At 44.4% G+C, this 67415-nt stretch overlaps 3 protein-coding genes across 5 annotated transcripts in view; 2 read left to right on the forward strand and 1 right to left on the reverse strand.

Moving 5' to 3' along the window:
• The first annotated feature begins 31619 nt into the window (after positions 1 to 31619).
• Positions 31620 to 46494, forward strand: LOC121569215 (ankyrin repeat and SAM domain-containing protein 6-like). 2 transcript variants are annotated; one of them, XM_041879984.2, is made up of 16 exons: positions 31620 to 32198; positions 35816 to 36342; positions 39160 to 39204; positions 39675 to 39879; positions 40040 to 40146; positions 40316 to 40467; positions 40603 to 40837; positions 41252 to 41301; positions 41566 to 41769; positions 41903 to 42074; positions 42226 to 42425; positions 42574 to 42760; positions 42848 to 42915; positions 43037 to 43153; positions 43314 to 43410; positions 45959 to 46494. In XM_041879984.2, the coding sequence occupies exons 1-16, from the start codon at positions 31864 to 31866 to the stop codon at positions 46006 to 46008; spliced, it is 2751 nt and encodes a 916-aa protein (XP_041735918.1). In that variant the 5' UTR covers positions 31620 to 31863; the 3' UTR covers positions 46009 to 46494. The 2 variants fall into 2 exon arrangements, with proteins under 2 accessions (XP_041735918.1, XP_045077354.1); XM_045221419.1 differs by lacking the exon at positions 45959 to 46494 and adding an exon at positions 44260 to 44722.
• A 4492-nt stretch (positions 46495 to 50986) lies between these two features.
• LOC121569214 (GRB2-associated and regulator of MAPK protein 1-like) lies at positions 50987 to 58992 on the reverse strand. The gene is made up of 6 exons (XM_041879983.2): positions 58697 to 58992; positions 56562 to 56702; positions 55573 to 55703; positions 54197 to 55393; positions 53754 to 53929; positions 50987 to 53378 (listed from the first exon to the last, which is right to left on the reverse strand). The coding sequence occupies exons 1-6, from the start codon at positions 58815 to 58817 to the stop codon at positions 52502 to 52504; spliced, it is 2643 nt and encodes an 880-aa protein (XP_041735917.1). The 5' UTR covers positions 58818 to 58992; the 3' UTR covers positions 50987 to 52501.
• Positions 58993 to 64138: 5146 nt separating this feature from the next.
• The window catches only part of LOC121569213 (neutrophil cytosol factor 2-like), an 8913-nt gene continuing 5636 nt past the window's right edge, over positions 64139 to 67415 (forward strand). Inside the window, exons 1-5 of one of the 2 annotated variants that reach the window (XM_041879982.2) lie at positions 64139 to 64382; positions 64624 to 64706; positions 65129 to 65237; positions 65464 to 65598; positions 65856 to 65963. In XM_041879982.2, coding sequence (XP_041735916.1) covers positions 64209 to 64382; positions 64624 to 64706; positions 65129 to 65237; positions 65464 to 65598; positions 65856 to 65963 — 609 coding nt within the window. In that variant the 5' untranslated portion in view covers positions 64139 to 64208. The remainder of the gene's footprint in view (positions 64383 to 64623; positions 64707 to 65128; positions 65238 to 65463; positions 65599 to 65855; positions 65964 to 67415) is intronic. The other variant, XM_041879980.2, reaches the window with a different exon arrangement.

Here is a 67415-nt window from a genome sequence, read left to right on the forward strand (position 1 = left end):
CACTCATTTTCTAATGTGGGTTATAGATGGATCCACAAAACAGATGGCCTGGGACGTTGACTTATCTCAACAGAAGACTACTCAATGTCCTTTTTAAGACTACAGAACTTCTGTCTGTGACATTGAGGGGACCGCCAGAAAGTGTCCAGGAATGGAGCAAAAGTAGGGCACAGACTGGCATAGATTGGGGTTGTAAAAAAAAAAAAAAAAAAGAAACAAAGAAGAGGAGAGAGGTGCGGGCACAGCCGCAAAACGGTTGAAGATAAAGCACTATATCCCACTCGTTGCAACAGTTTCATTACCGGAAACCTTTGTCCCGGAATGTGAGTGATCGCACCATTCCCAGCAGAACCACCGCCCACCCCGACATGACTTTCAGATGCTTGAGAAGTTTGAGCTGAGAGAAGACGGGCTCTTTTATGAACTCACTATTCATGTCACTACTTTTCAGCCAGCACAGACACTTTTATTAGCGTGAAGTATGTTTGTGTTAAGTGTTACTCTTTGTCCCTAACTCTGTCCTTCAGCTTGTGAACTTGTTTGCATCACTCTTTTTTTGGCCTGTGTGGCAACAAAAAATAAAAATCTAACTGCTAGAGGTGACAAAAGTACTATAAAGTTGTATCAAATCTGTCATTGTGATATATAGCCGCTCAGGCTATGCTGCTGGTAATATATGATTGTTGTGGAGGTTGCAAAGTGCAGTCAGAGAATAGTACAGATAACAAATGAACCCAGATACTGTATAGAGCCTCCGAACCTGCAGCATTTGAATGCCTTGCTTTTTGCACTTAGATGAAAATCATGCACAATCTGACAAGGCAAATATGCTAATGCTGTTATTACATCACATTGACATTCAAGATAAGCCAGCCAATTACAAATGACCTCTCACTAGTTTTAAAGATTAAGGTTGGTAATTCCACTACATGTTTGTTTTCAGGTTGGTTTTAAAATCAGACCTGTCTGGGTTAAAATAGCGTTTGACTAAGTCTGCCTGGAGTGCCATATGGGCCTGCATTGCACTTTTAGGACCAGTCTATTGGCTCCATTGCGCCAAACAAGCTCAATCAACCGCAGCTTAATTATACAAAATAAAACTAAAACTATTTAAACCCAGGTCTGGTATTTACCTGCATCCCCCTTTGTAGACCTTGCATTCTCATTGGAACCGGTTGTTAGGCTCTACTAGACTGATCACAGAGGCTCTCATATCATGTCACCCACATCCCGAGGGCCTTGGTAGTGACAGATCTGTCCAACTGACTTGTACCTCTCCCCTGGTCACACCTGACAGCCTCCAGTGACCTCTGGGCGAGCTCCACCACCGCGTAACGGCTCCTCCTTCATTCTGGCAGCACAGGTGGGCCATGTTCATTAGGACACACAACAGAATATCTTTAGAAACATTTTGCAACGGGAAACTAAAATGGATGTTTCTTATTGGACAAATCCAGGTAGTGCCTCCATGTTTCAGTCAATTGTCTTCTGTTTGGTGCCTACTGCCTAAGGAACAGGACCCTTAACTGGACCCCACCTCACAAAGTCTGTGAGCTCATTTATAATCACAGCTGAAAGTAAGAGACGCTGATAAATTAACAAGTTTGTGATTGATTTAAGAAGGAAGTCAGGGACCACGCAGAGACAAACATAATAGAGGAGTGATGATGTTTGCCAAAGCATTAGAGTTCTTACTGATATAAGTAAAAGTCTAGACTAGAGCCACATTTGGAAAAGAACAGGAGAGCGCCGTGCTTTTAGTGAAGGTGTAGAGATAATGTATCTGGCCGATCAATAAATGTCAATCAGTTTAGTTTTCTAAATGGGTTTTAATCGTTTTTCAACTCAACGTCCTGCGGAGATGGTTTGTGTGTGTGTGCGTGCATCTGTGCATGTGTGTCTGTGTGTATGTTTGAGTAAGCACTGGGAGAGATCTTAAACCATTCGTCCATGCTGAATCTTTCCAGATCCTTGATATCCTTCTGTCTGCGCTTATGGACTGCCCTCTACAATTCAAACCACAGGTTTTCAATGGGGTTCAAGTCCGGAGACTGAGATGGTCATAGCAAAATGTTGATTTCATGGTAAATTAACAATTTCTTTGTAGATGTTGATGTGTGCTTGGGGTATGGTCTTGCTGGAAGATAAACTTGCAGCCAAGTTTTAGCCTCCTGGAAGAGGCAACCAGGTTGTTGTTTATATATATATATATATATACATACATATAAATACATATACATACATATACAGTGGGGGAAAAAAGTATTTAGTCAGCCACCAATTGTGCAAGTTCTCCCACTTAAAAAGATGAGAGATCAAATCCAGAAAATCACATTGTAGGATTTTTAATGAATTTATTTGCAAATTATGGTGGAAAATAAGTATTTGGTCACCTACAAACAAGCAAGATTTCTGGCTCTCACAGACCTCTAACTTCTTCTTTAAGAGGCTCCTCTGTCCTCCACTCGTTACCTGTATTAATGGCACCTGTTTGAACTTGTTATCAGTATAAAAGACACCTGTCCACAACCTCAAACAGTCACACTCCAAACTCCACTATGGCCAAGACCAAAGAGCTGTCAAAGGACACCAGAAACAAAATTGTAGACCTGCACCAGTCTGGGAAGACTGAATATGCAATAGGTAAGCAGCTTGGTTTGAAGAAATCAACTGTGGGAGCAATTATTAGGAAATGGAAGACATACAAGACCACTGATAATCTCCCTCGATCTGGGGCTCCACGCAAGATCTCACCCCGTGGGGTCAAAATGATCACAAGAACGGTGAGCAAAAATCCCAGAACCACACGGGGGACCTAGTGAATGACCTGCAGAGAGCTGGGACCAAAGTAACAAAGCCTACCATCAGTAACACACTACGCCGCCAGGGACTCAAATCCTGCAGTGCCAGACGTGTCCCCCTGCTTAAGCCAGTACATGTCCAGGCCCGTCTGAAGTTTGCTAGAGTGCATTTGGATGATCCAGAAGAGGATTGGGAGAATGTCATATGGTCAGATGAAACCAAAATAGAACTTTTTGGTAAAAACTCAACTCGTCGTGTTTGGAGGACAAAGAATGCTGAGTTGCATCCAAAGAACACCATACCTACTGTGAAGCATGGGGGTGGAAACATCATGCTTTGGGGCTGTTTTTCTGCAAAGGGACCAGGATGACTGATCCGTGTAAAGGAAAGAATGAATGGGGCCATGTATCGTGAGATTTTGAGTGAAAACCTCCTTCCATCAGCAAGGGCATTGAAGATGAAACGTGGCTGGGTCTTTCAGCATGACAATGATCCCAAACACACCGCCCGGGCAACGAAGGAGTGGCTTCGTAAGAAGCATTTCAAGGTCCTGGAGTGGCCTAGCCAGTCTCCAGATCTCAACCCCATAGAAAATCTTTGGAGGGAGTTGAAAGTCCGTGTTGCCCAGCGACAGCCCCAAAACATCACTGATCTAGAGGAGATCTGCATGGAGGAATGGGCCAAAATACCAGCAACAGTGTGTGAAAACCTTGTGAAGACTTACAGAAAACGTTTGACCTGTGTCATTGCCAACAAAGGGTATATAACAAAGTATTGAGAAACTTTTGTTATTGACCAAATACTTATTTTCCACCATAATTTGCAAATAAATTCATTAAAAATCCTACAATGTGTTTTTCTGGATTTTGCTGAAAATTACAGGCCTCTCTCATCTTTTTAAGTGGGAGAACTTGCACAATTGGTGGCTGACTAAATACTTTTTTTCCCCACTGTACATATCCTTTTAAAAAATATATATATTTCCCTTTATTACTTTCCAACCCCACCACCCCTTCCCTAATTGGAGTAAACTAGTGAACAACAATGCTTAGGCCTCTACTTCCAGCTTATACATACTATATACATTTTATGGACACAGTCATTTTTACAATAATTCTATTTTGTTTGTTTTTACTCCTGAACTTCCTCTACCCTCAACCTCTCCGATCATTTTCATGATGTCCATCTGGCAGCCAGGTTGTTGGCTAAAACATTCTGGTACTGTGTAAAGTTGATGATGCCGTTGACCCTAACAAGGGCCCCAGGACCAGTGGAAGCAAGATAGCCCCATAATATCAAAAGATCCACCACCATATTTTACAGTAGTTATGTGGTTCTTTTCTGTTTATGCATCCTTATTTTAATACCAAACCCACCACTGGTGTGCGTGGCCAAAGAGCTCTGTTTACATGTCATCCAACAAATGTAAATGCCTGGAGTTTACTAAACGGCATTGGCACTTGGATTGGAACCGGTGCTATGGTCAGATTACATGAAAATTGAGCTCTTTGGAATAATATAATTGTAAAAAATGTGGGAGCAAACAATATAGCTCAGTATTTATATTTCTTATTTTATAGTATTTTTTGCTCATCTTTATCAAGGGTGCCACTAATTTTGGACCTGACTGAATATACAATTAAAAAAGGCAATTTTAGCCACCATTACTCAGCGTAAGCTCTCACTGTTTATAAAAGGCTGCAATAAAGATTTAAAAGTTATGTGTCTCGGGGGGGGGGGTTATATTTTTCAGCCTGGGTTTTATACATGCAAATGAAGCATACAGAGCACGAAAATTATCACAACGAGTGAAACAGAACATCATTGTGCCTCTGTTTTGCCTACCTTGTTGCAGGAGCATTTAAGTTCATGCAGTCTTTTGTGTGGTACAGAATGCTCCTTTACTGTAAGGTGCCAATGTGAATCATTAATGTTGGTCTAATGGCGGAGTTGCTTTGTTCTGCTCTCACTCAAACTCGATCAACTTATTATTACTAAAAGGAGGTTGTCTGTTACATAAATTAATATAAATGAAGCGTTTTTCAATGTCAGCAAGGTTCTGCCCATTGAAGCACAAGAAGACCAAACAAGGAGTTGAGCAAAGAAGAGCATTTCCATTGACGGCTAGCATATTTAGCCATATTTATCCAGCTCATAAGCTTTAGATCATTGCAGATGATGGAAAGGAGCAGGCCAGGAACACTTTAGGATATTGAGAAGCTGTTTCCCCATTAGAAGAACCAAGAGGAACTAGGACGAAAAAGAACTAAACAGAAGTGGAACAATGATTCCTCAACATGCTTCCACTACCAATGGAATCAGAACAAAAGCTCAGGAGAATTTAGCTAGCTAGCTAGCTGCATAAAAATCATCAAAGGGATGCCGTTTGGAAAGTAAAGAGCATGACAATTCTTCTTACCAGCATACAGACAAGTCTTATTCATTCCTGTCATACTAACGAGACTGAAACAGTGGCTAGTGCATGACATGATTACAGAATGCTGGGTTCTGACTAGAGGGAGTACAACTACAACTGGAAGTTACTTTTTCATAGCACGTTAGTGCCACTAGTCACAACCAGAATGCTGGGGTCTAAGAGCCTTGGCCTCAGAGACTGGTGATATTGTATAAACAGCATAAGGGAATTGCTTTCTAACTGCTCTTGCCGGTACTGTAATACATGGCTCATTTTTTAACACCCTCAGCCTAAAGTGTCCTAAAATGTACACCGTACTTCAGAGCAGTACTTTTCTGGTGGTCCTCATCTCCAAGGTGAAACCTCACTTGACAGGACGTCTCAGAGAGGAGGGGGAAGGGCTATTGAAAGCCCCAATGCAGCAAACAATCTGCAATGCTCAAGGCCATTCAGCTGATTAATACAGGCAAATGGTTCCATGGACAAGGTATAATACTGCTAACAAACATGAGATGTTACACAGACTAAAACAAATGATGCAATATAATTTCAATGCATTGTAAATGGAACACAATTGGTAGATCCAGACTAGAACTCTGTAAGGAACATTTGAGCACAGGACAGTCTTCACTGTAAACAGAGCATGTTTTAGACCTATGTCAAGTAATACAACACTCTAATCTGTTTCTGTCTTGATCACTATTCATTCTAATCACATCCAGGAGGTGTTTCAGCTTCCTGTTCAATTATCTTCTCTGTATGCTCTGCTCAACAAAGTCACCTAAGCAGGGGCGCAACTTCTGTTTTAGAAGTGGCGGGGGGACATAATACAAATAAAATGTAAAAAGAAATGTTAGGGGGAAAATCTGCTTTAATATTGCAGATACAATGTAATTGTCTGCATTTTGTGGTAAATATACATTTACATTTACATTTACGTCATTTAGCAGACGCTCTTATCCAGAGCGACTTACAAATAGGTGCATTAACCTTATAGCCAGTGGGATAACCACTTTACAATGTTTATTATTATTTTATTTTTTTTTGGGGGGTTGGAGTAAAGGGGGGGGGGGGGTAGAAGGATTACTTTATCCTATCCCAGGTATTCCTTAAAGAGGTGGGGTTTCAAATGTCTCCGGAAGGTGGTGAGTGACTCCGCTGTCCTGGCGTCGTGAGGGAGCTTGTTCCACCATTGGGGTGCCAGAGCAGCGAACAGTTTTGACTGGGCTGAGCGGGAACTATGCTTCCGCGAGAGGTAGGGAGCCAGCAGGCCAGAGGTGGATGAACGCAGTGCCCTCGTTTGGGTGTAGGGACTGATCAGAGCCTGAAGGTACGGAGGTGCCGTTCCCCTCACAGCTCCGTAGGCAAGCACCATGGTCTTGTAGCAGATGCGAGCTTCAACTGGAAGCCAGTGGAGTGTGCGGAGGAGCGGGGGTGACGTGAGAGAACTTGGGAAGGTTGAACACCAGACGGGCTGCGGCATTCTGGATGAGTTGTAGGGGTTTAATGGCACAGGCAGGGAGCCCAGCCAACAGCGAGTTGCAGTAATCCAGACGGGAGATGACAAGTGCCTGGATTAGGACCTGTGCCGCTTCCTGTGTAAGGCAGGGTCGTATATACAGTACCCGTCAAAAGTTTGGACACACCTACTCATTCAAGGCTTTTTCTTTATTTTTACTATTTTCTACATTGTAGAATAATAGTGAAGACATCAGAACTATGAAATAACACATATGGAATCATGTAGTAACCAAAAAAGTGTTAAAGAAATCAAAATAATTGTATATTCAAATATTGTATATTCAAATAGCCACCCTTTGCCTTGAAAACAGCTTTGCACCCTCTTGGCATTCTCTCAACCAGCTTCACCTGGAATGCTTTTCCAACAGTCTTGAAGGAGTTCCCACATATTCTGAGCACTTGTTGGCTGCTTTTCCTTCACTCTTTTCCCCGACTCATCCCAAACCATCTCAATTGGGTTGAGGTCGGGGGATTGTGGAGGCCAGGTCATCTGATGCAGCACTCCATCACTCTCCTTCTTGGTAAAATAGCCCTTACACAACCTGGAGGTGTGTTGGGTCATTGCCCTGTTGAAAAACAAATGATAGTCCCATTGAGCCCAAACCAGATGGGATGGCGTATCGCTGCAGAATGCTGTGGTAGCCATGCTGGTTAAGTGTGCCTTGAATTCTAAATAAATCACAGACAGCATCACCAGCAAATTACCCCCACACCATAACACCTCCTCCTCCATGCTTTACGGTGGGAACTACACATGCGGAGATCATCTGTTCACCCACACCGCGTCTCACAAAGACAATCTCCAATTTGGACTCCAGACCAAAGGACAAATTTCCACCGGTCTAATGTCAATTGCTTATGTTTCTTGGCCCAAGCAGGTCTCTTCTTCTTATTGGTGGTGTCCTTTAGTAGTGGTTTCTTTGCAGCAATTCGACCATGAAGGTCTGATTCACACAGTCCCCTCTGAACAATTGATATGTGTGTGCGACTGGATGATTATTAATTTTTTTTGTGTGGGTTTTCTACCTCCTTTTTCTCCCAAATTTCATGGTATCCAATTGGTAGTAGTTACAGTCCCTATCCCATCACTGCAACCCCAGTACGGACACGGGAGAGGCGAAGGTCGAGAGTTATGCATCCTTCGAAACACAACCCGTAGCAGCCAGCTACGACAGAGCCTGGATTCGAACCAGGATCTCTAGTGGCACAGCTAGCACTGCGATGCAGTGCCTTAGACCACTGCGCCACTTGGGAGGCCTGCGACTTGATCTCTGTGAAGCATTTATTTGGGCTGCAATTTCTGAGGCTGGTAACTCTAATGAACTTATCCTCTGCAGCAGAGGTAACTCTTGGTCTTCCATTCCTGTGGCGGTCCTCATGAGAGCCAGTTTCATCATAGCGCTTGATGGTTTTTGCGACTGCACTTGAAGAAACTTTCAAAGTTCTTGAAATGTTCCATATTGACTGACCTTCATGACTTAAAGTAATGATGGACTGTCGTTTCTCTTTGCTTATTTTAGCTGTTCTTGCCATAATATGGACTTGGTATTTTACCAAATAGGGATATCTTCTGTATACCCTCCCTACCTTGTTACAACACAACTGATTGGCTCAAACGCATTACAGAAAGAAATTCCACAAATTAACTTTTAAGAAGGCACACCTGTTAATTGAAATGCATTCCAGGTGACTACCTCATGAAGCTGTTTGAGAGAATGCCAATAGTGTGCAAAGCTGTCATCAAGGCAAAGGGTGGCTATTTGAAGAATCTCAAATTGAACATATATTTTGATTTGTTTAACACTTTTTTGGTTACTAAATTATTCCATATGTGTTATTTTATAGTTTTGATGTCTTCACTATTATTCTACAATGTAGAAAGTAGTAAAAATAAAATAAAAACCCTGGAATGAGTAGGTGTGTCCAAACTTTTAACTGGTAGTGTATATATTTTTTATATATTTCCTTTATTATTTTCCCCTAACCCTACCATCCCTCCCTAATTGGAGTAAACTAATGAACAACAACACTTAGGCTTCTACTTCCAGCTTATACATACTATATACAGTGCATTCGGGAAAGTATTCAGACACATTGACTTTTCACACATTTTGTTACGTTACAGCCTTATTCTAAAATGTATTAAATACATGTTTTTCTTCATGAATCTATAAACAATACCCCATATCGACAAAGAGAAAACAGGTTTTTAGAAAACAATTCACATTTATCAAAAATAACAAACAGAAATACCTTATTTACATAAGTATTCAGACCCTTTGCTATGAGATTCGAAATTAAACTCCTGTTTCCATTGATCATCCTTGATGTTTCTACAACTTGATTTGAGTCCACCTATGGTAAATTCAATTAATTGGACATGATTTGTAAAGGCAAACACCTGTCTATATAAGGTCTCACAGTTGACAGTGCATGTCAGAGCAAAAACCAAACCATGAGGTTGAAGGAATTGTCCGTAGAGCTCAGAGACAGGACTGTGTCGAGGCACAGATCTGGGGAAGGGTACCAAAAAATGTCTGCAGCATTGAAGGTCCCCAAGAACACAGTGGCCTCCATCATTCTTAAATGGAAGAAGTTTAGAACCACCAAGACTCTTCCTAGAGCTGGCCGCCCGGCCAAACTGAGCAATTGGGGGAGAAGGGCCTTGGTCATGGAGGTGACCAAGAACCCGATGGTCACTCTGACAGAGCTCCAGAGTTCCTCTGTGGAGATGGGAGAACCTTCCAGAAGGACAACCGTCTCTGCAGCTCTCCACCAATCAGGCCTTTATGGTAGAGTGGCCAGACGGAAGCCACTCCTCAGTAAAAGGCACATGACAGCTCCCTTGGAGTTAGCCAAAAGGCACCTAAAGACTCTCAGACCATGAGAAACAAGATTCTCTGGTCTGATGAAACCAAGATTGAACTCTTTGGCATGAATGACAAGCGTCACCTTGAGGAAACCTGGCACGATCCCTACGGTGAAGCATGGTGGTGGCAGCGGCAGGAACTGGAAGAATAGTCAGGATCAAGGGAAAGATGAACGGAGCAAAGTACAGAGAGATCCTTGATGAAAACCTGCTCCAAAGCACTCAGGACCTCAGACTTGGGCAAAGGTTCACCTTCCAGCAGGACAACGACCCTAAGCACGCAGCTAAGACAACGCAGGAGTGGCTTTGGGACAAGTCTCTGAATGTCCTTGAGTGGCCCAGCCAGAGCCTGGACTTGAACCCAATCGAACATCTTTGTCCCCAAATACAGAGAATCTGCAGAGAAGAATGGGAGAAACTCCCCAAATACAGGTGTGCCAAGCTTGTAGTGTCATACCCAAGAAGATTCAAGGCTGTAATTGCTGCCAAATGCGCTTCCCAAGTGGCGCAGTGGTCTAAGGCACTGCATTGCAGTGCTAGCTGTGCCTCTAGAGATCCTGGTTCGAATCCAGGCTCTGTCGTAGCCGGCCACGACCGGGAGACCCATGGGGCGGCGCACAATTGGTCCAGGGTAGGGGAGGGAATGGCCGGCAGGGATGTAGCTCAGTTGGTAGAGCATGGTGTTTGCAACGCCAGGGTTGTGGGTTCGATTCCCACGGGGGGGGCAGTATGAAAAATAAAAAAATAATGAATGCACTCACTAACTGTAAGTTGCTCTGGATAAGAGCATCAGCTAAATGACTTTTTTTTTTAAAGTACTGAGTAAAGGTTCTGAGTACTTATGTAAATGTGATATTTCAGTTTTTCATTTTTAATACATTTGCAACATTTCTGTTTTTGCTTTGTCATCATGGGGTATTGTGTGTAGATTAATGAGGGGAAAAAACGATTTAATACATTTTAGAATAAGGCTGTAACGCAACACTGTGGAAAAAGTCAAGGGGTCTGAATACTTTCCGAATGTACTGTACATTTTATGGACACAGTATATTTTACAATAGTTATCTTTTCTTTCTTTTTAGTCATGTTTAGCTCCACTCAACCCCTCCCATCTATCTCTGAACACCATCCAGTTTTGATTTCTATTTGCCATTTATTTTTCAACTGTGATGTTCTGAACCTTTCCATTCTCATAAATTCTACATATTGTATATTTTAAAATAAACATTTTTGCTAAGAGTATCATTATATTATTGATCGATTCACTATGAGTTTTTAATTCACCCAGCAGTGCTATTTGCAGAGGGGGACATAACTTGGCAGGGGGTCTGGGGGCCCTCCCATTTTGGGGGGGCATCTAAAGCACTTTTCCTGCATTTCTAGACAGTCTAATATGACCCTTGGCCCTTCTAGCCGTCTTTATTTAGAACAACAAAAAGTTGGTGGGGTTGAAAAGTAATAAAGGGGAATATATATATAAAAAATAAAATAAAACATGGGGGATTGGAAGTGATGCAGACAATTACATTGATAGAAGATACAATCTATCTGCAATATTAAGCTGACCCATTCCCCCCGAAAAGAGAAAAAACAAACCAAAAAATAAAAAATGAAAAAATAATAAATAAAAAATGGGAGAAAATTTTTTCGCGGAAAAAAACAAATAGTTGGCAAAAATGCCCACAGTCATCAGTCTAAGTAAGATATTATTAAATATGTTTAAGTGATTGATAAGACTGAACTAGATCCATGATAATTCAATAATCAATATTGTGTTGCACCTTTAACCAATAGCCTAACAAATTAACAACTCTTACAAATAAAGTACAAAGGCAACTTTTGATTGTCTTTAAGACATCCTCGATATCAAATTTGAGCCAGACCGCCCAGCCAACACGAGGTGCCTACACGCCCGACCCCCACCAGTCTAGTCAATAACTAAATTCTCTCCCCAACACAACTTCCTTCCCATCTTTTTTTTTATGTCTCAAGGAAAAGGTTTGGAAAACAAAAGTTAAATGAAAATACACATACACATACACCTACACGTTAACACACAGAAACAGTACACCCTCCGTATAATTCATATCATAGGCCTAATAGTACTGTAGAGCTCTTTTTACTTGCACACAATATAGCTGGGTCACCCCGTCCTGCCCCTAGGGGTCCACGGCCCTGTAGCGCCCCAACCCAACTCACCCCACTCAGCTTTAGGTTCTTAGTGAAACACTCATTATTGGTTTCAGGTGTGTTAGGCCAAGGCCAGAGTGACAACAGTACAGCAGACCCCCATGGCCAGGACTGTGCAGCCCAGCAGCTAGTGATTGCCTAAATCTCCCCTGACGTTGGCATGCTTTCAATACAGACTCCTTTTGTCATATAGTATTCCATATAAGGCATCCAGACCTTATGAAGGTTGCACAGTATACCTTCAATCTTAAAACAAATCTAGTGACACTGTACATAACTTGACATTTCTTCCATACATTGTGGGAGGATAACCAATCTTCCAATGAATGGCAATGCATGTATTAGCCACTATAAATGCTAGGTTATACAGTTTCTTCTGATAAGTCTCCAGTATCAACATTTCCAAGCAAACAAAAACAGGGAGAAGGGAGAATCTGTAGACATGCTGAGATATAAGAACATACTCTTTGCCAGAATTCAGCCAGCCTTCACAAGACGACTTGAACTGCATTCTAACATATCTGTATCCATTCATCATCATCAATAGCGTCTCCCAGGTCTTCCTCACATTTTTGTTTTACATGTTTTGTGTCATCGGGAGCATCTATCAACCCTTGATACAGTTTGGAAATAAACTTTGGAGGTTTGTCAGACTGCCTTAAAATAGCATCTGGCTTGTCCAATGTTTGCTGGACAGAGAGAATAAAGTGTTGTCTCTGCAAGAATTCACCTCACCTCTGTCACAGACTGGTCTTGCCTGGCTGCCTGACTCTGCTGAGACCCCTGTCAACATCTGATCCTCCTAAAATTAGGCATGACAAAGAATTACCTTGGTGTAAATTTACACATTATATTATCCAAGAATAGAATCTTTGGTTCAATAATTGAAATGACCATTATTCCCAGATCCCAGACTGTAGCTTTAAGCTTAAGCTGCTGTCCTGTAGCTACTGTAGGTCTACCCGTCAATTCAAGATGGAACTTTGTATCATTCACTGATATTGTTAATATATGGCAAAATTCACCTGAGCTCCGTAGATTGGTCATCCCTGGCTGTCTGACCCTGCTGGGACTCCTGTCAACATCTGATCCTGCTGAGACATGATGAGCATAGTGTTGTGTGCTGACTTCACTAGAGGGCTGCATTCCCGCGGGATGCCTGCGGGACATGCGGGTCCCGACAGAGATCATTGCGGCGTGGTCGGCATTTTCCATGCTGCAGGCGGGAGCGGGCGGTCAGACAGACGACTTTGGGATAAAAATATTTTTGTTGTCCCACAGATTATTTTGAAACGGTCCTCTTCCTGCTTTGCATGCGTTAGCCTTCCTATTGTATTAAAAACACATTTTTCGCATTATTCACACAGTCAGAATTCGCTGCTTCAACTTCAGTAGCCCACCTCCTAGTTGGGCGTGAGAGTTCAAGTACGCCTAGTATGTGTGGTCTCATTGAAATAGATTAGGTTGCCTACATGGGCGGAGAATCACGTGGCAGTTAACTTGAATATGAAATTAACTTGAATATGATTAGACTGTAGTTTACTACAGTGTCTGTAAATAAATATTGATAATGAAAAGAAGTGGAGGGCGCTCAACCAACGTGGGTCGAAGTGCAATAAAAAAATGTAATCATGATTGAAAAGGAAAAGGCACAACGTGCACATAGGTTAGGCTACTATGGTGAGCGAGCGTTGCGTCTTTTCATTTTCAATAAGTATTTATCCCCCATTTATTTGTCTCTGCCTGCAAATCGTCCTCCTAAAAGGTAGGCTATATCCTATAGGACTATGGAAAATGTATCAAGTGTCGCTGTCATCATTCTTGCTGCCTCCAGTTCAGTAGCCATACCTGTGAGATCAGGTGCGTGTGTGATCTCAAATAAATAGAGTAGGCTATAGCCTATGTATACAGTCGTGGTCAAAAGTTTTGAGAATTACACAAATATTAATTTTCACAAAGTCTGCTGCCTCAGGTTTTATGATGGCAATTTGCATATACTCCAGAATGTTATGAAGAGTGATCAGATGAATAGCAATGAATTGCAAAGTCCCTCTTTGTCATGAAAATGAACTTAATCACCAAAAAAACATTTCCACTGCATTTTATCCCTGCCACAAAAGGACCAGCTGACATCATGTCAATGATTCTCTCGTTAACACAGGTGAGAGTGTTGATGAGGACAAGGCTGGAGATCACTCTGTCATGCTGATTGAGTTAGAATAACAGACTGGAAGCTTTAAAAGGAGGGTGGTGCTTGAAATCATTGTTCTTCCTCTGTTAACCATGGTTACCTGCAAGGAAACACGTGCCGTCATCATTGCTTTGCAGGCAAGGATATTGCTGCTAGTAAGATTGCACTTAAATCAACCATTTATCGGATCATCAAGAACTTAAAGGAGAGCGGTTCAATTGTTGTGAAGAAGGCTTCAGGGCACCCAAGAAAGTCCAGCAAGCGCCAGGACCGTCTCCTAAAGTTGATTCAGCTGCGGGATCAGGGCACCACCAGTGCAGAGCTTGCTCAGGAATGGCAGCAGGCAGGTGTGAATGCATCTGCACACACAGTGAGGCGAAGAGTTTTGGAGGATGGCCTGGTGTCAAGAAGGGCAGCGAGGAAGCCACTTCTCTCCAGGAAAAACATCAGGGACAGACTGATATTCTGCAAAAGGTACAGGGATTGGACTGCTGTGGACTGGGGTAAAGTCATTTTCTCTGATGAATACCCTTTCCGATTGTTTGGGGCATCCGGAAAAAAGCTTGTCCGGAGAAGACAAGGTGAGTGCTACCATCAGTCCTGTGTCATGCCAACAGTAAAGCATCCTGAGACCATTTATGTGTGGGGTTGCTTCTCAGCCAAGGGAGTGGGCTCACTCACAATTTTGCCTAAGAACACAGCCATGAATAAAGAATGGTACCAACACATCCTCCGAGAGCAACTTCTCCCAACCATCCAAGAACAGTTTGGTGACGAACAATGCCTTTTCCAGCATGATGGAGCACCTTGCCATAAGGCAAAAGTGATAACTAAGTGGCTCGGGGAACAAAACATCAACATTTTGGGTCCATTGCCAGGAAACTCCCCAGACCTTAATCCCATTGAGAATTTGTGGTCAATCCTCAAGAGGCGGGTGGACAAACAAAAACCCACAAATTCTGACAAACTCCAAGCATTGATAATGCAAGAATGGGCTGCTATCAGTCAGGATGTGGCCCATAACTTAATTGACAGCATTCCAGGGCGGATTGCAGAGGTCTTGAAAAAGAAGGGTCAACACTGCAAATATTGACTCTTTGCATAAACTTAATGTAATTGTCAATAAAAGCCTGACACTTATGGAATACTTGTAATTATACTTCAGTATACCATAGTAACATCTGACAAAAATATCTAAAAACACTGAAGCAGCAAACTTTGTGAAGACCAATACTTGTATCATTCTCAAAACTTTTGTCCATGACTGTACATGGGCAGAGAAGCACGGGACAGTTATCTTTCCAAGGAAATGTACTTCCTAAATAGGCCTATGATTAGGCTATAGTTTACTACATTGCCTAGAAATAGGCCTAAATATTGATCACCCATATTTCTCAGTCTGAAGACCTTCCCACTCCTAAAAGGTAGGCTATAAAAAATACCTCAAGAGAAAGTGCAAGTCTCTCCAACTCTGCTCTCTTCAAACTACATATAGCGTATTGGCTGATTCAGCCCAGTAATACAATGTAAGGGCCATGTGAGAATCTCTGGTAATTTAACCTATTTCTTAAGTTATTTTTGCGTATTTGATATTGCCTATAGGGCACAAAATTGCTGGGACCATGGCTGGCAAGTGAGCTGCGTCACATACGTCTAAAATAACATTGCGGGACTGCGGTTTGGGACCAGTTCCTGTGGTAGCGGGTGGGAGTCGGACAGAAAGCCAGCAGGTGCAGGCGGGAGCGGGATGAAGAAATGGACCCGGGATGAATAAACATTAGAGCTGTTTATTACTGTGTCAGTGTGAAAAGTAGGGAATTAACTAGGGAAACTGACAGATCAATAACGTTACATTGACCTACTGACTAATACAACTCACATTGCACTGAAAAAACGTCAGAATATCCAATGGTTTCATAGTTTGATTCAGGTCTAGTTTGATTGAGGCAAAAATTATAGCTAATGTAAGCCAACTTTTGGCCAGCTCTTTCTCTAACGGTACATCAACTGGCGAAAGCTAGCCTAGATCAATTACTTCTGAAACGTGACAAAACAAAGGCTACAAAACATGTCCAAACAAACAACTGCTGTTAGATAGTAATAATAGCCACCCCATCTTCCCACGGCCATGAATAACCCGTTTTTTTTTTTGCTTCATAATAAGTTACATAACTTACTTTAAAGTTCAGTAGGATGGTGAGTGGGTTCATTCTCTAGGGTTCTTTGAATTCAGAACTGATTTTGAATAAGGTCTCAGGACAGAAGCTAAAGATTAAAGATGAATGAGCCTCTGAGCTTTAATGATCCTGTTTGGTCTTTTAACTGGTGTCTAGGGATCTCAGATGTGAGCTGTTGGAATAGTTTATGTGTGCCACATTTATATTGTGCAAGAGTTGTGTGTGTTACTATAATAATGATGTAAACAAGCTCTGGTAATAAAAGCAGGCATACACATTTTACTCTGAGAGGTTTCTTGACAAGCACAATTTAAACACTTGCCCCCCAATCCCCCCTTCCCCAAAACACGTGTAAATATTGGACTATAAATTGTTGCCTTCCTGTATTATACTTATGCCAAAATGTTTATTCTATTCTACTGAGTCATTTACTTTATGTTCGTATTCTTATCTTTTATTATTTCTTATTGTTGTTGCATTGTTGAGAAGGAATCTGCAAGTAAGCATTTCATTGGACAGTGTATACCATGTGTATCCTGTAAATACGACTAATAAAACTTGAAACTTGGATTATTAATTTCAGCCTGTCTAGACTGTATGGAGATGGTAGGAAGTAGCTTTACAATAATGTTTACAATTGTGTACAGTATATATGATAGTCAATAGATCCCGAGTGGCGCAGCGGTCTAAGGCACTGCATCTCAGTGCTTGAGGCGTCACTACAGACCCCCTGGTTCGATTCCAGGCTGTATCACAACCGGCCCTGTTTGAGAGTCCCATAGGGCGGCACACAATTGGCCCAGCGTAGGCCGTCATTGTAAATAAGAATGATGTTCTTAACTGACTTGCCTAGTTAAATAAAGGTAAAAAATAATAATGCCTTTGCCTCAAATTATATGAAAGGTGAAATTACAGTGTAGGTTAGTGCTTGTATGCTTTCAAAGCCTGTATGCCTTCACTGATAATACATGCAGTCTTATAGTCGAAAAGATGAGGGGCAGATTAGTACATTCTATGTGTACATTCCTGAGTCTTGGATATCAGTGTCTACCCAGCAAACCGGGAACATTCCCAGAACATTAGCTAAGATTCCTATTAAGTTCTAGTAAGGGTTTTACATTTTACATTTTACATTTTAGTAATTTAGCAGACGCTCTTATCCAGAGCAACTTACAGTTCTAACATTAGAATGATAAAATCCCTAAAACATTCAAATAATGTTTTTAATAACAAATGAAATATCCTTGGAATGTTCTAACATTTACTGTAATGTTGTGCACAACATCTGTAACAACCACCACAGAACATTCCCCAAGTGTTATCTTTAGGTTTCCAGGTAATGTAATAACACAATGTACCAGTAATGTTTTTTAGAACATACTACCACAATTAAATGTGAGAGCAACGTTCTGGGAAATTTTTTGCAACATCAGGCGAATGCTTTATACAAACATTGGGAACTTTCACAGAACCAATTTTTGTTTGCTGGGTACCCATCAACTTACATTGAGCCTACCACGCTGTGAAAATGTAAGTACTATACTGCCCTCTGCTTTTCATAGTGTGAAGTTACCATGCCTTTTTGTAGCGAGACCAGCAGTACATTTACATTTACATTTACGTCATTTAGCAGACGCTCTTATCCAGAGCCACTTACAAATTGGTGCATTCACCTTATAGCCAGTGGGATAACCCCTTTACAATTTGTTATTTTTTTCTTTCTTTGGGGAGGGGTAAGGGGAGGCTACAATCATTCAATACAGCGGAAGGTACAATCTCTTTGTAAAATTGAAAAGGGAATTGCTTTGTATTTGGGGATATGAGAAGTTTGGAAACGCATTTCCGAAGAAGTCTCACTTGTGTTACAGTGTATAACATTAAAACCAAATATTTCACAGCCTTCCTCATATGTCAGCAATGTCTAGAAACTCCCTGTTGTCCACCTCTATCTGAATGTTGTCCTGATGGTCAGGGAGTATAACTTCCCAGAGATATAAATACCCATAGATAGAACTTCCTGTGTCAATGACCATATCTGTACTAGTAAGAAAATCAGACACCAAGCAAAAGATGTTCACTAATGTTCAAAGAGCTGTAGGCAAGTCCCTTACTTACTGAAGCAAGCCATTTATCCCAATATTTATACGGAAATGCATACCAACTGAGATGAAACTGTACAAAGTAAGTAGAGATTAGGAATATTATCTAGTGCCACTGAGTATGAAATTGCATAGATCTTGTAGATAAAGCTTGAGATTAGATGAAAAGTACGTTTTTTTTTGTCTATCTTCCTGGAGAGAAGGCTGTTTATTTGTTTTACTCCGCAAAACCAATTTCTCTTTGATCCCAGAAATAATCTTGGGGCTTTTACTACAGCTGTGGCAGGGCTGTTAAAGCAAAGTGGCATGCACAGGAGCCGGTGCACCAGTGTACGCTCCTTTAGCTCGCAGCGTTGACGAAAATGGTAATATATGCACAGTTGGCATATAATCATCGCATGTAACTCAAAATGTGACTAAGGCTTAAAGGGGCACTTCGCCATATAGTTCGATATGAAGCTCCCACACATAAAGCAATACTTGAGATAGGATATTTCAATGTCAGTTCAGAGGGGCGATGGAAAACAACATATTAAATTGTGAAACTGTCATGAGCACTCTCTCTCCCTGGTAGCAACATTAATTGCATTCAATTATCTTCCACTCTGCTCACCTCCCTCTCTCTACTCAGCCTAACTAGCTCCACCTGCCCTGCTCTGCTCTTGTTACCTGGCCAGCTGCACTGCATTTCCCACTCACCATCCTCACCTTGCCTCACTCTGTTCTAATTACTCTGCCAGCTGAACTGCATTTCCCCACTACCTCTCCCAGTATATCAAGCCCTGGTTTTCAGCCAAGCCCTGTCAGATCGTCTTCAAACCCGGACCAGTAACCTGCCTGTCTGCGCTCTGACTCCTGTTTGTGATACCCGATCCTTTCTTGACTGCCTCCTTGTTCTACTGCCCCGTCTATCCCAACCTGCCTTCTGGACCTCGACTACTCTCCGATCTTCAGCCCCCTCCGGTAACTCGTTTCTGCCTTCTGTCTCTCACCACGATATTTGCCCAGCCCTGATCTGTACTTCTGCCTGCCATTCATATTGCTGTTGTGTGTGTGTGTTCCCCCAGGTCTCCGACCACCAGATGACGCGTGCCCAGACGTTTCACCACCCTCAGCCCGATACGCCGCTCCATCACTGGGGAACACACACTAAGCACTTGGACTGGACACCCCGGACATTTGGTGACCCCGGAGCACAGGTACCCACAGGAGGACCCTGAAAGACCCCTGACACCCCTGGGACTCCTCTTCCCGCCTGTAACCTTGAATAAAGAACTCTGAATTTGAACTTGCGCTCTTGGGTCCTCTTCTGTTCGTGACAGAACGATCTGACCATCATGGACCCAGCGCACTCCCTGACCACGATGGAGGAAGAGCCAGAGAGGACTGCCCTACAGCGACTGGAACGCTCTGAGGGAGACATAAATCGGATGGCTGGCGACATCGCTTCCCTTCTCCAGCTATTCAACCAGCAGCAACAACAGTTCCAACTGCAGCAACAACAGCTAGCCCAAGCCCTGCAACTACTCTCAAGCCCGGCTACTCCACCTGCACCCCCCCTGGTCCTTTTGTTCCTGTACCACCGATACTCCTTCATCCCTCCGCTGGAGGTCCCAATGCTGCAGGCCGGCAGTGCTGCCACCAGATCCCCACGCTCCTGAACCAAGGATTGGGAACCCGGAACGTTTTGATGGCAACCAGAAGCAAGTAAGACCATTCTTGAGCAGCTGCCGAATCCAGTTTGCACTACAGCCCAGGACTTTCTCAACAGAGGGAGCCAAGGTGGGGTATGTCATCACACATCTCACCGGTCGAGGCTCGGTTGTGGGAACGGCGGAATCGACCCGGCAAACCCCAGCCTGTGCCTCCTTCAGTGCCTTTGAGGAGGAGATGTTAAAGGTCTTTGACCTAGGCTCGCCAACAGCCGAAGCGTCACAAGCTCTGCTCACCATCCGTCAGGGCAATCGGACAGTGGCAGACTTCTCCATTGACTTTCGTACCCTGGCCAGTCAAAGCTCGTTTAACCCAGAGGCACTGGTGCAAGCCTTCCTCCATAGCCTGGCGGACTATATCAAGGGACGAGCTTGTTTCCCATGACCCGCCCTCAACGCTTTGATGCCGCCATTGACCTTGCCGTCGCATTGACCGCCGTATACAGACCCGGAGGAGGGAGAAGGGCCGTCTCAGTCAACCTGCCATCCGTACTCGGGTCGAGTACCGCTTCTGTCCAGCCCCTGCCTGTCAAGTCCCATAGCCAACTCAATCAGCCTGAGCCCATGGAGATTGGCCGTGCCTCTCTGACTCCCGAGGAGCGTCGGCGCCGTCTAAGCTCCAACCTTTGCCTCTACTGTGGTGGCGAGAATCACCGTGTCGCTACTTGTCCGGCAAAGCCGCAGCTCACCAGGTGTAGGGGAGATCCGGGTGAGCTCAACAAGCCCCAGTCTCCCTCCATCCGAAAGACCCTGCTTCATCTCCGCCTTCAGCTTTCTGACAAGACTCGTACATTGGCCGCCCTTTGTGGATTCCGGAGCCGAAGCAAACATCATGGACCCTGAGCTTGCACAGCAACTGGGCGTGAACCATCATCAACTGACACAACCCATTCCTGCACGAGCCCTGGATGGGCATCATCTTGGCACTGTCACTCATATCTCCGCCCCTGTGACAATCCTGCTGTCAGGAAACCACCAGGAGTCCATCCAGTTTCACCTCCTACACTCACCTGGCCAACCACTCATTCTTGGATACCCGTGGCTCCGTCAGCACAACCCCCACATCGACTGGGAGACAGGAACAGTCCGTGAGTGGGGAAGGAGTTGTCACCAGACCTGTTTAAGGGGGCCACCCTGCCCGTTCACCGGGAAGGATCTAGCGCTACCTCCGACATATCCAATGTTCCGGCCTGTTACCACAGCCTGAAAGAGGTGTTCAACAAATCCAAGGCGACATCTCTACCCCCACACAGACCCTATGACTGCGCGATTGATCTCCTGCCTGGCACAGCACCTCCCAAGGGTCGTCTGTATTCACTGTCAGCCCCGGAAAGAAAGGCCATGGAGGACTACATTAATGACTCTCTTGCCTCCCGGGATAATTAGACCGTTAGTCTTCCCCCGCAGGAGCGGGATTCTTCTTTGTCGGCAAGAAGGACGGTTCTCTTCGTCCATGCATAGATTACCGGGGTCTGAACGACATCACGGTTAAGAATCGCTACCCACTGCCCTTACTTTCGTCTGCCTTCGAACTGCTGCAGGGAGCCACTGTATTCACTAAGCTGGACCTTCGCAATGCCTACCATCTGGTGCGGATGAGGGAGGGAGACGAATGGAAGACAGCGTTCAACACACCAACCGGCCACTATGAATATCTCGTCATGCCCTTCGGCCTCACCAATGCCCCAGCAGTTTTTCAAGCCCTAGTGAATGATATCCTCAGGGGACATGCTAAATACGTTCGTATTTGTGTACCTTGACGATATTTTAATATTCTCAAAGACTCTGTCAGAACACACGCATCACGTCCGGTTGGTCCTGCGCCGCCTGCTGGAGAACTCTCTTTTCGTGAAGGCAGAGAAGTGCGAGTTCCATGCCAAGACCGTTTCATTCCTGGGGTATGTGGTGACCGAGGGCAGCATTCAGATGGATCTCACGAAGGTGTCGGCTGTCACTTCCTGGCCAGTTCCTGAGTCTCGGAAGAAGTTGCAACAGTTCCTGGGCTTTGCCAACTTTTATAGGAGATTCATCAGAAACTATAGCACAGTGGCTGCACCCCTCACGGCGCTAACCAGCACTAAACAACCGTACCAATGGACATCAGCTGCTGATAAGGCCTTCAATATCCTCAAGACATGTTTCACTTCTGCTCCCATCCTCCAGATGCCAGATGCAGCAAGGCAGTTTGTGGTGGAGGTAGATGCTTCGGACGTGGGAGTGGGTGCAGTGCTTTCTCAAAGAGCAGCTGAGGATGGCAAGATGCACCCCTGTGCCTTCTACTCCCGTCAGCAACCCCTGCCGAATGCAACTACGACATTGGGAACCGCGAGCTGTTGGCTGTCAAGCTCGCCCTTGAAGAATGGCGGCACTGGTTAGAGGGGTCAAAGGAACCATTCGTAGTGTGGACAGACCACAAGAACCTGGAGATATCCAAACAGCCAGGAGGCTGAACTCCCGTCAACAGCGGTGGTCTCTGTTCTTTACGCGCTTCAATTTCACGCTCTCCTACCGCCCGGGATCTCGCAACATCAAACCTGATGCTCTTTCCCGGATGTTTCAGAAGGACCGAGACCACCGCCATGACAGCTCCCATTCTTCCCAGCCACTTGGTCGTAGCGGCCCTCACCTGGGAGATCGAGAAGCAGGTCATGGAGGCTCTTCGGGACCAGCCAGGTCCAAGCACCAGCGCCCCCAACCGTCTGTTTGTTCCAGCAAATTCTCAGGTCACCTGTGATTCAGTGGGGGGCACGAATCCGTCTGGCCTGTCATCCCGGCATCACTCGCACCCTTCATCTGGTCCGCCAGCGGTTCTGGTGGCGGGGGATGAGACGGGATGTCCGAGAATTCATCCGAGCTTGTCCCACTTGTAACCGAAACAAGACTCCCAACCAGCCTCCTGCTGGGTTGCTGCAACCCCTACTCATACCCAAGAGGCCCTGGTCCCACGTTTCACTGGACTTTGTTACGGGCCTTCCGCCCTCTGACGGACACACAGTCATCCTTACCATTGTTGACCGCTTTAGTAAGATGACCCACTTCGTGCCCCTTCCCAAACTACCCTCTGCTAAAGAGACCTCCCAGGTGGTCCTGGAACATGTGTTTCGTATCCATGGCCTACCCCCAGGATATAGTGTCAGACCGGGGCCCGCAATTCTCAGCAACCTTTTGGAAGGAGTTCTGTCATCTCCTTGGGGCCACCGCCAGCCTATCGTCTGATTCCACCCGCAGTCAAACGGCCAGACTGAACGCATGAACCAGGAGCTGGAGAAGGCACTGAGGTGTGTGGCTTCCCAAAATCCCCGGGCCTGGGCTCAACACCTGCTCTGGGTGGAATATGCCCATAATTCACTCACCAGTTCCTCCACCGGGCTCTCCCCCTTTCAGTGTGTCTACGGGTATCAACCTCCACTGTTTGCCAGCCAGGAGGCGGATGCCACCTGTCCGTCTGCTCTGCGTATGCCCGCCGCTGCCGCCGCACTTGGGCCCAGGCTCGCACTGTGCTCCTGAAGTCTGGAACCAGCTACGCCGTCGGTGCCAACCGACGGAGGACCAGCACCTACTTACCGGGTTGGTCAGAAGGTCTGGCTGTCTGCCCGGGATCTGCCGCTGCGGGTTGTATCACGAAAGCTGGCCCCTCGCTTCATTGGTCCTTTTCCTGTGCAGAAAGTCATCAGTCCAACGGCGGTCCGACTTCAGTTGCCCGCTTCCATGCGGGTCCACCCCCACCTTCCACGTCTCCAAGGTCAAGCCGGTCCATGAAAGTCCCCTGGTCCCTGCAGCTCCGGCGCCACCTCCTCCGCGCCTCGTAGATGGCGGTCCTGTCTTCACCGTCCGGCGGCTGCTCCGCTCTAGGCGAAGGGGTAGGGGTCTCCAGTACCTCGTTGATTGGGAGGGATATGGTCCAGAGGAGAGGACCTGGATCCCGGCCAGGAGGATAGTGGACCGGACCCTTATCACTGACTTCCACCGACTACATCCTGATCAGCCTGCAATCCGTAGGGGCCGGGCCCAAGAGGGGTTCCTAGCCGTCCGGCCCGCCCTGCTCCTGTCTCAGTGCCTGTCCTGTCTCCCGACCGTGACCCTCCAGCTCCTTCTGAGGATGAGGAGATTCACTCGGACCGCTCGGAGGAGTTCTGACCCGCCGCCTGCTCCCCTCCACCCTCCCGGCATGATGTTGTTCTTGGGACTTCTGGGGGCCGTCCCTTGGAGGGGGGGTCCTGTCATGAGCACTCTCTCTCCTGGTAGCAACATTAATTGCATTCAATTATCTTCCACTCTGCTCACCTCCCTCTCTCTACTCAGCCTAACTAGCTCCACCTGCCCTGCTCTGCTCTTGTTACCTGGCCAGCTGCACTGCATTTCCCACTCACCATCCTCACCTTGCCTCACTCTGTTCTAATTACTCTGCCAGCTGAACTGCATTTCCCCACTACCTCTCCCAGTATATCAAGCCCTGGTTTTCAGCCAAGCCCTGTCAGATCGTCTTCAAACCCGACCAGTAACCTGCCTGTCTGCGCTCTGACTCCTGTTTGTGATACCGATCCTTTCTTGACTGCCTCCTTGTTCTACTGCCCCGTCTATCCCAACCTGCCTTCTGGACCTCGACTACTCTCCGATCTTCAGCCCCTCCGGTAACTCGTTTCTGCCTTCTGTCTCTCACCACGATATTTGCCCAGCCCTGATCTGTACTTCTGCCTGCCATTCATATTGCTGTTGTGTGTGTGTGTTCCCCAGGTCTCCGACCACCAGATGAGCGTGCCCAGACGTTTCACCACCCTCAGCCCGATACGCCGCTCCATCACTGGGGAACACACACACTAAGCACTTGGACTGGACACCCCCGGACATTTGGTGACCCCCGGAGCACAGGTACCCACAGGAGGACCCTGAAAGACCCCTGACACCCCTGGGACTCCTCTTCCCGCCTGTAACCTTGAATAAAGAACTCTGAATTTGAACTTGCGCTCTTGGGTCCTCTTCTGTTCGTGACAGAAACAATTGTTAAAGCCCCTCTTTCCTTTCTCTTAAAACCAATACTTTAGATAAGGGACTGCAATGTCAGTTCTCACGGACACTGTGAAAGTTGATTTGACATCACCGCCTGTTGCCAGCTCCAGTCAACAAGACTGGCTGAATCAACTTCAGACCTAAAGCCACACTCTGTAAAATGGGCACACTATCACTGTAAAAGGTTGTTATCAAAGTCTTAATGCTTTAAAATCAAGCTGTATATGAAATGACTGGAAATCTTACAGGCTATGCCTTTAACATCAAACATCTCACTGAGGGAATTTTGAACACAGAACATGACTGGCCAGGTTCAAATTAAGAGTTTTTATTTATTTTGTTCAAGTTGGTGGTTCCAAACTTCTTCTATTTAAGAATGATGGAGGCCACTTCTTGGGGACCTTCAATGCTGCCGAAATGCTTTGGTACCCTTCCCCAGATCTGTGCCTTAACACAATCCTGTCTCAGAGCTCTACGGACAATTCCTTCGACCTCATGGCTTGGTTTTTGCTCTGACATGTCAACTGTGGGACCGTATATATGTCCAATCAATTGAATTTACCACAGGTGGACTCCAAGTTGTAGAAACATCTCAAGGATGATCAATGGAAACAGGATGCACCTGAGCTCAATTTCGAGTCTCATAGCAAAGGGTCTGAATAGTTATGTAAATAAGGTATTTCCGTTTTTATTTTTAATAAATTTGCAAACATTTCTAAAAACCTGTTTTCGCTTTGTCATTATGGGCTATTGTTTGTAGATTGATGAGGGGAAAAATATGTAATCAATTTTAGAATAAGGCTCTAACGTAACAAAATGTGGAAAAAGTGAAGGGGTCTGAATACTTTCCGAATGCACGGTATATGACCTTAAAAAGGGTTTATTTACAACCTCTGGGGTATAAGATGTTGGGCAAAGTGGTATAGGAGAGTCTGACATATAACCCCTAACTTGAGTTAAGTTTTCACCAATGAGAACCGAGAGGGGCCTAGCATCATCCTTCATGACTGGGAAAGGCCTTGATTCTAGGTCGTAGAAAATCCTACATCCATCTCATTAGATCAGAACAGGATGGATCAACACTGATTCATATTAATGGTTTGCCTCCTAAAAAAAGGATAGCTGTGTTTTGCTGCATAACACACTTACATTATTTGTCTACCCATATGATGTGGATAATTGTCAGGTTATTTGATATGTAAGCTTCAGTAACAAAATAACACCATGGTTGTAATAACACTTTAAACAGGTAGTTTGTAAATGTGTAGAATGTGTTTGTTTTGGGTCCACACTGGTAAGTTAACGTATGTAAATTAGACAGTCACAGAGGATTTTCTTCTGAATAACTGGTCAGGGCATGGAACTTTCCATTCAGCTTCAGGCAATTTTGACGTAAGGCTTGATCACACCTGTAGTGACCACTTCTATCCGTCACGCCCATTGTTGCTCATACATTGTTCACTAGATATATCAATGTAATTACACCCAAAACAATGTTGAAAAACAGAATGCTTCCCATCACTAGATCACATAACTAGATGTGAGCTGGACGTGATCCCAAATGCTGCCACCAATGTAGCGGAAGAAAGTGAAAGCTGCAACAGGGATTCTAACCAGGGCTCATATGTTGCAAAGTGAGCTCTAACGGCCATTGCCATGAAAGCCTAGCAGGCCTCTGGGCAGAGGCAGTAGGCCTACAATGCTGGCATATGCCTTGTTACAATAGCCATAGAGTTACATTAGAAGTGCCCATCCAAGAAGGCTCAAGGTAATTGGCAACAGATAAAATGACGTCAAATCACGTTATATCTACAGTAGCTTTGATTGGACTGATCATGTCAACATCATACTTTCAAAATATTAGCTAAGTCAACATCATGAATCAAGTTGACAATCTACTGGCAAATCCTTTTTAACCCTTGTCATACAGTGAGGGAAAAAAGTATTTGATCCCCTGCTGATTTTGTACGTTTACCCACTGACAAAGAAATGATCAGTCTATAATTTTAATGGTAGGTTTATTTGAACAGTGAGAGACAGAATAACAACAAAAAAATCCAGAAAAACGCATGTCAAAAATGTTATAAATTGATTTGCATTTTAATGAGGGAAATAAGTATTTGACCCCTCTCAATCAGAAAGATTTCTGGCTCCCAGGTGTCTTTTATACAGGTAACGAGCTGAGATTAGGAGCACACTCTTAAAGGGAGTGCTCCTAATCTCAACTTGTTACCTGTATAAAAGACACCTGTCCACAGAAGCAATCAATCAATCAGATTCCAAACTCTCCACCATGGCCAAGACCAAAGAGCTCTCCAAGGATGTCAGGGACAAGATTGTAGACCTACACAAGGCTGGAATGGGCTACAAGACGATCGCCAAGCAGCTTGGTGAGAAGGTGACAACAGTTGGTGCGATTATTCGCAAATGGAAGAAACACAAAAGACCTGTCAATCTCCCTCGGCCTGGGGCTCCAAGCAAGATCTCACCTCGTGGAGTTGCAATGATCATGAGAACGGTGAGGAATCAGCCCAGAACTACACAGGAGGATCTTGTCAATGATCTCAAGGCAGCTGGGACCATAGTCACCAAGAAAACAATTGGTAACACACTACGCCGTGAAGGACTGAAATCCTGCAACGTCCGCAAGGTCCCCCTGCTCAAGAAAGCACATATACAGGGCCGTCTGAAGTTTGCCAATGAACATCTGAATGGTTCAGAGGAGAACTGGGTGAAAGTGTTGTGGTCAGATGAGACCAAAATGGAGCTCTTTGGCATCAACTCAACTCGCCGTGTTTGGAGGAGGAGGAATGCTGCCTATGACCCCAAGAACACCATCCCCACCGTCAAACATGGAGGTGGAAACATTATGCTTTGGTGGTGTTTTTCTGCTAAGGGGACAGGACAACTTCACTGCATCAAAGGGACGATGAACGGGGCCATGTACCGTCAAATCTTGGGTGAGAACCTCCTTCCCTCAGCCAGGGCATTGAAAATGGGTCGTGGATGGGTATTCCAGCATGACAATGACCCAAAACACATGGCCAAGGCAACAAAGGAGTGGCTCAAGAAGAGCACATTAAGGTCCTGGAGTAGCCAGTCTCCAGACCTTAATCCCATAGAAAATATGTGGAGGGAGCTGAAGGTTCGAGTTGCCAAACGTCAGCCTCAAAACCTTAATGACTTGGAGAAGATCTGCAAAGAGGAGTGGGACAAAATCCCTCCTGAGATGTGTGCAAACCTGGTGGCCAACTACAAGAAACGTCTGACCTCTGTGATTGCCAACAAGGTTTTTGCCACCAAGTACTAAGTCGTGTTTTGCAGAGGGGTCAAATACTTATTTCCCTCATTAAAATGCAAATAAATTTATAACATTTTTGACATGCGTTTTTCTGGATCTTTTTGTTGTTATTCTGTCTCTCACTGTTCAAATAAACCTACCATTAAAATTATAGACTGATCTTGTCTTTGTCAGTGGGCAAACGTACAAAATCAGCAGGGGATCAAATACTTTTTTCCCTCACTGTATGAAGAGAAATAATTAAGAGAAATTATAGATAAAACGTATCGGTGGACATAAACATTACACAACAAGTTGGAAATCGCAAATTCAGCAATGAGTGGTTTGGAAAGAATCAGTGACAGTGGCTAACTGCAAGCATTGCAAAGCAATCACTAGCCTGCTATTCAGTGGAGTGGCTGTGTGGTCCCAAATCTGGGATTAAGGGTCTCTTTTCCAAATTTAAAATGATAAACATTCAACATTGGCCATGCTGTCAATGAAGCATGATTTGTGCCGTGCTCAAAACAACTGTTAACTCGGAACTGCAAAAACTTGACTTCAGTGAGTTCAAGACAACTCGGAAGTCGGGAAAATACGTTTTGAACGGTCATCCAACTCGGAATTGTAAATCCGGAACTCGGGCCTCTTTCTAGAGCTACGACCTGAAGATCAATGACGTCATCATGATTCAACCTTGTATTTTTCAGAATTTCCAGTTGTCTTGAAAGCACCATAAATCCAGAGAATGCCAGACTTTGATGACAAAATTTGCCCACGAAGGACTGCCGCGCCGCCTTCCTGTTCAAGTGAGCACAACACAACAAGGTGAGTCCAAACATTTATTGTATGCTGCTGCATAAATGATGTAATATGCCAGGGAGATATGTATACTGTAGCTAAGAAAGTAATACTAAGTGTATGTTGTGTAGTAAGCTGTTAGTCGCCCATGTGCCTCATCCTAATAATTTGGTCTATTTACCCCTCTTAATTTTGCCTACTGTTCTGACTTGGTGGTGCACATGTAGCCTATAACCTGTTTTAGAGAAATGTAATCATCGAATATTGTAAGAGCTTTCATTGTCTGCTTATATGCCCCCTTTATTTATCCTATGGTTCTGACTTGGTGTATAGGGAGAACACTGTAAGAACGGCCCATGTTCTGAATTCTGTCGCTGTACATTTCAAAAGTGCTAAACAAATAGTTATATTGACTATGTCCGTCCTAGCTCGCTCATTAATGTCTTAATTGAAATTACGGCTTGCCTCTTATCCGCTTGTGGCATAGTTTGTACATCTCAATTCTCATTAGAAACCACATTTGTTTAAGCAAGTCAGCCATATCAGCTATGTTTTTCTTTAAAGGCAGTAAATGAGGCTGAATTAACTGTTTCGCTGCCAGACAAGGCTCCACTGATAGCCAGGTGTAGCCGTGGTAAAATGTTGGGACTGCTGTTGGGACAGCTTTATGTAGGCCCTAACAGTTTGTGGTCACCGTTTGTCACCGTTATAGTGCAATTCATGTATTGTTTAGTGTTGTGTTGTGTTGTGTAGTGGCTTTGCTGGCATGCATCCCAATTTTTTTGTTTTTGTTTGCCCCACCAAGATTGACATGCTAAAATCACCACTGCATGCTACATGCTAAAAACTCTTGAACATATCATAAAGGCATATCTTTACACAGAATGTTGGTAACTCTTTCTTTTAAAACATGCAGGTATAATGCATTATGTCTTGTCGTGAGCACATATGACCCCTTATAAATTCTTATTCTCTTCATCTCAGAAGTATTTTGACAAAATACCAGCAATTCTCAATCAGTTGAAATATTGATACATAGAGACATAACATATTATAAGCCTTTGTTAAAAGAAATTACAAAGGCTCATACCTGCAGGCTTTAAGTAAAGTGTTGCCCAATTGTTCATCTGCATGTATTTGAAGTGCATGAATTGCACTGCTGAATATCCAAATCATTATATCCAGAAAGGGTTGTGTGGAACCTGGCTGCAACCATGTCCCATTGAGGGGCCAATATGGGGGCACTGAGCTGATGATTGACGATCCCATTTCCCAGCAGTGCTGGTGTCTATGCATCAGTGAGATTTTATATGATTTTACAGTAACAAACAGGAGAAAAAATGAAAAAGCTTAGCGCTTTAAACGTCCTACTGGCCAATGTAGGCCTTCTAGCAGTAAGGGCAGACAAACTATTACGAACTTGTCAGATCTTTTTATTTATAGCCGTTGTTTCTATCTAAAAAAGTGTCCCTGTATTCTCTCGGGGAGTGCACCTCCAGCTCCTTGATTCGGTGCTGACGATATTGAGCTATATATCCATGTTTGACGGGGTAATTGGAAAAGATTGATGCGCGGGCCATGGCTGTTGTACTTGGCCGGTTGCCACAAGTTGGAAAGAACATTACTCATTTAGAAGGATCCTTACAGTTAGGCTCATAAATTATGTGTGGAGTAGAATTATGAGAGGAGAAAGTGACCCTCAAATTAATTCACCTTAAAAAATGGTCCACTACACACAATACATTTGACAGGAGAATGGCTCCATCTGCTGTCTATGTGTGGTGCTCCATTGAAGTATTGAATACTGATCAAACCATTAGGGTCCTCAATCAGTCTCCCCAAAGTGTAGGGTACACTCCTTAATTTCCCTCCATACCCCTCATAGATTTAAAAGGAATGGATTGGTGTAAGATTAATAAGGTGGAGACTACCTCTAGCCCACACTTACACCCATCCAATGTTTGTAATCTATGAGGGGGAGTGAACGAACACACTCGGGGAGAAGAGTAGAGAATCTGACTGCAGCCTGTATCTGTGTATAATATGGATTTAGCTCTGCACAGTATCCTCAAACTATTTTGATTGTATTCATAACAGCTCACCGTTCCATAATGAGCCTATGCATGTTTATAATGCTTTCATATAAGACAACTGCCAATTCAATTAACAACCACAACTCCAAATTAATAACCAGCAATATAAAACAATAGCAGTAGCGTAAAGAGAAACGTCATAGTCTATACATTGTTTCAGAGATGAAAAAAGTGCCGTGTTCTCTCATTTATAAGCCTAGAGAACAGTAGGCCTATATCCAAAATCCCATGTCCTTTATCATGCCTAAATGAATATTAAAGTTGACCATTAAATATACTACAAATTAATGTGATCGATTTTAACCATGCATCACGGTCTGTAGCCCTCAACTATTTGTTTAATGTTCCAAGGGGCTCGTTTCGTCCAATACATTATTTTTTTGTCCAATAAAAAGAAGGTGGTCCGAAAAAGACTGCTCTTACGTTTTCTTCATTTTGCGCACGCGCAGAATGGCAACATTTCCAGAGGTTGAGACGAGAGAGTAACCGGCTGCGAATGAGTTACATTAGAAAATAAAAAGCTTTTTGCTTTTTATTTTTATGATAATATTTGTTATAGTACAAACCAAAACGCCGTATTACTCGAGGAGAACTTTACTATTGTTAGTGCGTCATGCTTTTCAAACATGGGCCGCCGATAGACATTGGATTAAGGAGGAGAAAAGTTTTAGAACACCATAACTGGAACTCAAACTAACCTCGGAGATGAATTTAGGTGTTCCAGCAAACGCACTGTTGTTGTTTCGTGCTTGTGATGAAGGAGACTACGAAACTGCTCGAGGGATTCTTGATCCCGGGGTGAAAGAGTCCGGGAGGCAAAGCAGACTGCGGTCAGAAGCGGGATCGGAATGCAATGTTGTGGACATCACCCGGGGACTCTCGCTGGTGCCAGTGGATTGCACAGATGAAGAGGGCAACACGGCGTTGCAGTTCGCCTCGGCGAGTGGACATGAGAATCTGGTCCGATTTCTACTGCGGAAGGGGGCTTCGGTGGACAGCCGTAACAACTATGGCTGGACGCCTCTCATGCAGGCTACAAGGTGTGGTTGCTACCAGTTTATGTGCTCATGACATTGGTTAATAACGTATACAGATGTTAAATGGGTGTGTCCCCGATCAAAATGTTATAATTGTATTATAATATATGCACAACACAGAAGATTGTGCATGATAAATAAAACAATCCATACTAGGCAGGGGTGAGTTTCCATAAAGATCATCTTAAAGGTAGACTCAGCGAAATGACGTTGCCACGAGCAGCACCGCAGATATTGGGTGTGTTCGAGCAGTAATGGTTGGTTCTACATTTACATAATGTACCTGGAGGGAAATGGGGGAGGGTCATGCTTTTTCAATTTCAGTCAAGGGGAGGGTTGAGTATTTTTTAAAATCTAGTCCAGGGGAGGGTCATGTAATTGGTAATTGATGAAATTTCAATATTTCGCAGTGTTTTAAAATTAGTTGCTTAGTAGACTATATATCAGTGTGTGCCTGATACCGCCCCTCATCTCTGATTCTCCACTGGGCGTGCAATATCAAGTGTGCCTATAGGCTATTTAGTGTGGTCTCAATCAAATGATCCATAGCTGGTCGGGAAGATGGCGGAAACTAAGGTTTTGTTTGAAACTGCTAGTGAGTCGGGTTAAGATAATAGTACAGAAAGTGAGAATTCGTGGGTTACCGTGGCGAAGAAAAAGCTAAACGAGAAGTAAAGCTGTGGTGGAAAATAGGAAACCACTAGACTCGTTTTTAGTCTGAGTGAGGGTTTGGATCAATGCTACTTGGGAAATCCTTTCAACATCTCAAGGAAAATCTGGAATGTGTGGAGTCGGTGAGGGTCACAAGAAGTGGTCTTATTTAGATTTTTTGTGTGTCTGCGGAGCAGAAGAAGTATGTTTTGACTCAAAAAGATATCGGAGTGGAATGTTTCCTGCATGGATTTTCGTAGCAGGGCGCCTATCAAGGGGGTTATTTCTGAGTTGGCGCAAGAAATAAAAGCAGAAGATATTACTGAAGGTATCGATGGAGTGGTTGGTGCATGCCGACTGGCCTGTATGGTGGATGGAGAAAATAAATTCACTTAATCCATGCTACTGTTCTTTGATGAAGAGTTTCTCCCTTCTCATATAAAGTTAGGATTAATGAGATACCCTGTAAGAGCCTTTGTGCACAAGCCCCTTCAGTGTCATAAATGTAAAATATTTGGTCATGTGTCAAGTGTGTGCAGAAGGGAAGAGTATCATATGCCAAGTGAAATGCTACATTTACATTACATTTTAGTCATTTAGCAGACGCTCTTAACCAGAGCGACTTACAGGAGCAATTAGGGTCAAGTGCCTTGCTCAAGGGCACATTAACGTCATTTAGCAGACGCTCTTAGCCAGAGCGACTCACAAATTGGTACGTTCACCCTATAGCCAGTGGGATAACCACTTTACAATTTGGGGGGGGTTAGAAGGATTACTTTATCCTATCCCAGGTATTCCTTAAAGAGGTGGGGTTTCAAATGTCTCCGGAAGGTGGTGAGTGACTCCGCTGTCCTGGCGTCGTGAGGGAGCTTGTTCCACCATTGGGGTGCCAGAGCAGCGAACAGTTTTGACTGGGCTGAGCGGGAGCTATGCTTCCGCAGAGGAAGGGAGCCAGCAGGCCAGAGGTGGATGAACGCAATGCCCTCGTTTGGGTGTAGGGACTGATCAGAGCCTGAAGGTACAGAGGTGCCGTTCCCCTCACTGCTCCATAGGCAAGCACCATGGTCTTGTAGCGGATGCGAGCTTCAACTGGAAGCCAGTGGAGTGTGCGGAGGAGGGGGGGTGACGTGAGAGAACTTGGGAAGGTTGAACACCAGACGGGCTGCGGCATTCTGGATGAGTTGTAGGGGTTTAATGGCACAGGCAGGGAGGCCAGCCAACAGCGAGTTGCAGTAGTCCAGACGGGAGATGACAAGTGCCTGGATTAGGACCTGTGCCGCTTCTTGTGTAAGGCAGGGTCGCACTCTCGAATGTTGTAGAGCATGAACCTGCAGGAGCGGGTCACCGCCTTGATGTTGGCGGAGAACGACAGGGTGTTGTCCAGGGTCACGCCTAGGCTCTTCGCACTCTGGGAGGAGGACACAGCGGAGTTGTCAACCGTGATGGCGAGATCATGGAACGGGCAGTCCTTCCCCGGGAGGAAGAGCAGCTCCGTCTTGCCAGGGTTCAGCTTGAGGTGGTGATCCGTCATCCATACTGATATGTCTGCCAGACATGCAGAGATGCGATTCGCCACCTGGTTATCAGAAGGAGGTGAACATGCACCTGAATTCCTGGAGTGCCCTGTTCGGGTGAAGGAGAATGAGGTGGCAAGGGTAAGGAGTGTCCAGCTTGTCTCCTATCTGGAGGTGGTGAGAACATTGGAAGGAACGAGTGGCGGGGAAGAAACAATGGTAGTAGAGCCACCACGACCAGTGAAGATTTCTCATCAACCAAGGGATAGTGAAATGCTACATGTTAAAAAGGTGGACTTTGTTTTATTTATTGCAATGTTTTTTAAAAATTTTTATTCAATACCTCGTCCAGCTGGTGGCTGTAATGCACCATTAACATTGGATGCCAACCGCCGTTAAAACCAATCGAAGAAGATGAGCCATAGTTTATAGGCTATAGGCTACCAAGTGCATGCTCAGAGAAGCACAGAGCAAAGTTATATTTCTAAGATAGCAGCTGGGATGGTGTAAATAAAACTAGGCTGCATTACACACTGAAATGGATATTCCAACCCTGAGCCCCGGCCTGCTCTGCTCTTGCTTATCAAAAACGTTTTTGTGTGCTACCTAACCAATGGCTGTGCTTTGTAGGCGGTGCCAGTTCAGGAGGAGAGTCAAAGGATTCTTCCAAAAATCATTTTTGATTAGCCTAGTGCTAAAAACTTTGCGTGGAACTAGCCTATAGCGTATGTTCTGTTCCGTTTCAGAGATCACATTTGATAGCTTACTACTACTATAATTGATTTTATTATGTTTCTTGCCCATGATGTAGTCCTGTTTTATCATAGTTATTGACCTCACAATAAGCCAGATTCTAGTAACTTACGTTGTGGTTCTGAAACTTGAAGCAGCAGCTGCGGCACCATCAATCGGAAATGGACAACTCATGGTGCTGAAAGTAGGCTCGCGCTTCAATGGTCTTAGTTGTTGCGGAAATTGATCCACAATTATGTTTACTTAGAACTGCATCTATGTCATATTGCTGAGTCTACCTTTAAAGGGATAGATCATCTTAATGATAAGAACCAAATGCTCTCCTCGGTTTTGACTAGATGGTATACAGTTTCCCAGAATTGACTTTTCGTAGCAGGTTAGGATAATTAATGTGGCATGTTAGGAGAATTAGGTTAAGGTTACAAAAAATGGTTATCAAAAATTCAATTTGTTTCAACTTTTGATGTCAATTTGACATAAGCTGTATCTCATCTAGACATGACCACTCTCCTCTCTCCTAACACTTCCTGGTCACCTGTGTACCATGTGACCTATGACCCCATGTGAGAGTGCCCCTAGTCTTCAAAACATTAAGCATTAACATCATTGTGCGTCCATTGCCTACCAATGGACTTAAGATGATCTTAGTACGTTTTTGGAAATCTTTGGACAGTTCCATGACATTGTCTTGTCGTCCACTAGGTTTGGCCATCTAAATGTGGCCCACATCCTGCTGGAGAACGGGGCGGAGATGAACGGCAGGAACCGGATGGGGGCCAGCGTGTTGACTATGGCGGCCAGAGGCGGTCACACCCACGTGGCCAAGCTTCTCCTGGAGAGCGGCGCCTACGTCGATGACTACGACCACCTGGCACTCGCCGAGGGCATCACCAACGGCAACAACAGCGTCGGAGGCGAGGGCGGAAGGGAGTTCATGGATATCACGGCGCTCCTTGCTGCCTCACAGCATGGCCACGAGGCATCCGTTCGCCTGCTCCTGGAGTGGGGGGCGGAGGTGAACTTTTCCCAGAAGACCACGGGTTGGGGTGCCCTCATGCTGGCCACGCTGAGTGGGAAGGTGGGCGTGGCCCAGCAGCTGGTGGAGCGGGGGGCGGACCCTGACCAGGTCAACGTGCTGGCCAAGACTGCCTTCGAGTTGTCGCTGCAGCTCAAGCAGAGGGATGTCAAGGCCTACCTGGACTCCATCACCACCGTGCGCCCACAGCCAGGTATGGAACAGCCACGAGTTCACTTCTCTGTCCAGGTGTAACGAAGGTGGTTTGGTGAACCACACTAATGTGATGAGTAACCCAGCCTGAGACCCGAAGACTTGCGTTAGCTTTCCAATCTAACGTCTAGGCTTTAGCTTGGCGGGCTAACACAGTCGTGTGACATGTATGAGACCCGAATTTGAACCCTGGTCGGTTGCACACTGTCGGAAATCAGTTTTCCAGTATTTCCATTACGCCTACTTAGGTGGACTGGAACAGACCCCCGTCTAACTCTGTTACCCCTGCCCCAAAACCTTTAGGCTAGGTTTCAATTGGTTTAGGAAATGTTATTGTTGGCAAGCCTTGATGCTGATTCAGGGATCTCTGTCCCGCTGAAGAAACATTCAGGAGAAACACTAATTTGATATGCAGTCAAATTAGGCCAACAAGGCACAAAGCAGAGTTTTTCTATTTTTGATATGAGTGTCATTAGTCAATACACAGATAAGATTGCAACAAGTTCATCTTTGAGACTTAAAGGAAGTCTTCAGCAGATCTTGTCCTGGTACCTCATCGGTAGTAGTCTCGATTGTTGTGAACGTTTTCTAATTCACTCAAAGCTGTGTAACATGTTTATTGTAACACTACAATTGACACTCAAGTGAAAGTAAAGTATTGGTCACACGTTGGGTGTCTAAAAGAAAGAGACATTGTTACAGAGTTCCCCCTTTAGACACCTGTTCTCTTTGATGTGCCTCTTGTGTTTGGCCATGAAGTACACAGGAGGGAACCTGAATTTGAAACCTACCCTTGAAAACGTCTGAGCGCTGCATTTCTTTGACAAATTGTTGTAATAGCAGGGCTGCAGATAGAAATGTCACGAATAGAGCTGACATGATTCCTTACTCTACATGTCAGAGAGGCAAGTCTGTTGTACATCATATATTTATATCTGAACGTCCCACAATGTTGTGGCCTTCTGAACATAGGTAATGAAGTGCCACCTTAAAGGGATGGTTCACCCCAAAATAAAAAAATGTATTTGGATGTTTTCTCCCTCAAATTCATGTGTAGATCCTGCGAAATGCATTGGGAGAAATCTGCAGGCCTCCATTCCAAATGAATGGGAAAGATTGGCACCATTTAAGCCTAGTAGTTAGATGGATAGTGCCAATATTTCCCATTTAAAACAGACACAAGACCACCTTCTGAGCTATAATGAAAACAAACTTAGATTTTGGGGTGAGCTATCCCTTTAAACATCTGAAGCTTCCTAGAATTTGTTCAGACAGTTACCCATTATAATGAGTCATGACTATCAAACAGGCAAAGCGTCAATACAGGACGAAGATGGAATCCTACTACACCGGCTCTGATGCTCGGCGGATGTGGCAGGGCTTGCAAACTATTACGGACTACAAAGGGAAACCTAAATGCCCTTTATGCTCGCTTTGAGGCAAGCAACACTGAAGCGTGCATGAGAGCACCAGCTGTTCCGGACGACTGTGTGATTACACTCTCCGTAGCCGATGTGAGCAAGACCTTTAAACAGGTCAACATTCACAAGGCTGCGGGGCCAGACAAATTACCAGGACGTGTACTCAAAGCATGCGCGGACCAACTGGCAATTGTCTTCACTGACATTTACAACCTCTCCCTGGCCGAGTCTGTAATACACAACTTTGTGGCCAAGCACGACCCCAACACCATCATTAAGTTTGCAGACGACACAAGGCCTGATCACCAAAACGATGAGACAGCCTATAGGGAGGAGGTCAGAGACCTGGCAGGACACTTTACCCCTACCTACATGTCCAAATTACCTCGACTAACCTGTACCCCCGCACATTGACTCGGTACCGGTACCCCCTGTATATAGCCTTGTTAGTGTTATTTTATTGTGTACTTTTTATTTTATTTTTTACTTTATTTTATTTAGTAAATATTTTCTTAACTCTATTTCTTGAACTGCATTGTTGGTTAAGGGCTTGTAAGTAAGCATTTTATGGTAAGGTCTACACATGTTGTATTCGGCGCATGTGACATAAAATGTGATTTGATTTATTAACTATATCTGCCTGTATAGCTGGAAAGACAACTTATGTCATTGGTGTGGTGCAGATTGTGTACAATGAATCTTGCCTTCTTTGAGCCCTAATAAAAAATAAACATATTTTCTGCATGCATCTTCCCTAATGTTTTGGCAGTTCAATTGATATAACAGAGATCAAATTGTATTTGTCACATGAGCCGAATACAACTTAGAGTGAAATGCTTACTTACAAGCCCTTAACCAACAATGCAGTTTTACGAAAAAAAATAAGTGTAAATAAACAATTGATAAGCAGTAAAATAACAGTAAAAATAACAGTAGCGAGGCTATATACCGGGGGTACCGGTACAGAGTCAATGTGCGGGGACACTGCTCAAGTTTTCTCCATATCACTACTGCATTCTTACAATGCATACATTGGTATTTTATGCTATGGTAAGCACATTAACCTTAACTACAATTCAGGACGAAAAGGACCAGTCAGTGTTTTGAGTTCCCTCATCCGTCTCCCTGGCTAGCAGTCATGTGATTGTGGTCCACTCTCCTGGTGGTTTTGGACTGAGCTTTGTTGACTCAAGCCTGTACAACTCTCCAGTATTTCTCCACTCAAGTGTTCCCTGTCTTCTTCTGGTACCCAATGTGACTGGGTTCAGCAGTAGGGGTAGTGCGTGGTGGTGCTGGGTAACATAGTTAATTGTGACCATGTAGGATTGTTGCTTTACCCACTGAGAGGTTTTCAGTTCTTAGTACATTCATCTTCTGTTCTTTTAACCCTCTCATAGATGACGAGAAGAGGAGACCAGATGTCTTCAGTGCCTTGAAGTTAGGTGAGTTTAGCGGACGCAGACACATACTAAACAAACAGAGGTTTGCCTTGTGAGAGGACGTATTGCATTGTAAGGGGAAAGCTGTCGTATTGAGTTATGTCTGCAAGAGTGGGCATACCACTACCATGCATTTACAGTAGGTAAACCAACCATGAATGTAGTTCAACCAAAAAGTCATACCTACACCTTCCCGAAGTAGGGACTGTGAGTTTGAGAGAATCTAACATGGCACTGGGCAGTCTTACATGGTTGCTCAATGCAGTCTGTCGTAATTGTAAAATCCTGGGAGGGAAGAATGTGTGGGGTCTGTGAGGGCTGAAAACATTTGAAACTTTTGGGTGGAGGCCAGAGACCTTTGTTTCAATAAGAATGTATGTAGCTGGAATTGAGTGGTCTGTGGTAATCTTGTGTGTGCGTTCATACGCATATCTGTGTGTGTGTTTGCACATGTACATGTGTGTGTCCCCCAGGAAACTCCCAGCTGGTGAAGGAGATCTTGGAGGAAGACCCATCCCAGGTGAACATGGCCAACCCGGACGGCGCCTCTCCCCTGATGATAGCAGCAGTCAGTGGGCAGCTGGAGGTGGTGCAGCTCCTGCTGGAGAAGAGCGCTGACGTGGACAAACAAGATGGAGTACACGGCTGGACGGCCCTCATGCAGGCCACGTACCATGGGTAAATATGTGACGCGTGACCGCCTTTTTGGTTATACTTTCTTGTTCTACACAGACAAATTCACAAACACACAACGGCTAAAACACATATAGAGTCAGGGTGATTTTTTAAAAGTTGTCTTCTAATCTAAGCTTTTCTTCTTTCTTACCTGTGCTCATAGGAATAAAGACGTGGTGAAGTATCTGCTCAGTCAGGGTGCAGATGTCAACCTGCGAGCCAAGAATGGATACACTGCTTTTGACCTGGTCATGCTGCTGAATGACCCAGGTAAAGCCACGACACAACCAGCCGCTGCTTCTGGGTGTACTGGTGTAGATAGTCAGTGTGAAGTGTTATAATGCATTTGCACTGTGATATGTGTTATCATTGCTAGTGCTTAGTACACCTGGTAAACCCAATGCACCCCAGTCACACTCTGCCATTTTCTTGGCCACAGACACTGAGCTGGTGAGGTTGTTGGCGTCCGTCTGCATGCAGGTGGACAAAGACAAGGGAAAACACCGGGGCAGGACTCCCCTCACTGGCTCCAAGAGCAGGCAGTCTCTCAACAACGTCCCCGTACCACCCGATGACAGAGGAGGACTAAAGGTCAGGCACTGTTTAGATCAGGGCCAAATTAAATCAGATTTTGGGCTGCATTTCGCCCGCGGGCCGTATGTTGTGTACTCTCAGTTTATTATCATATGACACATGACACATGACTACTGTCTCCTTCCTGTCCAGTCATGGTGGAACAGGATGTCCAACAGGTTCCGGAGGCTAAAGCTCACCCACACTCTAAGGCACGGGCTGTCCTCCAACCGCCTGGCCCCCTTCCCAGACGAACCTGAGGTGCCTCTGGACGCCACCATGAAGGCTGAGAGGAAGAGTGTCACCCCGAGCGGAGCGGTGGCGCTCCCTGCAGCCCCGGGGAGTACTGACATCAGCACGGCCTGGACAGCCAAGAGCAAAGACAGTGGTGAGACATAGGGGAAATAAGACTTTTCCAAATAACAATGTTCCAGTTTTTGTTTTGGAAGCTGAATTTTTGTAGTATTTAATTTTACAGTATAGTCAGTTTAGAATAAGCAATACTTAAGCTGTCCTACTGATTGTACATGGATTGTTTGTGAGAAATAGGAATTGAACAAAGTATGGTAAATGTCTGTAAGTGGCATTTCCTAGAAACCATCTTGATTCCCTGATGTTTTGAAACGGTTAATTTTTCACAATGGCCATATTCTTCCTGAGAGATTTAGTTGAAACATTCTATTTTGTGGTCAGTGGCTGAAACAGTTGGGCCTTCAATACAGGAACATGAGAGAATGTCAAGTATGGTTCTACTAAACTACCTATTTATTTATTTGAAAGTGAATTTGTATCTGTTTCATAGGTCTTGGCAGAACGGGCACAGAAAAGGATGACTTTCTAATAACCGCAATGGTAGGAATATTTACATTTGAAGAGGTTTTGAATTTAAATTAATTAACAATGATAAGCCCTGTGGCTACATTTAATTGAAACTTCAGTTGACGTTAACAGTGGAGTCCTGTGTAAAACTGCTACACATTGTGGATATTATTGACAAAACGGTGAAAATAGAGATGCTCTGTCCGGACTGGGGACCATAGCCTATTTACTGTGCATGCTACTGAATAGATAATGCAATGCTGGTGTGATTGAATTGAACTTCTACTAAACTTTCAGCTGAGAAATGGGGCGCCCCTGACCCGTCTGCCCAACGACAAGCTGAAGGCAGTGATCCCACCCTTTCTGCCCCCGTCGAACTTTGAGCCGTGGAACTCAGACCGCTCCCGGGTCATCAAAGAGGGCAAGAGCGAAGCCTCACGGCTGCCCATGCCACAGAGGCCCGGCAAAGCCAACTTCAACAGCAGCGGCAACTCTGACATCGTGAGTCACGTGTTGTTGATGATTTTCAAAAGAAAATAAATTAACTGTAATTGAAAACCACTGATAAATTGTGATTTTGGAGTGAATTTTGGAGTGAAGAAAAAGTATTATTTCCTTGCATGCTGTGTCACAGACCTCTATTAGTCGTGTGGTGAGCAGGTCCATTAAGTTCCCCAGCCTCACCAAGGGCCCCTCATCCACCTCCCCCTCCAACTCAGGCAACTACCACTCCCCCCACTCCTCAGGGGGCTCCAACGGGGTGGCAGGGCTCAACCGCCATGGGCCAGACTCTCACAACCGCTCAGGTACAGGCATATGAAAACACACTTGGCTAGGTGTCTCACACACACACACTTTCAGACTATTAATCTATGAGATTTGAGCAGACAGCTAGTGCTAGTACTACTCAGTGGTAGTGCTACCCCTCATGGGCTGCGTTTCCTCTCTTCCCCACAGGGGGCAGTTCAGACAGCGTCCTGTCTCAAATTGCTGCCCAGAGGAAGAGAGCTGCAGGCCTGTTAGATCCAAAGGCCCAGGCAGCAGAGGTGCCAAGCCCCACCCCTGTGCCTGCTCCTTCCCCCACCGTGCCTGACATCAGTCTCCCAGACATCCACAGCACCCCCAGCCTGGTGTCGAGCGACGTCCACTCCAGACGGGTCAGATATAATATTGATACATAGAAAGACAACATATTACAAGCCTTGTTATAAGACATTTATAAAGGCTCATACACGCTTACAACATATCAGTGTTAACTAGCAAAACATGATCAAAGTGATTCACACCCATCTATTTTCTTTACAGAAAGCTGACCTAAAGAACAGACCCCAGTCTGGGAACTCCTCCACCTCCAAGAGCACCTCTCCCACCCTGACCCCGTCTCCATCACCCACCCCCAAGCCTCCCCCGGGGGACTCCCTGTCCTCCGCCTCCTCCCACCCGCGCTCCAAGAGCAGCGGCGGCTCCAGCAGTGGCACCATCACCGACGAGGGTGAGCCAGTGCATCTCTGGTTTGTATGAATACTTTAAAAACACACCCTTCCTCTGCTTATCTCTGTTGATCTCTCACTACACCCAGATGAGCTGTCCAGTATCCTGAAGAAACTTTCGTTGGAGAAATACCAGCCCATATTCGAAGAGCAAGAGGTATGCGTTATCCTCACTATAGCTTAAGCCAATGTGTCTTTGCTACTTATCCTAAAATGTTCATAGCTGTGGTTTAAATCTCATGTCATCCACTCACTCAGTCAATGTGCATCCATTACAGGTGGATATGGAGGCCTTCCTTACTCTAACAGATGGAGATTTAAAGGAACTGGGGATTAAGACGGACGGGCCTAGACAGCAAATACTGGCAGCTATTTCTGAACTTAATGCTGGGAAGGTGTGTTTTCAATATTTACTCACCCCCCTCTGTGTTCCGTGCCTATCTATTTGTTTATTTCTATGTGTTTAGTTACCAAAGAGAGATCACAGCTTGATACATCCAATTAAAATGTATAAATACAATGTATTATTATTATTCACCTGAATTGTTGCTGCAGGGGAGAGAGAGGCAGATTTTACAGGAGACCATCCACAACTTCCAGTCCTCCTTTGGCAGCAGTGCCAGCAACCCCAGACCACCAGGACATCCACGCTGTGAGTGTTATGATGTCACACACCCCTAACCAGGATGTAGGACACATGGCGTCCGATTCCAATATTACAAGTTAACATCCCATCTATAAACCAATGTCTCCAACACTTCCTTAAGTTGCTTACATAGCCTGACTGTAATTAGTGGGCCTACATGGTAATCATGGCTGTAACTACATATGAGGACACAGAGATCCGGACCTCTGTAATATTTTCTTATAAAAAATGTGTACACAATACAGAAAATAAATTGAGTCAACATCTAAATATTGCTCCCAGCATTGATCGAAGCTCAGAACGCTTATATTCTTGATCTGACTGAGTTCTAACCGTGGCTGCCTCTTTGCGAACGAGTAGAATCATGAAGAGTGGTATGTTCGCCTGCGTCCCCCGGATTTGCCTCCTGGATGGATTTGCCTTTTTAGCAGCACATTCACCACTCTCTCAAACGGCTAGCTTCGCCCTCTTGTGGCACATGTCGAGGGCCTGAGACGTGAAACGAACCACCCCAGCTCAGTCGGCTAAATAGAGATTTAGGCAAAACTAGAGACGCTGCTGACAGTGTGTTTGCGAGATTTCTGACAAAATTAAATTTTAAAACCGTCCCACGACTCCTGCCATGTCTACAGACCGCCTCCAAACAAACAAAAACCGACTCTCGGAGAATGAGTGCACAATTGGTAGTCGCTTATAGATATGTCAGAGACTTCTATTGCAGTAATGTAGAAGGGCTCTGGCTAGTATTACTTAGTCAGCTAGAAGGATGAAGTAAGAACCTAACGTTACACGGCGCCTACCTCAGCAGGAGCAAAAAATACGCTACTAAGTTCTCATAATAACTTTGCTTTACAGAGAGTAGGCTACTGAGACAGACAGTGATGTGGCGCTCAGTGGTGAGGCTGAGGCAGGCTGCAGTGCATGCAGGAGGAAGGGGAGAAGACCTAGGGAGATGGGAAATGAGCGGAGAGAGAGAGAGAGGTTAGTACAGTGGTTCCATGGGGCCCCCTTAGCAAATCTGTGCTAATCTTATCAAACAAGTTAAAACAATGATATGTTTCTATATGAGCATCTCGACATGGCCTATCTTCCCTATAGGCCTACAACCAGCAGTATACCACCCTGCATCCCACTGCTGGCTTGCATCTGAAGCTAAGCAGGGTTGGTCCTGGATGGGAGACCAGATGCTGCTGGAAGTGGTGTTGGAGGGCCAGTAGGAGGAACTCTTTCTTCTGGTCGAATGTTTTTATTTATCCCAATGCCCCAGGGCAGTGATTTGGGAACATTGCCCTGTGTAGGGTGCCGTCTTTCGGATAGGACTGTGGTCACTAAATATCCCATGGCACTTATCGTAAAAGTAGGGGTGTCCTGGCTAAATTCCCAATCTGGCCCTCATACCATCATGGCCATCTAATCATCTCCAGCTTCCAATTGGCTCATTCTTCTCCCCTTTAACTATTCCCAGGCCTCCCGAGTGGCGCAGTGGTCTAAGGCACTGCATCGCAGTGCTTGTGGCGTCACTACAGCCCCGGATTCTATCCCAGGCTGTGTCACAACCGGCCGTGACCGGGAGACCCATGAGGCGGCGCACAATTGGCACAGCATCGTCCGGGTTAGGGGAGGGTTTGGCCGGCCGGGATTTCCTTGTCCTATCGTGCTCTAGCGACTCATTGTGGCGGGCCGGGCACTTGCAAGTTGACTTCGGTCGCCAGCTGGATGGTGTTTCCTCCGACACATTGGTGCGGCTGCCTTACGGGCTAAGCGAGCAGTGTGTTAAGAAGCAGTGTGGCTTGGCAGGGTCATGTTTCGGAGGACGCATGGCCCTCGACCATCGCCTCTCCCGAGTCTGTAGGGGAGTTAGTCTTGTCCCATCGCTGCAACTACCAATTGGATATCACGAAAAAGGGGTAAAAGTTAAAAAATATATATATATAATAATATTCCCTGGGTCGTTGTTGTAAATGAGAATGTGTTCTCAGTCAACTTACTTGGTTAAATAAAATAATTAAAATGCAAACCATAGTTCTAAAAATGTCATAAGTTTTCGTTTATATTGGTGGTTTTTCGTCTTGTCCATTACCTTTTTTTTACCACTACATCACTGATATTAAAATACAGAATCGTAAGTAATATTCTAATAATTCATGTGAATGTGATAATACAATCATCTGTGTGCTCCATTGATGTCTGGTTGTGCGGAGCTTGATTAGTAATGCCTAGGAATACAAATGTGAACGCTATGTAATTTGTGAAACGAGATCTATGTAAAGAGTTTATGATTTTATGCAATTCATCATTTCAACTGACTGAACAGTCGCTGATGCTACGCGTCAGTGTGAATCATTTCTCATATTTCCCCCCGTTGTGTTTGTAGGTTGAATGAGGTGAATGAACCTACAGCAGCAGGGGTCAATTTTGCTTGTTTTTGCTGATCTCCAAATAGCATTTTAAAGTGTTTTAATTGTATAGAAATGCAGTAAAAAAAATAAAGAATCCTTATGGACCTCCCTAAAACCCTGGTTACGGCCCTGATGGTAGTCCTTCTGTCCTGTAGCTCCTACAGGCTGGGTCCGACACCAGGTGCGCACCTCCAACAAGAGGTAACGGCACCACGCTGCGACCTCGGACCAACCGTATAGGTCAGAGATGACCCTATAGCCCAGGTGTGAGGAGACTCTACTGGACGCCAGCGTTCCAGAGCACTGCTGAGTGTGGGAGGACGCTGCAGCACCGAAGGGACCCCCAGGGGATGGCGACCCCACGCCCAGCGCCCTGCTGCTTACCGACAGAGCACAAAGTGATGTGCGGCCATCCTTTATTGCCATGGCAACAGGGCTGTCATGCCAACTGCTGACCAGGAGGGGAGATACAGTACAGGGAGTGAACGGGTACTAGGAGAGAACAGACCTAGGCATGTCTTAATGGATGTGGGAGATGAAAGCCTTCAGGCTGAGATTGAGACTGTTGGGCACTGATTAATGTACTAAGTGAGAACAGACCTTCAGGGATGGTTTCCTAGACACAGATTAAGCCTAGTCCTGGATGGTTTCCTAGACACAGATTAAGCCTAGTCCTGGATGGTTTCCTAGACACAGATTAAGCCTAGTCCTGGACGGTTTCCTAGACACAGATTAAGCCTAGTCCTGGACGGTTTCCTAGACACAGATTAAGCCTAGTCCTGGATGGTTTCCTAGACACTAAACCTAGTCCTGGACTAAAAAGTACATCAAGAGAATCTCCATTAAACATGCTTCTGAGTCCAGGACTAGTCTTAATCTGTGTCTGGGAAACTGGCCCGTAATGTAAAATCAAATGTTATTTGCCACATGCGCTGAATACAACTGGTGTAGACATTACAGTGAAATGCTTACATACAAGCCCTTAACCAACAATGCAGTTTTTAAAAGAAAAAATATGATTTAGAAAAGTGTTAAGTAAAGAATAGATAAGCAAATAACTAAAGAGCAGCAGTAAAATAACAGTAGGGAGGCTATATACAGGGGGGTACCGGTACAGAGTCAATGTGCGGGGGCACCGTCTAGTTGAGGTAATGTGTACATGTGGGTAGAGTTAATGTGAATAAAACTGAATTTGGGAGATAACATTTTGAGGCTGGGATTAAGATTGTCACATATTGATGATGTAAGTGATTGGAGGAATTCTGGTTTGCCAGAATGATGAGGAAAGATTGTTTTCCTTTTTTGTTTTTATTTGTTAATTTTTTGCTTTCTACCGCCTTTCTCTTTTTCTCCTTTATTTTTTACTATTAGTTAGTTTTGTAATATGTTTTCTTGTACAAGGTTTCGTGATTTGTGTGTAAGCAAAGTAAGTACATTTTAGTCTGATGATGAATGTGACTGGCTGAACTGTCATTATTAAAACCCATGAAAAGATGGACATAGTGTTTTCTTTCGTTGGAATTAGGACTGCTGACAACCTACACATTGCTCTTTACAGACTGTTGTCCACACTAACTCTCAACTTTATGTATGATGGTTTCCAAAAGATATTCATGTATTTTCCCATAGGAATATACTCAACACTCCATGCCGCTAGATCAGGGATGGGAAACTTTGAAATCTTCTCATCATGAGGGGCCGCAGTGGCTCACGGGTCTGTATACCGACATCCATACCTACACATGCAGAGCCGGCCCTAGCCTTTTGGGGGCCCTAAGTAAACATTTGTAGGGAGCAAAACAGTGGACACAGCAGAGAGAGAGAGAGAGGGCAATGACCTGGTGAACATATCCACACATATGTGACAAACTCAGCAAAAAAAGAAACGTCCTCTCACTGTCAACTGCGTTTATTTTCAGCAAACTTAACGTGTAAATATTTGTATGAACATAAGATTCAACAACTGAGATATAAACTGAACAAGTTCCACAGACATGTGACTAACAGAAATTGAATAATGTGTCCCTGAACAAAGGGGGGGTCAAAATCAAAAGTAACAGTCAGTATCTGGTGTGGCCATCAGCTGCATTAAGTACTATAGTGCATCTCCTCCTCATGGACTGCACCAGATTTGCCAGTTCTTGCTGTGAGTTGTTACCCCACTCTTCCACCAAGGCACCTGCAAGTTCCCAGACATTTCTGGGGGGAATGGCCCTAGCCCTCACCCTCCGATCCAACAGGTCCCAGACGTGCTCAATGGGATTGAGATCCGGGCTCTTCGCTGGCCATGGCAGAACACAAGTATGGCTGGTGGCATTGTCATGCTGGAGGGTCATGTCAGGATGAGCCTGCATGAAGGGTACCACATGAGGGAGGAGGATGTCTTCCCTGTAACGCACAGCGTTGAGATTGCCTGCAATGACAACAAGCTCAGTCCGATGATGCTGTGACACACCGCCCCCAGACCATGACGGACCCTCCACCTGAAAAAGGGACGTTTCTTTTTTTGCTGAGTTTAGTATGCAATTTTTGGGGACTGCTTTTGGCTAGTGAAAGCTACGTTCAGAACTACTGGCAAAAACATATACAAAAGTACCGGAGAGTATCTTTAACTTCCGTATATTTAGTTCTGTCTTTTTAGCTATCTGTGCTTTAGTCGTTTTTTTTGTGTCCCACCTTTGGATGGCGTCACTGTTACTTATTTAACCTTTCACTTTGGATAAAATCTTCTGCTAAATGGTTATATGTATTGGGGGAAGTAGCCTAGAGATTAGCGACAAGGACCATTAGCTAGAAGGGGGGATGGAGATTATCTGGCCACCGAAAGGCTGCTGTTTGAGATCCCAGGTATCATCTACTGTACTGTTGTGCCCGTGAACAAGGTACTTAATACCTCAAATAGCTCCAGGGGGCACTGCACTGCAGCTGACCCTGTGGTCTTCACAAGATCTGTGTGTGTTCTGTTGTGGGAGAGCAGAAGGCAGATTTCCATCTCATCAGAGCTGGACTAATAAAGTTGTATTCCCAGTCTGGCCAAGCAGCTAGCTCTCTGGTTGCTGGTGTCCTGCAAGAAATGGAAGGCCACAAGTCTACCGGGGAGAATAAAAGGATCCACAAGGAGCTACTGAGGGATGTGAACAGGTTCCTGAGATTGAGATTTTATCCAGAGCGATTTACGGGAGCAATTAGGGTTAAGTGCCTTGCTCAAGGGCACATCGACAGATTTCACCTAGTCAGCTCTGCGATTCGAACTAGCAACCTTTCGGTTACTGACCCAACCTCTTAACCGCGAGGCTACTACCCAACCCAAAAGCACCCTTTACTTCCATATTGCAAGTTGGAGCCTTTAAAAAAATGTTCACTGGTGGTATTGTGGAATGTTCCTGAAATACTGGGATCTGCATTTGTAACATTATATAATTTTTGTTATCTCTGCTATATTGTAGGTTGGCTATAACTAACCAGTATTGCAGATTGTATGATAATAAAATAACATTGTTGTAGACTACACTGAGACAGTGAAGCTTTACAACGATGTCATGCATTGAGAAGAATGTTGATGAAGTACAGCTGATTAATAAAAAAAATAATACTAAATAAATATAACACCAGGACCACTATCCAACAAGTCAATGTTTTTAAGTTTGCTAGTCCTGGAGTAGATGTTACTCAATAACTACTGTATGCCTATCACCCCATAGTGTATTATAAGAAATATAGTGAGCTCCAAAATGATTTGGACAGTGACACATTTTTTTGTTGTTGTTTTGGCTCTGTACTCCAGCACTTTGGATTTGAAATGATACAATGACTATGAGGTTAAAGGGCAGACTGTCAGCTTTGCATGGGCAGTATTAGGGTAAAGAAAATTAAAACACTGACCAGGATTCAATCTAACGCAGATTAACGACCTGTGCACAACATTTTCCTTTTAAAGGCAGTTTTCCCGACATTTGCTGAGATCAATTCGCCGTGAACTCATGACTGTAAGTCGCTTTGGATAAAAGCGTCTGCTAAATGGCATATTATTATTATTATTATTATTAACTCCACGGATGTCGGCTAAAGCAGAAATCACCTATTAGTTAATCGCAGTGCACAAGTAATTTATCTGCGTTTGTTTGAATCCCAGCCTTATTAAACATTTCTATGGCATGATTGGTGAAGCAGACTTTTAGGACTCTATTCAATCTGTATCGCTGAAGTTCAGCATTACAGCGCGATTGAAATGTACAGGCGTTAGCGGAGACTGCGTTCACAGAAAACGCTGCTTATGTTGGCACAATCGTAAATTACCTTTACATTTCTATCGCAAAATCTGTAACGCTTCAGCGATACAGATTGAATAGAACCCTTAGTGAAGCGCTCTCTTTGTTGTTTGTTTTTAGTGAAGAGCTGAAGCTGGGCTTTAAGAAGGACACTGCCTTCAAGGGCAGGCAGTCTATGGCGTTGGGAAGTGAGGAGCATAACGTGCGTGCTCGGCAGGAGCCTGTCGGTATAGAGCCAGGTGGACTGTCTGCTGGACCAGGCCATGGACCCCAACGTTCTGGGTGGGCTGGGAGCCCTTGATCTGAAACACACACCACCTAATGAGATGCCCCTCCGCGAGACAAAACGTAACCATGTTGTAATACTTCAAAAATACACTCTTCCTTCCTTGATGTAATCACTGACCCAACTAAATATTATAGGTTCAAGAAATGGTTCTGGATCAGGGATTTCTTCAAGGGAGAAACAAAGCATGCATTCCTATAGTATTCAAACAGGGCCAATGACTGTTGCTCATGATATAGTGGCGATGTTGTTCCTTACATACAGCCTTATTTTACATTTGACCTTTAGCAGACGCTCAGAGCGACTTGAGCGCATACATTTTCTTTTTTTCTTTGTACTGGTCCCCGGTGGGAATCGAACCAACACGCTGCAAGCACCATGCTCTTCCCTACTGAGACACACGGGACCACCTTATTGCCTTAGTCTCGTCAGTCATTTTTTATGCTTGAAAAAATTAAGTTAATGAATCCAAACTGACACTCAAATTACACTTCTATATTGTTTAACGAGCTTTTCAGTTTGTTTGGAATGCACTACATGGCGTATCATTACTAAACACCAGTCCTTCGATGTGCATTTGTGCGAAAGGCGTAAGGTTGTCGTCATTGTAACTCAGCCAAAAGACAAGACAATGTGTCCATTTTTATTGATCATACACAACCATAGAAACAGAGCAAACAGAGTTAAGTCAAAATATAATAGGGGTTGTTCATAAACGTTACCGTCAGTTTTCCCATGACAACAGAGTTTGTCGATGAGCATTTTACAGTTTAGTCCTGTGCTACTGGTCATTTTACAGTTACTGGTACTTACCACCCTTTTATCACTTGCATAACATTACACTAATTCATGACACAAAAACACAGGAAAAATGACACCTGAGGTGTATTCAGTGAGGTGAAACGGTCAGAACGTTGCAGATAGAAATGTAATGAATAGAGCTAACATGATTCTCTTTTCTATACATGACAGAATCATCTGTGCTATACAATTCATAATCTAGCTGAACGTTCCATAATGCAGCACCCTCTTGAACGGCCCCCAGCTAAATGTAGTTTAGTTAAAAGTTCTGTGGTGGGTTAAATTAAGGCAGATTAGTCTGGTATGTCTCAAGTCTGAGAAAGTCTGCATTTTTGAATGTGCACAATAAAAGGGAAAATATTGTTAGTTCAGTTTATATCAAATGAATCAATGGCTATTTCAGTAATTAAATATCACCAATGTAACATATCCTTGCAGTCTATATAACAAGTTCTCCATTTCATTTAGTCAAATACATGTTCCTTCTGTAATGGTACATAGTTCCTTCTTGATCACCAAAGCTTCCCCTTCTTTAGCTATTACATGTAAAGCCAACGTTGTTAAAAAACCTTGTGGTTTTTCACAATGTCATGAGTTGATTGTCACAGTCCATTTGTACTGGCAAAGGCTTTTTTTAGACAAGTGCATCTTACATTATGCAGAATCTGAAGTTACATTGTATTGGTTGTTGTTACTTGCATATTAATTCAGTATTATAATAAGGCAACAAGAAGTGCACACTGTTATAAATGGGTTAAACGCCATCGCTTCGATTTAGCAGCTGTGCCTGCTATCGCAAACTTTCATGAATAACCTTCAATTACTTCTGTGGAAAGGCTTTGGGTTAATGCAGGTAGTAACGGAGTTGAGAAAAAATGTCCCGAAAGAGGACAAAGAGAAAATCAAACAGATAATATAACATGACAAGAGTTAATACACAACACATCCCTGTTACATAGTTAGACAACCGTAATGGTTACCAGGGTTGGACTTCGGAGAGCTGGATCAACAAGTTAGGCAGCCAACTTCCAGATACACCGAGATTACTCTTGGTTTTCTGGTTCCACAAGAAAGCTTAAAGTGGAGTATGGGTTATTGAGAGGAATTATATAGTCAGTTATATACCATGCCCAATTCAAGTGTTATCTTTCTTGAAGAACTAGAATGTGCAGTTATTTCAGAATGTTGAGGAAAATCGTCTGACCAACTCATGCTATGAAATAACCCCCAGAATTAGAGTACAAAACGGACTACAAAACTGAAGGCAAAAGTTTACGTCGGCATTGGCAGCACATTGCATGTTTTTTTTCTTCCTAGACTAGTACTTTTGTTAAAGGGTTAGGTTATATTTTAGGCCTCCAACCGTTAATAAACTGCATGAGTTTCTTCACTTGGAGTTTGCTTAACTTGAAGTCCTCCGACAGAATCTCTTCCGTGAGCTGCAGGAGAAGATTTCCGTCGATTTTCTCCGTCACGAACAAAGACACAATGTCGTCGGAGAGGCCAATGAACCGTAACGATTTGGACACCTCATCGATGGAGAGTCCAGATAGGTTGGTGGGTGGTTGCCATGGTCCTCCGGGGGCTGGTGCGGAGGGGGAGGACAGTGACAGTGGGGGGAGGGGCGGATAGGAAATGGAGAATATGTCTGTCGTCGTGACCTGATCGTGTTGTTGGCTGACCAGGCACTTTAGAGTGTCCTGCTCCGTACCTTTGACTGCATCTGTACCTTTACATTTACTTGTCTCATTTGATTTGGGCGTCCTCGGTGGCAAGATGGGGCACGACAGGCTTTGTTTAGTGTTACATTCTTCTATAGTATTATCTCTGTACATTTCCAGGGTGTAGCTCGACGACTTGGTGCAAAACTGATTAGTGTACGAGGCTTTGAAGGGGACAGCATTACTGCTCTGCTCTCTTCCGTCAAAGTCAAAAAGGCTGGAAGTGCAGGGTGACTTAGGTGTGCCCAGGGGTCTTTTTCGGGGATAGCTGTAGTAACTTCGACAGTGGATGGGCAGGAACTCCTCCATGCCTTGAGAATCCCCTCCACAGAAGTCGTTGGGCCAAGATAGTCTAGAAGGGCAGGAGGTCACGCCGTCGAACGGTGGGCTCACGTGGGACGTTGTCGGGCTTTCCTCGTTAGCGTTGGCCTTGACCCAGTTACAGGGGTAACACACATGGTTCTGCTCCTCCGCCTCGGTCACTTCATTCCCTCCTCCACTGCCGGCAGCAAAATAAAAATACCAAAGTTAGTGAAAAGAACTAGGTACAAGTTGAGATTAAACACTACTAAACTATTCTGAAATAATGTCACATAGGGATAAATGAAGCCCAACATTCCAGACCATTGGGAGGTAAACAAAAGCTATTGACTAGTCAGCAATATGTAAGGAAGTGTGTACATAAGTACTTTTTTTATTGTCATTTCAATGTATCATCTAGGATCAAAATAAAAACTATAGACTGCAGGGCCAAATCCTTACTTAAGTGGCGTGTGTGAGACATGGAACCTTAGTGTAAATCATGCATTGAACTCAATGGAAGGTATGTGCAAAGGATGAGGCTACATATTGGGATTTGCCCCCCAGTCCTTACATGCTGTGTAGGCCTGAAGCATAGTAGGAGAGCGTAGGGCTTGGCGAGCGCGTTTCCGTCTGCCACGCCTTAGCTCCAGCCGGCGTTGTGGTGGACATCGTTGGGGTGGACATCATCTGCTTGGAACTTCGGGGGGGAATGGGAGGGGCGTTCAATAGACGACATTCTTCCTTCACCTGGAGAGGAAGGTGAAGGAAAACCAGCTAACTTTACAAATTACAATTCAGCGTGTTCACAATATGTTTGTCTTTAGCTGTGAGAAGCTGTTTACACCAGAAAGAATATTAAATTATTGTTACAATGTAATGTCTCAAACACTACATCTGATGATCATAAGCAAATTATATCAGTCATTTAAATATTTTCCCCAATTTGCTTGGTAATAATAATGTAACATTAGTTGGTAAAATGTAGCCATGGTGATGGATCACATGTGTACTCACAGCTTCGGACTTTGGAGGGACTGGGGGCGGAGGTAGACAGATTTCAGAGCTGATCATTGGGCCCACATGACTGGAGGAGACGGGGTACGATAGGACCGCCATGGAGGTGCCGATGGTGTTGCTGGTGCTTCTCGGGTCCTCGCCGCCAACACTGTGCCCTCCTCCCCGACTTGATCTCAAGTGGTCCAGCCACAGCTCCTCGTAGGGCACATCCGACTTCAGGAGGACGGACTGGCTCATGTTCTCCAGCAGCTCAGGGAAGAGGTACTCTGTGTCGACCGAGTCGACCGGCACGCCCTCGGGCGGCAGGAGCGCCCAGTCCCCACACAGCGTCATGAAGCCCTGCAGGTTGACCTCGCTGTTGCTGTGCAGGTTGTTGCCGTAGACGCACACCGAGAGCCGGTGGAATGACTGGGTAAGCTCGTCGCGGGCGTACGTGAGCGAGCTGGGCACGTGCATGTGGGAGGGGCAGCCATTGCTGCTCCCGCTACCGCTTCCACTGCTCTTCTTGGGGCTCTTCCCGTCGACGTCGTTCCAGTCGGTCCTGACATCGCGCACAGCACGGGAATAGTCGTCAATGTCAAACTGCTCCTGGCAGAAGGTGAACCAGCGGTGCACCATTGTGTCCAGCCACAGCTCGCTTTGTAGGAGCCCCTCAGGGATGATGAACTTGGGCATGGAGGCCATGTGGAGCGGGAAGTGGACAGGGATGATCTTGTTGCTGCGCAGCACGCAGCCCACCACCACCGTTTTGGTCTGGATGTTGACAAACTTGTAGCGGTGGCCCTCGCGGATCAGGTGCAGGTCGTGCTGGTTGCGTGGCGGGCTGCCAGGCACAGTGACGTTGACGGGCAGCCGGGTCTTCTCCACGATGTCACGGATGGTGTGCTCGCCCTCCTGCATCTGGAGCTCTAGGGGGCTGCAGGTGCTGAAGCGACCCTTACACTGGAAGGGCAGGCTGACGCTCTCGTTGGTCCGGTGGTTCATGCAGATGAGGCAGGGCATCTTGCCACGGCTCGCCATCTTGCTGATGGAGTTGAGCTTGCTGATCTTCTTGAAGATGGTGTTGAAGCGCGACTTCTCCTTGGATGCCTTGGCGTAGAGGATCTCTGCCTGGCCCATGAGGGTGAGCTCATCACCGGTGCTTAGTGTGATGTTGTACACCTCTGTGTCCTCATTGCATTCACCCGAAGCCATCTGTGAGACGAGAACGTGTTAGATTGCAGCCTCATTGCCTAAAAATCACATAACTATAACCCCATAAAAACACTCCAATTGGACTCCTACTATGACATTTGGGAAACGTACATAACTTGCACGTCACTTTATAACGCTAAAATCATCTTTTGATTAACTATCAACCAATAGCAACTGACCTTCACATTGAACGTAATTTCCTCCATGACATAAACCCGTTCGGGAAATGCTTTGGCCACCTCCTCCACGCTGTTGAAGTACTGCACCGGCTCCTTGACATCTCTGTCCTGCTCCAGCAGCTTAAACTGACCTACAGGAGGGGGTGGAGAGAATCAGATGGGAGAACTTGCTTACATGTAACCTTGTTTATGTTACTGGATAGGATAGGCCTTTGTTTTAGTTTAGTCGGTGCTTGAAAGGAAACATTTCTGAAATCTCTCAGTGAACATTACTATCTGAATACCCCTGGTTCCCAGCAGTAGCCTGAGCCTGCACCAGGCCAAGCTTTCATTGCAACCTCACTGTTCCAGTGTTATGTACAGTGTTTCCGTGGATCAGTTTTACAGTTTGGTGCACTGACTAAGTACACTTCCCCTATGCTGTAAGTGAAGCGAGAGCATTGATCATATGACAGTGTGTGAGGTTTCATCAGCCAGATCAGCTTGATTGGGGCAGGCGCAGCAGCGAGTCATTGATGTAAAATGGACCCATCTGTGTAATCATTGATTCGAGCCTGAGAGGCTTTTAAGATCAGCGAAACAGGACTGTGCCTGTTCTAGACCAATTCCCCTGAGCAAACAGTACTATGTGCATGTTTGCATGTTGCATATTTGATACTAGCACAGGATTTATAAAGCACTGATTGTACAGATGTATTTTTCTTGATTAACTGAAATGGCTTTAGAACGGCATTGTAAAGCTTGTTGACAAGGAAATAAACTACTAGCAAAGATCTGTCTGTAATCAGTCCACATTACTGCAAAATAGGTAGGTTAAATGATATGCTAGATTGTGGCAAAGGAGAGTCATAGTCGATGTTAGGTTGAGTGGGTAGTAGCGTACTGATTACTATTACTCCGTAAGGCATTCACATACATCTGAATAAAACATGGCCATGTGAACCACTGATACAGAGTAGATTTCATAATGGAACAGCGATTTGACTAACCTTCATAATGCACTGGGATCTCTATTTTGGGCCCAATGACATAATGGCCCTCCTCCAGACTGTGTGCAGTGATTGTTGTCCATTGCCGACAGGAATGAATCAAGAGGTAGTCATTGTCTCGTAAGCCGTCCACCAACTCACCTGGAGAAGAGAGGCACTTCCATAAAAATGACATTTTTAACAAATACATTTTTACAAATGTTTGACTACAGTAAATCACATTCTTTGAAATGTATAACTTTAGTTATCAGTCCCCCATGAATATTATATTTTACATGATTTGCATATCACTATGTTTTTTATGTAGACTTTGTAAAAAATAACTACGTACACTATATATACAAAAGTATATGGACACCCCTTCAAATTAGTGGATTCGGCTATTTCAGCCATACCCGTTGCTGACAGGTGTATAACATTTAGCACACCGCCATGCAATCTCCATACACAAACATAGGATGCCAACTTTCCAACAAGTCAGTTCGTCAAATTTCTGCCCTGCTAGAGCTGCCCCAGTCAACTGTAAGTGCTGTTATTGTGCAGTGGAAACGTCTAGGAGCAACAACGGTTCAGCCGCGAAGTGGTAGGCCACACAAGCTCACAGAATGGGACCGCTGAGTGCGTTAAAAAAGTTTGCCCTCGGTTGCAACGCTCACTATCGGTTCTAAACTGCCTTTGGAAGCAACGTCAACACAATATATTTTCATCGGGAGCTTCATTAAATGGGTTTCCATGGCCGAGCAGCCGCACACAAGCCTAAGATCACCACGCGCAATGCCAAGCGTTGGCTGGAGTGATGTAAAGCTCGCCGCCATTGGACTCTGGAGCAGTAGAAATGCGTTCTCTGGGGTGATGAATCACGCTTCACCATCTGGCAGTCCGACAGACGAATCTGAGTTTGGCGGATGCCAGGAAAACGCTACATGCCCCAATGCATAGTGCCAACTGTAAAGTTTGGTGGAGGATGAATAATGATCTGGGGCTGTTTATCATGGTTCGGGCTAGGCCCCTTAGTTCCAGTGAAGGGAAATCTTAATGCTACAGCATACAATGACATTCTAGATGATTCTGTGCTTCCAACTTTGTGGCAACAGTTTGGGGAAGGCCCTTTCCTATTTCAGCATGACAATGCCCCCGTGCACAAAGCGAGGTCCATACAGAAATGGTCTGTTGAGATCGGTGTGGAAGAACTTGACTGGCCAGCACAGAGCCCTGACCTCAACCCCATCGAACACCTTTGGGATGAACTGGAATAACGACTGCGAGCTAGGCCTAATCGCCCAACATCAGTGCCCAACCTCACTAATACTCTTGTGGCTGAATGGAAGCAAGTCCCTGCAGCAATGTTCCAACATCTAGTGGAAAGCCTTCCCAGAAGAGTGGAGGCTGTTATAGCAGCAAAGGGGGGACCAACTCCATATTAATGCCCATGATTTTGGAATGAGATTTTCGACGAGCAGGTGTCCACATACTTTTGGTCATGTAGTGTAGCTTGCTAAAGCTTCAAATAATAAAAAGTATTGCTCTCATGGAATGTCATTCCTTGAACTATAAATATGGCTATCATCAAGGCCTAAACCAAATACCATTTGCATGTGAAAATGTCTGCATTTGCTCAATAGTTTTGTGGCAGTCCACTCTTGGTGGGTGTTGCTTTTTTCTGTATGCATGCATTGTCCCAAGTAAGCTAGGTAGCTAGCTAGCTACAGACGGTAGCTAGCTATGCTACAGAAAATGCTCCTGCAATGCATTCCTCGATCTTTGCATTTCAACTTTCTAACTTGTTTTGTTTAAGCTTGATAACAATAAAGACTTAACAAGTTAGCAAGGAATGAATCTAGATAGCTAGCTAGTTACAAGCTTTAATCAAATTATTGTATTATGGCAACTTTAATTAGCTAAAGCTTAGCTAAGCTTTTACAACTTTCTTGACTACAGTAGCTAGCTAATGTCAACATTGACAGAGTAACGTTACATAGACGGTATGGCTAGCCAACTAGGCTAACTAGCTAATTAACTATCCAGCCAACTTTGCTAGGTTGGAGGCTAGCTAATTGGCTAACTGGCATTTTATGCAGCAAATCAACTGGTTAGCCCCTCCTAAAAACAATAAATTGCTCCAGAAGTTGCCTTACCACTGTCCAACTTGACAATTTGCGGCAGTCTATAAACACTGACAAGTCGATCTAAGGGTAAAGACGTCGTGCTCCATGATACATCTTTCAAATTGTTGTACAGCATTGATCCAAGGTCCATGTTAGCTTGTAAACACACGACACATTAGCATGAACGCACCCGTTGCTGCTAGCTATGCATTGTTCTCTCATGTAACCTATAATTTTCTTATAGTTCTGTTTTATTTACTTTGAGGTTAGCTAGCTATCATGAATAGTCGCGCAGCCATGTTAGCTCCTTGCTAGCTGGTATGCTAGTTAACCCTAAATTGACAGGAAATGCCATGTATTGAAACCATAGATATCTGTACATGCCAGACGTCTACTTCCAAAACGATTCCCTTGTCTGCCAGTCAGCCGTTGCAATTACTGCAGGGTCACGCACAAGCCTAGGGTATTATATCTGAACCCAAGAGAGAATATCAGAGTTATTTAAAGTCTTTATTTTACTTTAAGTCCTACTCAAACAACTATCAGTCTGACAAACATAATATGTTATGCATATAACATACATTCACCTGCCAGTTTATTAGGTACACCACCCCATTCACAAAAATGTATCACTCCTACAGTGAGTCAAGTGGCCATGGCTTGCTATGTAAAGCAGGCAGACAGGCATCAAGGCATTCAGTTACTGTTCAATTAAACGTTAGAATGGGCAAAACGAGTGACCTAAGCGACTTTGAGTGTGGTTTGATCGTAGTTGCCAGTATCTCAGAAAGGACGCCCTCCAGGGCTTTTCACGCACGACAGTGTCTAGGGTTTACCAAAAATTGTGTGACAAACAAAAAACATTCAGTCAGTGGCAGTCCTGTGGGCGAAAATAGCTAGTTGATGAGAGAGGTCGAAGGAGAATGGTAGTGGTGTGCAGAACAACATCTCGGAATGCACAACTTGTCGATCCTTGTCATAGATGGGCAGCAGATGACCACACCGGGTTCCACTCCTATCAGCTAAAAACAAGAAGAAGCAGCTCTAGTGTGCATGCGATCACCAACATTGGCAACTGAGGAGTGGAAAAATATTGCCTGGTCCGACGAATGCTGTTGGCAGTCAGGATTTGGCGTAAGCAGCATGAGTCCATGGACCCATCCTGCCTGGTGTCAACAGTACAGGCTGGTGGCGGTGGTGTACTGGTGTGGGGAATGTTTTCCTGGCACATGTTAGGTCCCTTGATACCAATTGAGCAACGAACGTTTCTGACACCTTGTAGAATCCATGCCCCAAAGAATGCAGGCTGTTCTGGAGGCAAAGGGGGTCCGACCCGGTACTAGATGGGTGTAGCCTACCTAATTAACTGTCAGGTGAATGTATATATAAACGCATATATTGGGATTTTAATATGTTATGCATATTATGCACACTGAACTGAGAAACTAAATTATTGATAAGCCGAGCTGAGGAAGTCAGGCCTGCAGGGTGGGGATCAAATACATAGGAAAACAAAACACAGGTATTTGTTTTGTTTTTCCACTCCATGCCACATGCATAGGCTACCAATATCAATCTTGAAGATCACTGGGCCTAGGCTACTCCAACACCAGCAGAAGATCACTGGGCCTAGGCTACTCCAAGAAGACTGCCCAGTGATATCTCTCTTCTTTGTAGCTGGTGCTGAGCTGGCTGTAGGCTGCCTAGCCCATGTCAGGACTGTCAATGCATTGCTACTGTATGCACCAACGTCAGTTGTCATACCTGTCTCACGTTCGCAAGGAATGTCTAAACAGCCCCAACGCTCTGTCTAAACATTTTTATAAACTGGGTGGTTCGAGCCCTGAATACTGATTGGCTGAAAGCCATGGTATATCAGACCGTATACCACGGGTATGACAAAACATTTATTTGTACTCTTCTAATTACGTTGGTAACCAGTTTATAATAGCAATAAGGCACCTCGGGGGTTGGTGGTATATATGGCCAATATACCACGGCTAAGGGCTGTATCCAGGCACTCCGCGGTGCGTCGTGCATAAGAACAGCCCTTAGCCGTGGTATATTGTCGGAAATTCTGAAAATACAACTTGTAAACTCAAAGCAACGAGTTGTGTGCATTCACATGCTTTTAACTCATTGCGTTCAAACCTTTGGCAGATATCTAACTCCATACTACTACAGTGCTGATCAAGCTGATCCTAACTGTTATAGGCCAATTTCTATTTTGCCCTGTTTATCAAAAGTGTTGGAAAAACTTGTCAATAATCAACTGACTGACTTTCTTGATGTCTATAGTATTCTCTCTGGTATGCAATCTGGTCTCCACTCAGGTTATGGATATGTCACTGCAACCTTAAAGGTCCTAAATGATGTCACCATTGCCCTTGATTCTAAGCAATGTTGTGCTGCTATTTCTATTGACTTGGCCAAAGCTTTTGATACGGTAAACCATTCCATTCTTGTGGGCTGGCTAGGGAGTATTGGTGTCTCTGAGGGGTCTTTGGCCTGGTTTGCTAACTACCTCTCTCAAAGAGTATAGTGTATAAAGTCAGAACATCTGCTGTCTCAGCCACTGCCTGTCACCAAGGGAGTACCCCAAGGCTCGATCCTAGGCCCCACACTCTTCTCAATTTACATCAACAACATACAGTGGGGGAAAAAAGTATTTAGTCAGCCACCAATTGTGCAAGTTCTCCCACTTAAAAAGATGAGAGAGGCCTGTAATTTTCATCATAGGTACACGTCAACTATGACAGACAAATAGAGAATTTTTTTCTCCAGAAAATCACATTGTAGGATTTTTAATGAATTTATTTGCAAATTATAGTGGAAAATAAGTATTTGGTCACCTACAAACAAGCAAGATTTCTGGCTCTCACAGACCTGTAACTTCTTCTTTAAGAGGCTCCTCTGTCCTCCACTCGTTACCTGTATTAATGGCACCTGTTTGAACTTGTTATCAGTATAAAAGACACCTGTCCACAACCTCAAACAGTCACACTCCAAACTCCACTATGGCCAAGACCAAAGAGCTGTCAAAGGACACCAGAAACAAAATTGTAGACCTGCACCAGGCTGGGAAGACTGAATCTGCAATAGGTAAGCAGCTTGGTTTGAAGAAATCAACTGTGGGAGCAATTATTAGGAAATGGAAGACATACAAGACCACTGATAATCTCCCTCGATCTGGGGCTCCATGCAAGATCTCACCCCGTGGGGTCAAAATGATCACAAGAACGGTGAGCAAAAATCCCAGAACCACACGGGGGACCTAGTGAATGACCTGCAGAGAGCTGGGACCAAAGTAACAAAGCCTACCATCAGTAACACACTACGCCGCCAGGGACTCAAATCCTGCAGTGACAGACGTGTCCCCCTGCTTAAGCCAGTACATGTCCAGGCCCGTCTGAAGTTTGCTAGAGTGCATTTGGATGATCCAGAAGAGGATTGGGAGAATGTCATATGGTCAGATGAAACCAAAACAGAACTTTTTGGTAAAAACTCAACTCGTCGTGTTTGGAGGACAAAGAATGCTGAGTTGCATCCAAAGAACACCATACCTACTGTGAAGCATGGGGGTGGAAACATCATGCTTTGGGGCTGTTTTTCTGCAAAGGGACCAGGACGACTGATCTGTGTAAAGGAAAGAATGAATGGGGCCATGTATCGTGAGATTTTGAGTGAAAACCTCCTTCTATCATCAAGAGCATTGAAGATGAAACGTGGCTGGGTCTTTCAGCATGACAATGATCCCAAACACACCGCCCGGGCAACGAAGGAGTGGCTTCGTAAGAAGCATTTCAAGGCCCTGGAGTGGCCTAGCCAGTCTCCAGATCTCAACCCCATAGAAAATCTTTGGAGGGAGTTGAAAGTCTGTGTTGCCCAGCGACAGCCCAAAAACATCACTGCTCTAGAGGAGATCTGCATGGAGGAATGGGCCAAAATACCAGCAACAGTGTGTGAAAACCTTGTGAAGACTTACAGAAAACGTTTGACCTGTGTCATTGCCAACAAAGGGTATATAACAAAGTATTGAGAAACTTTTGTTATTGACCAAATACTTATTTTCCACCATAATTTGCAAATAAATTCATTAAAAATCCTACAATGTGATTTTCTGGATTTTTTTTCTTCTCATTTTGTCTGTCATAGTTGACGTGTACCTATGATGAAAATTACAGGCCTCTCTCATCTTTTTAAGTGGGAGAACTTGCACAATTGGTGGCTGACTAAATACTTTTTTCCCCCACTGTACCTCAGGCAGTAGGAAGCTCTCTCATCCATTTATATGCAGATGATACAGTCTTATACTCAGCTGGCCCCTCCCCGGATTTTGTGTTAAACGCTCTACAACAAAGCTTTCTTTGTGTCCAAAAAGCTTTCTATGCCCTTACCTTAACCTTGTCCTGAGCACCTCCAAAACAAAGGTAATGTGGTTTGTTAAGAAGAATACCCCTCTCCCCACCGGTGTGATTACTACCTCTGAGGGTTTTATAGATCGGCAGGTAAGGGTGCTCTCGAGCGGCTAGATGTTCTTTACCATTCGGCCATCAGATTTGCCACCAATGCTCCTTATAGGACACATCACTGCACTCTATACTCCTCTGTAAACTGGTCGTCTCTGTATACCCGTCGCAAGACCCACTGGTTGATGCTTATTTATAAAACTCTCTTAGGCCTCACTCCCCCTATCTGAGATACCTACTGCAGCCCTCATCCTCCACATACAACACCCGTTCTGCCAGTCACATTCTGTTAAAGGTCCCCAAAGCACATACATCCCTGGGTCGCTCCTCTATTCAGTTCGCTGCAGCTAGTGACTGGAACGAGCTGCAAAAAACACTCAAACTGGACAGTTTTATCTCCATCTCTTCATTCAAAGACTCAATCATGGACACTCTTACTGACAGTTGTGGCTGCTTCGCGTGATGTATTGTTGTCTCTACCTTCTTGCCTTTGTGCTGTTGTCTGTGCCCAATCATGTTTGTACCATGTTCTGTGCTGCTACCATGTTGTGCTGCTACCATGTTGTGCTGCTGCCATGTTGTGTTGCTACCATGTTGTTGTCATGTGGTGTTGCTACCATGCTGTTGTCATGTGTTGCTGCCATGCTATGTTGTTGTCTTAGGTCTCTCTTTTTGTAGGGTTGTGGTGTTTCTCTTGTCGTGATGTGTGTTTTGTCCTATGTAATCCCAGCCCCTGTCCCCGCAGGAGGCCTTTTGCCTTTTGGTAGGCCGCCATTGTAAATAAGAATTTGTTCTTAACTGACTAGATAAATAAAGGTTAAATAAAATAAAATAAAATAAATATGTGTTTAGAGCCCAGAGCAGTTTTACATGGACACCAAACGCATGTTTATTTCAAACACTATCTTTAGCCATGTTGTAGCCAACACCATGAACTGGTGAAATAAAACCTTAGTTTGTCATCATCACACTTCCTGCCTACCCCCTTGTGGGAAATGTGTCAGTCTACGAAGTGTGGTTCCACTGTTCTCATCTCTCCATATCACTGTAGCTCAGTTCCCTGATTTGGAACCATGTCATTTGTGAACACTCTCAAACAGTGGGATGAGGCAGTGGCCTGTTTCGAACGGGGGGACTCTGCTGCTGCCCTTGGAACATTTCTGGACATCCAGGAAAAGAACTCCAAAATCTTTTTCAACATTGGCTGTCTACATTTGATCAATAAGAACCTAGATGCAGCTGAAAAGGTATGGCATTTGTTACCAAATTTCATCATTCTTGAAAGACAATCCTCTCTTTCCCTGTTTTACTAAAGAAATCAGACTGCATCTAAGATTAATAGTTACTATCACATTGTAATGACATGTTCTTTTCCCAAAAAGTGCAAGTCACAGAAAAAGGGGAAGTGCCGTTATAGTACACAAAACTTGTGACAGCCTACTATTTCATTGGGAGGAAGTCACTGAGTTTCTTCTGAATATTACGCAGGCTTTCGATGGCAGTATCGGAAAGGATCAACACTTGGCTGTTGCATTCTTTCAAAGGGCATTGACGTTCTACAAAAAAGAGAGGCAAGACAAATCTATCATATTAGGGATGGGTGATTGGATGCATTATAATAAAACATTAAAAACATTATCCCATACTTTCAAATGGTGTGTTAATATGAATAATCAATTCACAGACATACACTCTTAGGAAAAAAAGTTATATCTAGAACATAAAAGGGTTATTTGGTTGTCCCCATAGGAGAACCCTTTGACGAACACTTTTTGTTTCCAGGTAAAACAATTTTGAGTTCCGTGTAGAACCCTTTCCACAGAGGGTTCTGCATGAAACCCAAAAGAGTTCTACCTGGAACCAAAAAGGGTTCTACCTTGAACCAAAAAGGGTTATCCTATGGGGACAGCCAAATAGCCCTTTTGGAACCCTTTTTTTAAGTGTATAGCAGGATAGTGAATGACTTATGGATTTCTCTTCATTTTGCCTGCAGGTATGAGGAGTCTTTTGCTGATTTCCAACATGCCTTCAGGGAGTTGAGGGGGAACCAGCTGATCGACTACAAACCTCTTGGTCTGAGATACAAATTATATGCTTGTGAGGTGAGTCCAGGTAAAGATATGATGGAAGTCTTGCCAGTGTAACAATAATTGGTGTTGGGACAGCAACCTATCCCAACATCACAGTATGTACACGCAGAGAACAATAGCTGCAGTGCATAGGTGGGTGTTTCAATGTAAAGCACTTTGAGATCTGGGGGGAAGTGCTGTATAGCTGTAGTTTTACTACAACAATAACACTTTTTTGTGACTGGTATCACTCCCACAGGTACTGCACAACATGGCGCAGGCCCATGCTCAGCTGGGTCAGTGGGAGAAAGCCAAGGAGACCCTCCTGACTGCTCTGAACCTCAGGACTGAGGGCAAACTCAGCCACATCGACAGAGGTCTGGAGTGCATCTTGGTCAGTGGCCCTTCTCTATTACACCTTTTTCACATTATCATGTTGACCCAAACCATACTGTGCTGGCTTGGATTGTTCTTTTTTATATTGTTCGTTCCAGCACAGTTCCAGCAACTATAGTGAATGAGTAACCAGGCCAGGCAGCTCGGCTCAGTAATGTGAAAAGTGTATTAACATGTAGTTATTATGCATTTTCACTGTGTCTGAGTGTTCAACAAAGTTGGTGATCCTCTGTAAATCCTCTGTTACTCCTATAGAAGCAGAAGCTGTTTGAGCCAGTTGAGGTCCCGGCGAAAGTTCTGTTCAAGCCAAACAAGCATTACGTGGCTGAACTGGAGAAGAAGGATTACCTGGGCAAGGCCAAGGTATCAATTTCATCTCTCTCTCAAAATAAAACATACAGTGCCTATAGAAAGTCTACACCCCCCTTGGATTTCTTCAAATGTTATTGTGTTACAAAGTGGGAATAAAATTAATTTAATTGTTATTTTTTGTCAACGATCTACACAAAATACTTTGTAATGTCAAAGTTGAAGAAAAAGTATATATTTTTTAAAAGATTAATGAAAAGTAAAACACTAATATACCTTGCTTAGATAAGTATTGACCCCCCCTCCCCTGAGTCAATACATGCTAGAAACACCTTTGGCAGCGATTACAGCTGAGAGTCTTTTTGGGTAAGTCTCATAAGAGCTTTGCACTCCTGTATTGTGCAATATTTGCCCATTATTCTGTTCAAAATTATTCAAGCTCTGTCAAGGTGATCATGGCTAGACAGCAATTTTCAAGTCTTGCCCTAGATTTTCAAGCAGATTTAGGTCAAAACTGTAACTTGGCCACTGGGGAACATACACTGTCTTCTTGGTAAGCAACTACAGTGTAGATTTGGCTTTGTGTTGTAGGTTATTGTCCTGCTGAAAGGTAAATTCCTCTCCCAGTGTCTGGTGTAAAGCTGAAGCAGGTTTTCCTCTAGGATTTTGCCTGTGCTTAGCTTCTTTTTATCCTGAGAAACTCCCCAGTTTTTGCCGATGTCAAGCATACCCATACCATGATGCAGCCACCATCATGCTTGAAAATAAGTGTATTCTTATGTTGTGTGTTTTTGCAGTATTACTTTCGTGCCTTGTTACATAAATATGCATGTTTTGGAATATTCGTATTTTGTCATTTACGTCACGTCATTATTGTGGAGTCACTACAATTTGTTGATCCATCCTCAGTTTTCTCCCATCACAGACATTGAACTCTGTAGCTTTTTTAAAATCACCAATGGCCTCATGGTGACATCCCTAAGCAGTTTCCTTCCTATCCTGCAGCTCAGTTCAGAAGGACGACTGCATCTTTGATGTGTCTGGGTGGTTTAATAAGTCATCCACAGCATAATTATTAACTTGACCATGCTTAAAGATGTATTCAATGTCTGAATTGTTATTGTTACGCATCTACCAATCATTGTAGTTGAATCTGTGCTTGAAATGAAATACTTGACTGAGGGACCTTACAGAAAGTAGCCAATTTATACCCCTTGACTTATTCCACATTTTGTTGTGTTACAGCCTGAATTCAAAATGGATTCAATTGTTGTTTTTCTACACACAATATCCCATCATGACAAAGTGAAAACATGTTTTTAGAAATGTTTGCAAATGTATTCAATACATTTCAGCTTTTCATTTTTTATTAATTTGTAAAAATTTCAAAAAACATAATTTCACTTTAACATTATGGGGTATTGTGGGTAGGCCAGTGACACAAAATCTAAATTAAATACATTTTATATTCAATCAATCAATTTTATTTTATGTAGCCCTTCTTAC

The sequence above is a fragment of the Coregonus clupeaformis genome, chromosome 7 (assembly GCF_020615455.1).
Source record: "Coregonus clupeaformis isolate EN_2021a chromosome 7, ASM2061545v1, whole genome shotgun sequence".
NCBI lineage: Eukaryota > Metazoa > Chordata > Actinopteri > Salmoniformes > Salmonidae > Coregonus > Coregonus clupeaformis.

Excerpts from the sequence above, each read along its gene's own strand:
- LOC121569215 (XM_041879984.2), top strand. The coding sequence starts at position 31,864 with ATGAATTTAGGTGTTCCAGCAAACGCACTGTTGTTGTTTCGTGCTTGT. Across the intron at positions 39,880-40,039 it reads ATGCAGGCCACGTACCATGG|GAATAAAGACGTGGTGAAGT; the intron begins GTAAATATGTGA and ends CTGTGCTCATAG. Across the intron at positions 41,302-41,565 it reads ACTTTCTAATAACCGCAATG|CTGAGAAATGGGGCGCCCCT; the intron begins GTAGGAATATTT and ends CTAAACTTTCAG.
- LOC121569214 (XM_041879983.2), bottom strand. The coding sequence starts at position 58,817 with ATGGACCTTGGATCAATGCTGTACAACAATTTGAAAGATGTATCATGG. Across the intron at positions 55,704-56,561 it reads GATCCCAGTGCATTATGAAG|GTCAGTTTAAGCTGCTGGAG; the intron begins GTTAGTCAAATC and ends CCCCTCCTGTAG. Across the intron at positions 53,930-54,196 it reads TCCCTCCAAAGTCCGAAGCT|GTGAAGGAAGAATGTCGTCT; the intron begins GTGAGTACACAT and ends CTTCCTCTCCAG.